The 60,948-nt window shown below is 37.8% G+C and overlaps 1 protein-coding gene across 1 annotated transcript; it reads right to left on the reverse strand.

Moving 5' to 3' along the window:
• Window positions 1–32,580: 32,580 nt before the first annotated feature.
• Window positions 32,581–48,976, reverse strand: LOC136235305 (zinc finger protein BRUTUS-like). The gene is made up of 15 exons (XM_066024908.1): window positions 48,410–48,976; window positions 46,560–46,769; window positions 40,339–40,533; window positions 39,894–40,252; window positions 38,288–38,513; window positions 37,922–38,090; window positions 36,575–37,801; window positions 36,240–36,411; window positions 35,685–35,906; window positions 35,470–35,607; window positions 34,673–34,907; window positions 34,508–34,567; window positions 33,335–33,406; window positions 33,066–33,251; window positions 32,581–32,978 (listed from the first exon to the last, which is right to left on the reverse strand). The coding sequence occupies exons 1-14, from the start codon at window positions 48,701–48,703 to the stop codon at window positions 33,114–33,116; spliced, it is 3,717 nt and encodes a 1,238-aa protein (XP_065880980.1). The 5' UTR covers window positions 48,704–48,976; the 3' UTR covers window positions 32,581–32,978; window positions 33,066–33,113.
• Window positions 48,977–60,948: the final 11,972 nt, after the last annotated feature.

A 60,948-nucleotide genomic window follows, 5' to 3' on the forward strand; every position in this document is an offset into this window, starting at 1 on the left:
AGTCTTACAGAACGAAGCTGACCTTGGAAGCTGAGTACGGGAGAACTCAGTATGAAATCTGGCAAACAATCAAAGACAATGGAATGTCCGTTGGCTAGAAGACAAAAACTGCCAACCCTCTGCGCCAATAATAGAAACCTCGGAATTACGCAAAAGCCAAATTCCAAGATGAATGGGTCAACTGTCCGTTGCTAAAAGACGAACTGCCGCAAAAAGACAAAGTCTGTAGGAAGAAGACAAGCCTGACGTCTGAAGAATTCAGGATTCAGGATTGGTCTGGACATCTGAAGCTGACCAGAAATTTGTCCCCTAAAAGAGCCGTTTTGGACTCAACGGACAAATCAATTTCAAATGATTTGTTTCCTACAATTCAACTATAAAAGGGACAAAGGTTTCATTTGGAAGATTGCCGATTTACAAAAATCATAAGTGAGAAAGATACAAATCAAAAGCACTCAAAAACAAGAAAAAGATCTTACACCAAACTTCCATTCTTTGTGTAAATGCTAGATTGATTGTAATCATCTAAAGTGTTCTTTGTTTGAAAGGGAACAAGTTCTTATCAATTGTAATATTGAGAGTGTATGCTGAGTGCTCGGTGTTGAGTACTTAGTGGTAGAGAAAATCTGGGTGTTCGGTTATAGCATTCAGTAGGAGTTGAGTAGACGAATAGAGGAAGGTACTCTTGCATATTCAACTGCCTTGTAAACGGTTTGTGCTCTACCTTTAAAGAGCTCAGTATTGGATTCTAAAAGCCCGGAGGACTCTGGGGACTGGACGTAGGCAGAGAGGCCGAACCAGGATAAGCGATACTGAGTAATCTCTAACTCTCTCTCTATATATATATCTGTATGTGTTGTATGGTAAACTTACTCAGCATCTAAACTGATTAAGCTGACTCTGAGTAAATTAGAGTGCTAAGTTGAAAGCTGACCTCTGTGAGTGTCAATTCTCAACTTACTAGTAAAACAGTTCTAGTCAATATCTGACTAAAGCTATCTTACGCTAAATTCGGCCAAGCTGACCAAAGCTGAGTTGACAAACTTACCAAAACTGTTAAGTCAGCATAAATAATTAACGAAAAAGTTATATTAGTTCCTAACCCCCCCTTGGAACTAATCACACGGGACCAACAAGTGGTATCAGAGCCTAAGCTCACTACTCAAAGATATAACTATCTTGAGCGGATCCCTATAAATGGCTGAGAACAGCACTCGGTTCCTTCCAGGAAACCAAACAACACAGATACTCCCTGAGGGATTATCAATTACTAGGCCTCCCCTATTCTTTGGGTCTAATTATATATTCTGGAAGAATAGGATGAAAAACTTTATTCAAGCCACAAACATGAGTGCATGGCTTGCAATTGTTCAAGGTCCACATGTGCCATATAAAACTGTTAACAATGAGAAAATTGTTAAAAGCGAAGCTGAGTGGACAGAGGATGACCTTAGAAAATTACAAAATAATGTTTCGGCTATAAATATGCTTCACTGTGCTTTAGATGCTGCAGAATACAATAAGATCTCAGGATGTGAGTCAGCACAGGAGATTTGGAAGAAGCTCGAGGTGACCTATGAAGGCACAAGTAAAGTCAAAGAGTCAAAGGTGAATCAACACATGAGATTGTATGAGCTGTTCGAAATGAACGACAACGAAGACATCTCCAGCATGAATGCTAGATTCACCAATATTATAAATGAGCTAAAAAGACTCGGCAAGAACTTCATCGAAGAAGAACAAGTAAAGAAAATCTTGAGAAGCTTACCAAAGAGCTGGCAAGCAAAGAAAACTGCAGTAGAAGAAGCTCAGGACCTGACTACGTACAAGTATGATGAGCTAATCGGATCTCTCCTAACTCATGAAATCTCAATGCAAAACTTTGAAGCTAAAGAGAAGGAAAGGTCAGAAGACAAGAAACAAAAGTCACTGGTCATGAAAGCTGACTCGACCGAAGCTGACTCAACTGATGATGAGGAAATGGCTATGTTCACTAGAAAGATGAAGAAGCTGTTCAGGAGAAATGACAGGAACAGCAAACGGCCATACAAAAGAGGTGACAGATACAAAGCTGAGTCGAGTGACAAATACAAGAAGGACAGCTCTATGTCCGTCACATGTTTTGAGTGCCACCAAACTGGGCATATCAAGTCAAGCTGTCCGAATCTCAAAAAGGATAAGAAGGGAAACAAGAAAGCAATGGTAGCAATATGGAGCGACAGTGATGAGTCAACCTCATCTGAAGCTGAGCAAAATGAAACTGCCAATATATGTTTCATGGCAGATGATGGAGCTGACCATTCTCAATCTGAGCAAGCGGACCTCTCTGATGAAACTAACCAGGAGGTACACAACAATGAGGTAACACCCTTACTCTTGTTTAGAAATGAGATGGTAAATGCCCTGAGTGATTTATACAAGCTAACTAAGAAATGCAATAAGAAAATAAAATCACTCAGCAGGCGATGTGACGAGATTGAAGAGGTCAAGCTGAGTGACCTCCGATATCTCCTCCAAGACAATTCAGACTTACATACCAACATGCAAATAATGCATAAGTTTGTCACGGATGTCCAATCTGAGTCAAAGAAACTAAGAAAGGACGTTACAACCTTACAGAGTCAAGTAAAAGGCTCAAACAGAAATAAACCCCATACTGAGTACGCAAGTACTAATCAGCATAAACAGTTCACTCAGTGTGACTATTGCGGAAAAAGGGGACACACGAAAGAAGTGTTTTGGTTCAACAAGCGGATTGTCCAATGTGACTTCTGCGGAAGAAAAGGGCATACTACTAAGGTATGTTGGCATGCTCAGCATAACAATGCTGACTACACTCAGCATCACCCCCAAAGGGCAACTTATTGTGACTTCTGTGGTAAAAATGGCCATACTATAAAAGTCTGTCGTCACAAACTAAAATATGACTTTGCACCTATTTATACTAACAAGAAAGGACCCAAAAAGAATTGGGTACCTAAAAATGAATAGTTTAAAATGCAGGTTAGCTTGACATGCGTGGAGAAGTCAAAACTTTGGTACATAGACAACGCATGCTCAAGACATATGACAGGTGATGAAACACAATTCATCACACTAGAGCTTAAACGAGGTGGAAGTGTAAGCTTTGGAGACAATAAGAAGGGTAAGATAGTCGGCTCAGGTACTATCGGAGGGTACTCAACAAACAGTAAAGCATATAGAGTATACAATAAAAGAACTCGGGTTGTAGAAGAGTCTGTACATATTGAGTTCGATGAAGCTGACCCTATAGGAAAGTTAGCTCAGCTCGAAGAAGATGAACCAAGCTCAGCTTTCGCTGATCATCCAGGAGCCTCTGAGTCATCAATACAAGGACTGACCAAAGGTAAGCAAGAAGTTGAAATTACATTTGCTGACCAATCTATTCCTGTAGAGATTGCAGAAACACCTGTTCCAAACAACTCAACATTACCTAAGGAAATAAAAATTCCAAGAGGACACTCAGAAAAATCTATTCTTGATGCTGCTGACAACAAGCTGATGACAAGAGATCAGCTTAGGAAGTTCCTTAGCAACGTAGCATTCGTCTCAGTGCATGGGCCAAAGAACTTTGCCGATGCTGAGCACAATGAATATTGGATCAATGCCATGCAATAAGAGCTTGATCAATTCACCAGGAATGAGGTATGGGATTTAGTACCTAAGCCTAGAAATCAAAAGTCCATAGGAACTAAGTGGGTATTTAGGAACAAACTTGATGAGCATGGAAACGTAGTCAGAAACAAAGTTCGACTCGTAGCCCAAGGCTATAGTCAGCAAGAGGGTATTGACTATGGTGAAACTTTTTCACCAGTTGCTAGGCTAGAAGCCATACGTATATTGTGTGCTTACGCTAGCTTTATGAACTTTAAATTATACCAAATGGATGTTAAAAGTGCATTTCTTAATGGCTTTATAAACGAGGAGGTATATGTTAATCAACCTCCTGGGTTTGAAGATCCAAAATTTCCAAACCATGTTTATAAACTCAAGAAGGCCCTGTATGGCCTTAAGCAAGCTCCAAGAGCCTGGTATCAGAGGTTGACAAGCTTCCTGCTGACCAGGAACTATGTTAGAGGAAAAGCTGACACAACCTTGTTCATTAAGAAAAAGGGTAAACATACCCTACTTGCACAAATTTATGTAGATGATATAATATTTGGTGCTACTGACGAATCTTTGTGTAAAGAGTTTAGCAAACAGATGCAAACTGAGTTCGAGATGTCCATGATGGGTGAACTCAACTTCTTCCTTGGACTTCAAATTAAGCAAGGTAAGAATGGCATCTTCATAAGTCAGTCCAAGTACACCAAAGAAATGTTAAAGAAATTCGATATGGAAGATTGCAAACCCATATCAACCCCTATGGGTACTGATATTGTCCTATGCAAAGATGAGAAGACTAAGTTAATAGATAGTAAACTTTATCGAGGTATGATAGGCTCCTTACTTTATCTCACTGCCAGTAGACCTGATATACAATACTCAGTATGTTATTGTGCAAGATATCAAGCTGACCCCAGGGAATCTCACCTAATTGCTGTAAAAAGAATTTTTAGATACTTGCAAAGCTCAGTTGATGCAGGTTTATGGTATCCAACCTCAAATGACTTCACACTCATTGGATATACTGATGCTGACTATGGACGAGATAAGCTAGAACGTAAAAGTACTTCAGGAGGATGTCATTTCCTTGGAAATTGTTTAGTATCTTGGTTCAGCAAGAAGCAGTCATCAGTAGCCTTGTCTACAACTGAAGCTGAGTACGTAGCTGCTGGAAGCTGTGTTGCTTAAGTCCTATGGATAAAGCAACAGCTTGAAGATTATGGAGTGAAAACCGAAACAATAGAGATCAAATGTGACAACAAGAGTGTCATTGATCTATCTAAGAATCCAATTCAACACAGCAGGATGAAGCATGTCAGCATAAGGCATCACTTCATCAGAGATCACGTACTAAAGGGTGAGATCAAACTGACCTATATGCCAATAGATGAACAGCTTGCAGATATCTTCACCAAGCCATTGGCTCGTGAACAATTCAACATACTAAGGGAAGCTATCGGTATGTCTAATCCTCTTTAATAATTCTATGTGAAAAGTTGAATGTTGAGTGATTGCCATGTTGAGTTAATTCAAAATTAGTAACTACTACATACTGAGGTTGAAATATAGATAATCACCCTATGCTGAGTAGATACACATGTTGAAGTGATTATCCCATGCTAAGTTACTAAGAGAAGAAATTCATTTACATAGAACAAGATACTCAGCATCACAAATGCTTCGAATTCTAGCAAAGCTGAGTTAAAGCCCACTTGCACCATTAAATGCTAACACGTGTAATAAATAGCACCTAGGACAATGTAAGAAATAATGGGATAACCCATGCGCCGAACGTGTCATAAATGACAGAATCTCTGTCGATTGAACGTCCCAAGGTGAAACGGCTAGTTCAACGAATAGGAACGATTTCAATCTCTATAAATAGCGGAAGATTTCCTACTTAATCCTCTTTACGCTTGAATCTTTTGGCATCTTCGAACTCCTCTCTCTCTAAATTTCAAAATTCCTAAGAATCTCTGAGAAGAAAATTTCGAACCCTCAAAATGTCTCTGGTGGTGATTCCCGCAAACATCACACCGATGAAAATCCAAAATCTCCTCAGCCCAACCAAACTCCGAACAAAAACCCTCAAGCTGACCCAACAAGCTCTTCAAAGAAGCCCACGGAAAGGAACATGATCAAAGTTCACAAGAAGGTCAACAATCTAGAAGTTCTGAAATGTAGATGGTTCTCTCCGAGCTTCATCACCTCTGAAAAACCCTTCTGTGAGTGGATTGAGAAGAATGAATGGGTAGGAATCTTCTCTCTCTCTGGAAAAACCTATCCTAGATTAGTTAGGGAATTCTACTCCAACCTTTTTGTCGACGAAGACGATGCTGACTACTTGGAAACTTCCGTCAAGGGGCACAAGATAATAATCACCCCATCTTACTTAGCATCCCTACTCAACCTGCCAGAAGCAGGGAAAGAATTTAGGACAACCAAAGAAAATCTTGACCATGTCAAGGGATTTTGTAAGCCCAAGAATCACAAGGGAGAAATACCCAGTACCTGTATGGGCCAAAATCAGAAGATGGCTCATTACATATTGACTAACTTCATTTTCCCAAAGCTCAGCTCAGCATCATCGGCATCCAACTTCGAGCAGTGCTTCATATGGCACATGCTGACCTACAACCCACTCAATATGCCTGTGTTCCTGGTTGGTGCACTTCAACGGGGAGGTAAGAAACTCGGACTAGGCTCTCTAATCACCAAAATCCTCGAGGATCAGAAAATTGAGACCATCAATGAGACTGACAGTTTGGGAAGTGAAATCACAGCAGCTCTGTTGTTCGGGTTGTTATTCAACCAACCTTTGAAGGGGACTGAAGGTGCTGAGGAAGATGAGCAAGAAGCAGAAGTTGAACAAGAAGTAGAAGCTGAGCAAGAAGCAGATGCTGAGCAAGAAGTAGAAGTAGAACCTAAAGGAAAGAAAGCTACTGCTAAGTCTGCTGAGCCAGCAACAACAAAGAAGAAGAGGAAAGCACTTGAAACGTGCTCAAAAGATGTTGATACTGTCCCAAGAAAGGTACGAGCAGTGTCTAAGGGGAAGAAAGCTGATGCTGACCAAACTCAGGTTACACCTAAGTCAGCAGAGAAGAGAAAGAGGCAAGTTGAGCCCGAAGAAGAGAATGAAGAAACACCAGATCCACCTCTATAGAGAAGAAAAAACTCTAGTTTGAAAATTGTTGAAGCTGACCCCTCAACTGGATTGTCACTCCCCAGTCACACTTCGTCAAAAGCCTTGGGATTGACATCGAAAAAACCCATGTTGTGCCAGAAGAGAGAGAACAAAGTAATAATGCCACTCAGCCTGACACTGAGGAAGCAGATCATGCTGAGCCAGATGATGTTGAACAACATCAGAAGGAACATGCCGAACCACCAGGGAATGATGAACTTTTGGAACAATCATCGTCTAGCTCCAGTGAAGATATTCAAGCTGATCCTTCACCCCCAAAAACTAAGAAATTTTGACGACTTAAGAAGACGGCACATAAGCAAACACCTATTGATCTTTTGGATGATTCCCCGCCTCGAGAGCCACTTACTGACCTCTCCGATATCCAATTCAAATACTTCTCACATGATACTGAGTCTCCTCCTAGGGAATCTGTGCAAAATCAAGCCTCTGTTACTCATATTGAGGAATAAGCCAAGACTCTGGAACATCCAAATTCTGCCGAGCAAATGCTCGAAGTCCAAGTCGCTCAAGACGGGGAGCCAACTATGGCACAACCTGGTCAACTTCCACCTTATGTTGAGCCGGTCAACACCTTTGTAAGTCCTTCCCCTCAAACTCAAAATACATAGGATGTTGAGCACTCAGTTCCTCATACTGAGCTACCGCTAGGACCAACAATTGACCAACCTAGCCAAACTACCAAGCAGCCAACTCCACCACCTTCGAGCTCAACTTCAATTCCAGCCTCTGAGTCCAATCCTACAGGCCAATTTGCCTATCTAAGTGCCATTGAGTCTGGGCGCAGAATCATTACCTCTGCTCAGTCTCTTCTTTAGGAAGTGAATCCTCCTCATGCTGATGCTGCTGGGTCTGCGAATAATGAGTCCTCCCAACTTTCATCCATCACTCAGCTGCTGAGCGAAATTCGGAGTCTCAAAGATATCATAAGTGTAATGACCATGGTCCAGACACAGCAACCCAAGCAAGACCAAATTGCAAAGCTGGCTGAATTATTACTCATGCTGGTCAACCACATGATTTCAATTGAAGGCAAAATCCAGAGTCTATCTGCAGTACATCCAGGGTATGCTACTTCTACTGAGCTTAAGGATCACTTTGCTAAGCTGACCACAGATCTGGCCAACGTTGGATCTTCGATTCATCCTGAGTATGCCACTTCTGCTGAGATTGAGCAATACTTCTCCAAGTTGACCTCTGACCTGACCTGCACACGTGAATTGATTTCCTCCACTTCACAGTGTACCATTGATCAACTGAGTGAAGTTGTGCGTCTTCTCAATGTCAACAAAGAAAAGATGGATGTTGACCCCATCACTAATGAAACCCTTCTGAGCTTCTCACAAACCATCCTTCGCTCAGTACGCTACACCAATGCTCAACGCCAATTCTACGACTCAGCTCTGCTCAAGATTTACCATCAATCCTTTGCCCAGCTCACTGAGTCCATCTCCTGGATCAGCAAATCTCATGAATGTCTCATCAGCATGCTGAGTAGCTCCTTACGGGTTCCTCGAACTATTCAAGATGACTGTGTTCCAATTATTGATGGCCTAAGTGAGAGTACAAGAAGGTTGAAGCGTTATTCAAACGCTCTGTCTGGTGCTGCTAGAAATGATACATTCATTCCTCCTCCTTTCGATGGTGGCAAAATGGGGGAGAAAAGCCAAGATGGAACTCAGCACGCCGGTGGAGCATCAGGAAGTAAAGACAAAGGAAAAGGCAAGTATGCTGAAGTCAGTCTGAAGAAGAAGAAGTAGTCTAGTCTAAAATTTGTGCTTAATATTTGTGCTTAATATTTGTGTTTCTTGTCAAGTAAATTTATGATAAGCATCACTTTATCCAACTTGTCTTAATACCATGCTTAGTAGTATATACTGATCTGTCCAAATTGAACAAACAAATCATAATACTCAGTATACATCTTCACACATAAGTAAACTGAAGTAATAAAATGACCATTTTTGAAAACTGACCTATCTGATCTTAGAATATCTAGGATTGAACTTAGTCAGTACAAATATCTTTAATTTCTCTCAATTAAATCTTGGAAGGTTTAGAGTTAAGTTAATATATGCAACCCTTACGGGGGAGCAATTTCAGGAATATGAAAAATAATTCAATCATGGGGAATTTCAAAACTGAGTTCCATAATTATGTATTTTGCCAACATCAAAATGGGGGAGTTTGTTGAAACACCTTTCCACAAGATTTTGATTTGACAAAATCATCCATGATTAAGAGACAATTAAATTTAAGTGCTTTGATTTAATTGTACTAATCCGTTTGTTCAATGTTGAGTACAAATATGAATGCAAAAGGAAATAAAAATAAGACAGGACAAAGACACAACGTAAGCTGAGTAAAGAGCAACTCAGCATCATAAAAGATAAGTCATCATCACAACAACAGGCTAAGAATAAAGATGATCTGAGAAGCTGAACTCAGCATAAAAGAAGAAATGTCTGCTTCAGAATGAAGTCTTACAGAACGAAGCTGACCTTGGAAGCTGAGTACGGGAGAACTCAGTATGAAATCTGGCAAACAATCAAAGAGAGTGGACAACGAAGTCAAGCTGTGTTATCCTCAGGACAGCATGAAATGTCCATTGGTTAGAAGAAAAAAACTGCCAACCCTCTGCGCCAATAATAGAAACCTCGGAATTACGCAAAAGCCAAATTCCAAGATGAATGGGTCAACTGTCCGTTGCTAAAAGACGAACTGCCGCAAAAAGACAAAGTCTGCAGGAAGAAGACAAGCCTGACGTCTGAAAAATTCAGGATTCAGGATTGGTCTGGACATCTGAAGCTGACCAGAAATTTGTCCCCTAAAAGAGTCGTTTTGGACTCAACGAACAAATCGATTTCAAATGATTTGTTTCCTACAATTCAACTATAAAAGGGACAAAGGTTTCATTTGGAAGATTGCCGATTTACAAAAATCATAAGTGAGAAAGATACAAATCAAAAGCACTCAAAAACAAGAAAAAGATCTTAAACCAAACTTCCATTCTTTGTGTAAATGCTAGATTGATTGTAATCATCTAAAGTGTTCTTTGTTTGAAAGGGAACAAGTTCTTATCAATTGTAATATTGAGAGTGTATGCTGAGTGCTCGGTGTTGAGTACTTAGTGGTAGAGAAAATCTGGGTGTTCGGTTATAGCATTCAGTAGGAGTTGAGTAGACGAATAGAGGAAGGTACTCTTGCATATTCAACTGCCTTGTAAACGGTTTGTGCTCTACCTTTAAAGAGCTCAGTATTGGATTCTAAAAGCTCGGAGGACTCTAGGGACTGGACGTAGGCAGAGAGGCCGAACCAGGATAAGTGATACTGAGTAATCTCTAACTCTATATATATATATATATATATATATATATATATATATTTGTATGTGTTGTATGGTAAACTTACTCAGCATCTAAACTGATTAAGCTGACTCTGAGTAAATTAGAGTGCTAAGTTGAAAGCTGACCTCTGTGAGTGTCAATTCTCAACTTACAAGTAAAACAGTTCTAGTCAATATCTGACTAAAGCTGTCTTACGCTAAATTCGGCCAAGCTGACCAAAGCTGAGTTGACAAACTTACCAAAACTGTTAAGTCAGCATAAATAATTAACGAAAAAGTTATATTAGTTCCTAACCCCCCCCCCCTTGGAACTAATCACACGGGACCAACATAGGTATCTTCCTGTATCTAGAGGTAAATGGCCCCTAGGAATATTATAGATAGACTGATGACCTTCTTCCCTGACATTTTTGCTGAAAAAGATCCCCAACTTAAGTAAACTGACTGTCTGACTAGATGATGTCTCATAAGCACCCAGAATATCGGCATAGTTCTACTTTCCCCTCAGTAGCCCTAAAAAATAAGAAACTATCATCAACGAAAAATAAATGGGAAATATTATGCACCCTATAACATACTTTACACCCAGTAATCAGACCATTCACCTCATCCTGATGAATAAGGTGTGATAGAACCTCCATACACAAGATAAATAAATATGGACCCTTATCGCAATCCTCTCGACTGGGTAATGGGACCAACGCTAGCCGAATTGATAAAAACTTAATATGAGACTGAATCCACACATAGCATTATCTAATCTATTCATTGATCATAGAAGTCCATCCTAGTCGGCACTACTTGCAGAAACCCCTATTCAACCCTATCGTAAGCCTTGCTTATATCAAGTTTGAGAGCTACATCCCTATGGTTTAAAATAGGAAAATCCAATCTCACCTTATATGGTTCTTATATATGCAAAAGGGAAATCTACCAATATTAGGAAAGTGGAAAGACAAGGAAGACTACATGGGGTTAAAGTTTCTCATCTTAGGTATTTCTCACTTGTTTTTTTGTTTCTAATGGTTCATTAATTTTTGGCAGAGCCACTATGTTTAAGATTGATGAAATTCGGGCTATTTTGGGGAAATAGAAACATGCTTCTAGCTAGATGATCAGTTTTTCCAAGTCGGGGATTTTTCTATAGTCATGGGTTCTTATTACTAGGCGTAATCAGAATTCCTCACTTATGAATGTTAATAAAATTGTTGAGGTTCCTCAATATCCATGTCTTCCATCTATCATCAGGAAATCTGGAAAAAATGTCTTTGTTGATATCAAAGAAAGAGTTCAACATAGGTTGGAGGGTTGGGAGGAGTGGTTACTTTCTACCGGAGGCAGTGAGATAGTAATTAAATTGGTTTCACATTCCATACCACAATATATTATGACATGTTCTCCCTGTTGGTCCCTTGTAGGGTTGCAAGTATAGTTCCAAGGGGGGGTTAGGAACTATTTAAACTTTTTCGCAATTAGGGCAGACTTCTTTTTCTAAGGAAAAAGGTTTTAACAGCGGCGCTGAGTAAACAGCAAGATACTGGCTTAGTCAACTGGTGACTAGGTCAGTTTCTTAGCTTGAGTCAGGAGATAGCACTTAGAGTCTATTCCTGAGCTCAGATGTTCAACACGTACAACTCAACTTGACCTCTTTACTTGGTCAGTTTTTGGTTATTTTAAGCAAGCAATATATATAAGGAGTTAAAGGTAAGAAATACTTTACTCAGCAGATTTATCCAGGTTCGGCTTCTTCTAAGCCTACGTCCTGTCCCCGGAACACGTTCCGAGATTTCGAATCCTCTACTGAGCTCTTTAAAGGTAGAGCCTCAAACCTTTTACAATCTTAGCAACTGAGTATGACAAGAGTACCTTCCTCTATACCTCTACTCAATCCTAATCTCTCGCTGAGTACTATAACCGAGTACTCAGCCTCTCCTTTCTATCTCTAGAAATGATAAGTGTTTTGTCCTATACAATGATTTGCTAAGACACTTTAGACGATTGAAATAATCACTCTAGACTTTTACACAAATGTATGAATCGTAGTATAAGATTTGCTTTGCTTCTTGCTTGCAGAACTTGTGTAGAAATTTGGTCAGCGTAATGGCTTGATCAAGTTCTGTATGAAATGAAGCTTCTGATGGCCCTATTTATAGAGACGTCTGGGCATCGGTCATTTCGAATTTCAAAATAACCATTGGAGGGAAACGGCTTCCTGTCGTTGTCATCCTGACTTGCTCAGAGCTCTCGGCCAATCAGATTTGTGTATCTTCTGTCCTCGGTCAGCTCAGCAGACTGTCTCTCCTTTTATGGTAAAGTCAACTAGACAGCATACTGTGTCATCTGAACTTTACCCAAAGTAGAAATACTTTGTCTGGAAGTTTTCATTAGCCAGCTGCTGTCTTGTACGCTTTGTCGAGACTACTCAGCAGCTGCATCTTGAAGTTGTTCCCGAAGGTCTTCTAGATCCTTCTCTTGCTGAGTTGCGTTTTGTCCAAAGCGACAACGTTTTAACAAACGCGGGCCGAGTTGTACTGAGTTGTTTGACTTGGGCCTTGACTTCTGTATTGGGCTTGGGCCTTTTAATTCTTGTGTCTTATAAACAATTTTAACTCAACATTGAACAAACACATTAGTAGAATAAATCAAAGCATTTAAACTTAGTGTGTTTAGAATATGTATTTCAATTATACTTAAACAATTTTGTCAAATCAAAATTATGTGGAAAGGTGTTTCAACAAACTCCCCCATTTTGATGTTGGCAAAACTATTCAGCGAGGAACTCAGTATTGAGCTCCCCCATGATAGTTGACCTAGTATAACTTAGCAAACTCCCCCGTAAGGGTTGAGCTACTGACTTAGTTTTACTCTAAACATTTAACGGTTTGATCGAGTAAGTCTAAGGTCAGTTTTCAGATATAGGTCAGCTTATTCAACATATTCTATTTACTCAGTATTAAGCGAAAGGTTTAATCATTTAGAGTGCGCTGAGTAATTTGTTGGTTCAATGAGTTTTATAAGACAATGTTTTATAAACATATAGGTCAATGTCAAACATGTTATCAACATTTGATTCAGTCAACAAGATTTATAAGTAATAAACATAACTGATTTAATTGAAGATACATAATGACTCAGTACACAGTATAACATATATCATAACTCAGGAATAGAATTAAAGATGCAGATGTGATATATTGATAGTATTCAGTGTTTACACAACAAAACTTATAGATAAGGCATATAGATTACATCTGACTTAGTCTATACTGAGCTAGCCTATCTATTTCTTTTTCTTGTGTTGAGACTGACTTCGCTCATGCTGAGCTCTAGCTGCTTGTTCTTTCTCCCCCGTTTTGTCAGCATCAGGAGGAGGAAGTCTGAAGGCATCAGTTAAGACAGCTCGAGTCAGTTCTTGAGACAGCGCCTTGAGTTTCTCAGCGCTTTCATTGACGCCGTCAAAAATTGCAACTCCATTAGTGGATAACTCTTCGGGTATGTTGAGTTCAGCAGCACTGATCATGTTGACGTTAAACGCCTGAGCTTTGCCTTGCCAGATGAGTGCTTCAGTAAGACCAGCAAAGACTTGGTGAAAGGTTTTTAAAAGGGCGGTGTCGTAATACTGACGTTGAATATTGGTGTGACGAATGTGGTTGAAGGTTTGGCGTGTGATAGACAGCATCTCATCCTGTTTCATTGCGTCAGTATCCATCTCTTGCTTATTCAGATTTAGCAAGCGAATAGCCTCACCAATTTGCTCCACTGAGCACTGATTGTAAGAAACCATTTGCTCATTTGTCTTGAGTTGCTCGGTGTGAAGCTGAGCAAAGAGCATCTTGATTTCAGATGAAGTGGCATAGTCGGTGTTCACAGCTGACAATTTCTGAACTTGTTATTGTAAAGAGTTCAAGTGTTGCACAGTTGTCAGCTGGATCTCAGCCAGCTTGGCGATTGAATCCTGCTTAGCTTTCTGTGCTTGAAAAGAAATGATGACGTTCAGCAAGTCCTTGAGTCCCTTAACTTCGTTGAGAAGCTGAGTGACCAGGGAGAGCTGAGTAGTCTCAATAGATGAGGACCCAGCAGCAGGAGGAGTGGAATGTTGAAGGTCTCTGATCAACGTTTGCACTGAGTCAATGAGCTTTTTGCCGGACTCAGTGGCATTCAGATAGCTTTGAGAGCCTTCAGGGACATCAGTGTGACCGGAAGGAAGAGGAGTGAAAGGAGTGACCAGGTCAGTGACTGGAATAGTGTTTTCAATATGCACTTGAGTTTCAGGTATAGTTGATTGATCGGCAGATAGATGAGTTGGAGAAGTAGTAATACGAATACTGTCTGTGCTGACGGGGGCAGAAGTGTGTGGAGTCAGCACCATGCTTGAAGAAATAACATTCACAGTAATCGGCTCAACCTGACTGGTTGAGGTGGCAGAAGCATTTTGGTCGGCATGTTCCTGTTGAGAAGAAACAGAGGCTTGCTTTTCTAAGGACGCTGAAGTAGTAGAGGTTTGTTGTCGTTTGAAAAATTTCAGCTTAACAGTAGAGGGGTCCTTAGTTGGCTTTGAAATAACAAAGTCAGGAAGAGTTGGTGGTGGCACAGGAGGTTCACTGACAGTCTTCTCACTGGCCTTAACCAATTTTCTTCTTCTTCGTGGTGGAGTGTTACCATGAATAGCATCTCCTGAGTGGGAAGGAGAAGATTCGTGTTGCTCATCATTAGGCTAGTCAGCTTGCACTTGGACTTGATCAACATTGTGTTGGTCAAGTACTTGCTCTTCTTAAGCAGCATGCTCAGTCTCATGTTCGCTGGCTGTCTCCTCAGAGTCCTCAGCATCATCCTGACCGCTGGCCTCTTCTTCTTCTTCTTCTTCTGTACTGTCACCATCAAGTTCTTCCTCAACTTGTGAGATGAAATGATCATCCAGTTGTACCTCATGTTCGTCATGCTCAGCTACTGTACCTTGACACTGGGTGAAGTGAGAGTCACCAGGTACAACAAAGTTTGTAGGTATGGCATTGAGGGGAGTCAGTGTAGAAGGCTTCTGCTTCTTCTGAGGTTGCTCAGTAATTTCCTCAGTTCCAGGCTCACCTTGCCTGCTTCGTTTCTCAGCTGACTTACCAGCTGACTCCTGCCTTTTAGCTGGAGACTCAACATTTTTGGAAGGAGTCTCAGCAATTTTTCTTTTTCGGGAAGCTGGGGCCTTAGTCCTTTTCCCTTTCTTTGGCACAACAGTTCCCTCAGCTTGCTGTTCAGCAGCAGCAGCTTTACCTTTCTTCAAAGGCTGTCCGAATTTTAATGCTCTCAGCGAAGCCGCTGTGATCTCAGATCCTCGAGTCTTCTCCTCACCATCAAGATCAACTTTGTGGTCAATTAGGATTCTGGTGATGATCGATCTTAGCCTCAGCATACCAGAGCTGCATAGGAAGCCAGCGACAAGAAAAACTGGCATATTGATTGGTTTATACGTCAGCATATGCCAGATGAAGCATTGTTCGAAGTTCGTTGCTGAGGTAGTACAGTTGATCTTTGGGTAGATGAAATAGGTCAGCAGATAATGAGCCATCTTCTGGTGCTGACCCATAGATGAAGCTGAGACTTCTCTTGAGTGACCCTCAGGTTTGCAGAAGTTGACCTCGTACCCAGTACCATCCTGATCTCCAGATCTTCTCAGCCTTGCTCCCTCAGTTTTTAATTTGAGCAGCTTTCCTAAGTAGAGAGGGTTGATGAAGATGGTTTTCTCTTTCACCACTGTACACAGATAGTCAGTGTTGTCATTTGCAACGCGGAGGTTGTGGTAAAACTCCCTTACCAGGTCAGGATAGGTGTCATCCCTAATCGAAAACAGCTCCGTCCAGCCATTTTGTGAAATCCACTCGCAGAAGGGTTGTTCGTTTTGTACGAAGGTTTCAGATACCCATCTTGAGGGCTCAACTTTCCATTCGCGGACGTTTTCGAAAACCTTGGTATAGGTCCTAAATTTTTCAGGCTTTCCCTGACCAGCTTTTCCTTTGCTGGGTGTTGGAGGATTTTTTGTAGGTTCATCGGAGCCAGGTTTAGAGTGACCAGCGCCGGAGATGTTGAGAGAAATCCTAGTCATTGTTGAAGATTTGAGAGCTTAGAGGGGTTTTTAGAGAGAAAGAATTTCTTTGCCAGAGAGTTCGATAAGCGTAAAGAATAAAAATGGGGAATTACCCATTATTTATAGAGGTGAGAAATGGATCTTATCGAATCCATGTGTCAGTTTTGCCTCGGGATTGTGAACCGACAATAATCCTGGCATTTATGACACATTCGGCGCGTACGTCATCCTAGGTGGCTATACACGTGCTTTTGCAATTATTCTAACGGATATAACACTCAGCGTTTAGAATACTAATCGTTTGATATTCTGAGTGGTCAGTATTGCATAATAGGATGATTTCTAAGTTTAAGTTTAAACTAACTTACTCAGTGTGCAAGTTTACTCAGTATTTGCTGTTTAATTAATTTCAATGAGTACACAGCAAAAACAATCATTCAGCATAGTAATTCACTCAGCATGCATATTCATTTAGTTCAGGAATTTACTGAAGAGGATTAAACATACCAATAGCTTCTCTCAGTATGCTGAACTGCTCACGAGCCAGTGGCTTCGTGAAGATATCCGCAAGTTGTTCGTCCGTTGGGACAAAGGTCAGCTTGATCTCACCTTTGAGTACATGGTCTCTAATGAAGTGATGTCTGATGATGACATGCTTCATTCTGCTGTGTTGAATTGGGTTCTTTGAAAGATCAATTGCACTTTTGTTGTCACATTTGACTTCAATTGTCTTCATTTGAACACCATAGTCTTCAAGCTGTTGCTTAATCCATAGGACTTGAGCAACACAATGACCAGCAGCAATGTACTCAGCTTCAGTGGTAGACAAGGCTACTGACGCCTGCTTTTTGCTGAACCAGGATACAAGACAGCTTCCTAAGAAGTGACATCCTCCAGAGGTGCTTTTACGTTCCAGTTTATCCCGTCCATAGTCAGCGTCAGTGTATCCAATGAGTGTGAAATCATGAGTATTGGGATACCATAAACCTGCGTTCACTGAGCTTTGCAAATATCTAAGGATTCTTTTTACAACAATGTAATGAGATTCCTTAGGGTTAGATTGATATCTAGCATAGTAGCATACTGAAAACTGAATGTCCGGTCTACTGGCTGTTAAGTAAAGTAGAGAGCCTATCATACCTCGATATAATTTGCTGTCTACTGACTTACCATTCTCGTCAGCGCAGAGGACAGTGTCAGTGCCCATAGGAGTGGATATTGGCTTGCAATTCTCCAAGTCATATTTCTTTAATATCTCCTTGGCATATTTGGCTTGACTGATGAAGATGCCATTCTTTCCTTATTTAATTTGAAGACCGAGGAAGAAGTTGAGTTCTCCCATCATGGACATTTCAAACTCAGTCTGCATTTGTTTGCTAAACTCCTTGCACATTGATTCGTTAGTTACACCAAATATTATATCATCAACATAAATTTGGGCCAGCAGGGTATCTTTACCCTTTCTCTTAATGAATAAGGTTGTATCAGCTTTACCCCTGACGTAATTTCTAGTCAGCAGGAAACTGGTCAGCCTCTCATACCAAGCATGTGGTGCTTGCTTGAGGCCGTACAGAGCCTTTTTGAGTTTATAAACGTGGTTAGGGAATTTATGGTCCTCAAAACCTGGAGGTTGATTAACATAAACCTCCTCGTTTATAACTCCACTAAGAAATGCACTTTTGACATCCATTTGGAATAATTTAAAGTTCATGTAAGATGCATATGCACATAGAATTCTAATTGCCTCTAGCCTTGCCACTGGGGCAAAGGTCTCACCGTAGTCAATACCTTCTTGCTGACTGTAGCCCTGAGCTACAAGCCTTGCTTTGTTCCTGACTACATTCCCTTGTTCATCCATCTTGTTCCTGAAGACCCATCTTGTTCCAATGGTCTTTTGACTCTTTCGATGAGGCACTAGCTCCCATACATCGTTTCTTCTGAATTGATCGAGCTCCTCTTGCATTGCGTTCATCCAGAATTCATCGTACTCAGCTTCAGCGAAATTCTTCGGTTCCTGAACTGAGACGAAAGCAACATTGCTGAGGTACTTCCTGAGTTGATTCCTCATCATCAGGGTATTCCCAGCAGAATCAAGGATCGCACTTTCTGAGTGCCCTCTTGGGATCCTTATCTCTTTAGGTAGATTCATGTCTTGTGCTGTCTGTGTTTCAACAATCTCTGCAGAAGTAGATGGGTCAGTAAAAGTAATCTTAGGTTCACTCTTACTCTTGGTCAGCCTTTTAGTGAATGACTCGGTAGCTGGTTCTTGGTCAGCGGTGGTTACTGAGTGTGGATCATCTTCGGTCAGCGGCTGGTATCTACCTGCAGGGTTAGTTTCGTCGAACTCTACATGTACTGACTCTTCTAAAACTTGAGTTCGCTTATTAAAAACTTTGTATGCTTTGCTGTTTGTTGAGTAGCCCAAAAAGATAGCCTCATCAGCTTTTGAGTCAAACTTTGCTAAGCTATCTTTGGTATTAAAAATAAAACATTTACAGCCAAAGGCACGAAAGTATCCAATATTGGGCTTTCGTCCTTTCCAAAGTTCATAGGGGGTTTTCTTGAGTATAGGTCTAACTAGAGCCCTATTAAGAATATAGCACGCTGTGTTAACATCCTCTCCCCAAAAATACTTTGGAAGCCTATGCTCATCCAGCATTGTCCTGGCTATTTCAACCAGAGTTCTGTTCTTCCTTTCAACAACCCCATTTTGTTGAGGTGTTCTAGGAGCAGAAAAATTGTGGTCAATGCCGCTGGCTTCACAGAATTCAACAAACTTTTGGTTTTTGAATTCTCCACCATTATCGCTACGGATGTGAGCTAATTTTAGGTCTTTATCATTTTCAATTTTTCTAACCAAATTTGAAAATGTCTCAAAGGTCTCATCCTTGCTGGTCAGCAAGATGACCCACGTGTACCAAGAGAAGTCATCTACAATGACCAAGGAAAATCTTCTTCCACCCAGACTCAGCGGCTGGACTGGACCGAAGAGATCCAAGTGTAGTAACTCTAACGGACGCTTAGTTGAGACAATATTTTTGCTGTGAAAAGATTGTTTGGTTTGTTTTCCAGCTTGGCAAGCGTGACATAATTGATCTTTTTCAAATTTAAGTTCAGGCAGTCCCTCAACCAATTGCTTTCTTGCTAGTTTGGCCAGGAGGTCCATGCTTACATGACCAAGTCTCCTGTGCCATAGCTAGGAATGCTCTTCCTTTGATACTAAGCACACAGTTTTTGAAAACTTTTTCTCTAAGTCTAGCATAAAGACATTATCTATGCGAGGGGCAGTTAAGATTAACTCATTTGTTTTACCCTCGTATATTTTACATCCAGTAGCATCAAATATAACTTTTCTCCCATTGTCACATAGCTGAGCTACGCTGAGTAAGTTATATTTGAGTCCGCTGACTAGGGAGACAGATTCAATAGTAGGATTACCTCCGATGGTTCCTGACCCTACTATCTTACCCTTCTTGTTGTCTCCAAAACTTACGCTCCCTCCTCGTTTACGCTCAAACGTGATGAACTGAGTTTCATCACCCGTTATATGCCTTGAGCATGCGCTGTCAACATACCACATCTTTGACTTCTCAGCACATCTCAGGCTTACCTGCATTGTAACTAGTTACTTTTAGGTACCCAATTCTTTTTGGGTCCTTGCTTGTTAGGTGCAACAGGTAAAGCATCATATTTTATTTTATGGCGGCATACATAGACAATATGGCCATTCTTTCCACAGAAGTCATAACTGACCTTCTGTTTAGGATGTTTCACTGACTTGTCAGCACCCCAGTGCTGAGTGTGCCAGCACACCTTAGTGGTGTGTCCTTTCTTCCCACAAAAGTCACACTGGACTTTTCGCTGGGGATTCCGTCTCTGCTGAGTACCTTGGTACTGAGTTCTCAGAGGACTGTTTCTTTTATTTGGAACCTTTAGTTGGTTCTGGATAGTTGTGACGTCCTTTCTCAGTTTCTTTGAAACTGATTGGACTTCAGAGACAGACTCATGTATGATCTTCATGTTATCATGCAGAGTTGAATTGTCCTGAAGAAGGAATCTGAGGTCACTCAGTTTGACCTCTTCCACTTCATCACAGCGCCTGCTGAGTGCTCTAACTTTCTTATTACACTTCTTGACAAGTGTGTAGAGATCACTCAGGGCATTAACCATATCGTTTCTGAGCTGGGGAAGAGTAATTACCTCATTTGATTGCTCTTCGTCATCTGATGCGACGGATAGGTCAGCATGCTCAGAGACGCACGGCTCAGCAAGTTCGTCAGCCATGAAGCATATCTTCGCTGACTCGGTGGCCTCAGTTTCTATAGATGAAGACTCATCACTGTCGCTCCATGTAGCCACCATTGCCTTTTTGCCGTTCTTCTTGTCTTTCCTCAATGTGGGGCAGCTTGACATTATATGGCCGGGTTGATGGCACTCAAAGCATGTAATGGGCTTTGAGCTGTCCTTTTTGTATTTGTTGTCGCTTGAGTCAGCTTTATACTTATCAAACTTTCTGTAAGGCTTCTTGGAGTATTTGTCATTCTTCCTGAATAGCATTTTCATCTTCCTTGTGAACATGGCCATCTCCTCATCATCAATTGAGCTCCCGTCAGTGGAGTCAGCTTTCATGACAAGGGATTTCTGCTTCTTGTCTTCACATTTTTCCTTCACCTCAAAGTTTTTCATAGATATCTCATGGGTCAGCAATGAACCGATGAGTTCGTCATATTTGTAGGTGGTTAAATCCTGAGCTTCCTCAACAGCTGTCTTCTTTGCTTGCCAGGCTTTAGGAAGACTCCTGAGTATCTTTTTGACTTGTTCTTCCTCAGTGAAGATTTTCCCAAGTCTCTTGAGCTCATTAATGATGTTGGTTAACCTTGCATTCATGTCTGAAATGCCCTCATCATTGTTCATCTCGAACAGCTCGTACAGTCTTATATGCTGATTCACCTTGGACTCCTTTACTTTATTGGTTCCCTCGTAGGTGACTTCCAGCTTTTTCCAGATCTCTTGTGCTGACTCACAACCTGAGATTTTATTATATTCTGCAGCATCGAGCGCACAGTGAAGCATATTGATAGCCGAAGCGTGATTTTGAAGCTTCTTAAGATCATCCTCTGTTCATTTGGCCTCAGCTTTTACAACTGTTTGGCCAGCCACAACTTCGACAGGTACAAATGGGCCTTGGACTATAGATAGCCAGGCACTCATGTTTGTAGCCTGAATGAAATTTTTCATCCTATTCTTCCAGAAGGTATAGTTTGACCCGAAGAATAGGGGAGGCCTAGTAATGGACAGCCCCTCAGGCAGTATCTGAGTTGTTTGGTTTCCAGGGAGAAACCGAGTGCTGTTTTCGCCCATGGTAGGGATCAGCTCAAGGTTGTTAGACCTTTTACAGTGAGCTTTTAAGCTCTGATACCACTTGTTGGTCCCTTGTAGGGTTGCAAGTATAGTTCCAAGGGGGGGTTAGGAACTATTTAAACTTTTTCGCAATTAGGGCAGACTTCTTTTTCTAAGGAAAAAGGTTTTAACAGCGGCGCTGAGTAAACAGCAAGATACTGGCTTAGTCAACTGGTGACTAGGTCAGTTTCTTAGCTTGAGTCAGGAGATAGCACTTAGAGTCTATTCCTGAGCTCAGATGTTCAACACGCACAACTCAACTTGACCTCTTTACTTGGTCAGTTTTTGGTTATTTTAAGCAAGCAATATATATAAGGAGTTAAAGGTAAGAAATACTTTACTCAGCAGATTTATCCAGGTTCGGCTTCTTCTAAGCCTATGTCCTGTCCCCGGAACACGTTCCAAGATTTCGAATCCTCTACTGAGCTCTTTAAAGGTAGAGCCTCAAACCTTTTACAATCTTAGCAACTGAGTATGACAAGAGTACCTTCCTCTATACCTCTACTCAATCCTAATCTCTCGCTGAGTACTATAACCGAGTACTCAGCCTCTCCTTTCTATCTCTAGAAATGATAAGTGTTTTGTCCTATACAATGATTTGCTAAGACACTTTAGACGATTGAAATAATCACTCTAGACTTTTACACAAATGTATGAATCGTAGTGTAAGATTTGCTTTGCTTCTTGCTTGCAGAACTTGTGTAGAAATTTGGTCAGCGTAATGGCTTGATCAAGTTCTGTATGAAATGAAGCTTCTGATGGCCCTATTTATAGAGACGTCTGGGCATCGGTCATTTCAAATTTCGAAATAACCATTGGAGGGAAACGGCTTCCTGTCGTTGTCATCCTGACTTGCTCAGAGCTCTCGACCAATCAGATTTGTGTATCTTCTGTCCTCGGTCAGCTCAGCAGACTGTCTCTCCTTTTATGGTAAAGTCAACTAGACAGCATACTGTGTCGTCTGAACTTTACCCAAAGTAGAAATACTTTGTCTGGAAGTTTTCATTAGCCAGCTGCTGTCTTGTACGCTTTGTCGAGACTACTCAGCAGCTTCATCTTGAAGTTGTTCCCGAAGGTCTTCTAGATCCTTCTCTTGCTGAGTTGCGTTTTGTCCAAAGCGACAACGTTTTAACAAACGCGGGCCGAGTTGTACTGAGTTGTTTGACTTGGGCCTTGACTTCCGTATTGGGCTTGGGCCTTTTAATTCTTGTGTCTTATAAACAATTTTAACTCAACATTGAACAAACACATTAGTAGAATAAATCAAAGCATTTAAACTTAGTGTGTTTAGAATATGTATTTCAATTATACTTAAACAATTTTGTCAAATCAAAATTATGTGGAAAGGTGTTTCAACAAACTCCCCCATTTTGATGTTGGCAAAACTATTCAGCGAGGAACTCAGTATTGAGCTCCCCCATGATAGTTGACCTAGTATAACTTAGCAAACTCCCCCGTAAGGGTTGAGCTACTGACTTAGTTTTACTCTAAACATTTAACGGTTTGATCGAGTAAGTCTAAGGTCAGTTTTCAGATATAGGTCAGCTTATTCAACATATTCTATTTACTCAGTATTAAGCGGAAGGTTTAATCATTTAGAGTGCGCTGAGTAATTTATTGGTTCAATGAGATTTATAAGACAATATTTTATAAACATATAGGTCAATGTCAAACATGTTATCAGCATTTGATTCAGTCAACAAGATTTATAAGTAATAAACATAGCTGATTTAATTGAAGATACATAATGACTCAGTACACAGTATAACATATATCATAACTCAGGAATAGAATTAAAGATGCAGATGTGATATATTGATAGTAGTCAGTGTTTACACAACAAAACTTATAGATAAGGCATATAGATTACATCTGACTTAGTCTATACTGAGCTAGCCTATCTATTTCTTTTTCTTGTGTTGAGACTGACTTCGCTCATGCTGAGCTCTAGCTGCTTGTTCTTTCTCCCCCGTTTTGTCAGCATCAGGAGGAGGAAGTCTGAAGGCATCAGTTAAGACAGCTCGAGTCAGTTCTTGAGACAGCGCCTTGAGTTTCTCAGCGCTTTCATTGATGCCGTCAAAAATTGCAACTCCATCAGTGGATACCTCTTCGGGTATGTTGAGTTTAGCAGCACTGATCATGTTGACGTTAAACGCCTGAGCTTTGCCTTGCCAGATGAGTGCTTCAGTAAGACCAGCAAAGACTTGGTGAAAGGTTTTTAAAAGGGCGGTGTCGTAATACTGACGTTGAATATTGGTATGACGAATGTGGTTGAAGGTTTGGCGTGTGATAGACAGCATCTCATTCTGTTTCATTGCGTCAGTATCCATCTCTTGCTTATTCAGATTTAGCAAGCGAATAGCCTCACCAATTTGCTCCACTGAGCACTGATTGTAAGAAACCATTTGCAAATTTATGTATGAAAATAAGGTCTATGTCTTCGTTAAATGTCATATGATGAAGTTGGTTTGGAAGCGGGCAAAGATGGGTAAGCGGTGGGGCAAAATTGCAGTTCTAGATATTTTTGAGTGGGTAGAAACATGTAAAATAGCTTCATCTAAGGAGGAGTTCAAGTGATGATTTTGTGATGGCTATGGTATAGAACGAGTAGGATCCTACAAGATGGTATTATATTATATTGTTGTGTTCTTATTGATAAAACTAAAAATTGTTTGCATGCATGAAAAGTGCAAATGGGTCAAAAAAAAAATTTACTTTGTTGTTTTTGCTAGCTTATATCAATTCTTTATATGGCCCTTACAAGGTTTCACTTTCATACATTTTGGGGATTAATAGCCTTACCATAATAATGAGTTGATTGGTATATATAAGGATGGATAAGGATGGTAATGTTATTGCTTTTGTTGTTGGTATTGTTATCTTTGTTTGAGCCAACTAAGCTACATACAATTTTATAGGGTATTTCTTTTACTACAGATTGTGAGCTCACAACATTTTCTATTAATATGATACAAATACTATTGCAGATGCACTTGGATATTTACCCATTCTTCTTTTTATTACTTTATGTACTTGGATGTTTCTAACCTTTGTTCTTTATTCTATACATGCTCTTTTCTTTTTATTAACGGATAGCGTAATAAAAGTTAGTTGCAAATAGATTTTACCGCGCCAATTCTTTTGATGGAGAATTGTAGGTGTGGTTTGGAATTGTATTTGTTAATGCAATATAATTCTTCCATATTTTTGCTTTTATACAAATTTAGAATGTTAGTTTTAATATTGTAGAATTTAAATAATATAATAAAAATTACTTAATATAATAAATAAAGTTTTTTCTCCTAGGTCGAGAGGCTGCTAGACTTCCTCTCCCTTATTGAGAATTCCTACTTTGCATGCATGGATGATATGGACAACCTCCTGGATGATCTCCCCTTGCACGATGATGAAAAATATGACTACAATCTCACCTCTCCTGACCAAGACCCCAGACTCGAATTTGTGGAATTAAGCGTTGTAGGACGGTTCATTTCTGAGCACCCAATCAAATTCTAGAGTATGTGTAGATATATGGGGATTTTGTGGCACCTGAAGGAGGACATTTGCATTAAGGAGATTTAAGAATAGAGGATCTTATTCCAGTTCTTTTCGGAGGCTAATTTGAAGCGAGTCTATGAATTTGGCTCATAGACGTTTGACAAAAGGTTATTGCTCCTCTAACGTGTGCAGTGCAGGGTTATCCCAACCCAACCCAGGTTCCCCTATTTCATATCCTTATCTAGGTTAGGATTTATGACCTCCCTACAGGTTTTATGTCAGAACGAGTTGGTAAACTACTAGGGAATTTTGTAGGAGAATATATATAATACGATGAGAAAAAAAAGAATCTGGAACTCCTTCATGATAATCCAGGTAAAAATTAACACGAGGATACATTGGAAGAGGTGTAAAAAAGTCAAAACAGATGTTGGTAGTGGTGCAATTGTTCAGTTCAAGTATAATGTGAACTTAGCTTTTGCTTTCTCTATGGCAGGCTGGACCACATAGAAAATTTCTATGGGTATTGTGGTGTTAGTGAAAAACGCAAAATGGTTAGAGGATGGGGATTGTGGCTCAAGGTTTCAGCAAGGCAGTCAATGGATGGAGGAGCTGAGAAGTGGTTGTGTAACCCCAAATAGGGTTAATTACAAAAAACTACCTTGTGGTTTGGACTTTTTACGATGTGGTACCTGTGGTATTTTTTGTTACAAACACAACCATGTGGTTGTCACCGTTAGACAAATAAAGGAGACGGTCAAAATTCTGTTAAAAAGATGATGTGGCACAGGGGCAATTTGGGAAATTCGATTTTTTTATTTTTATTTTTTAGCTTTTTCTTTCTCTCTCCTCCTTCTCTCTCCTTCTTCATCATGTTCTTCTTCTTCTTCTTCTCCTCCTTCATTTTCTTCTTCTTCTCCTCCCTTTTCTCTTCTCCTCTCCTTTTCTTCTTCCTATTTTTTTCTTTTTAGTTTTTTCGTTTTTTCGTCTAATTTTTTATTTCTGGAAATTCCATAAATCTAAAAAAAATTAGAAGAAAAACAGAAAAAGAAAAAAATAGAAAGAAGAAGAGAAGAAGAAGAAGAAGAAGAAGAAGAAGAAGAAGAAGAAGAAGAAGAAGAGAAAGAAAAAACTAAAAAATAAAAATAAAAAAATCGAATTTCCCAAATTGCCCCTGTGCCACGTCATAACTCTTTTATATATTAAAAAATATTATTGTGTTTTAGATGTAAGAAGTGAGATTTGAACACCAACCTTTCGTTCTTCATCCGTTAAGTGATACCACTAAGCTACTTTATTTTTATTTATTAAGGTTCAATTTGTTCAATTTTTAGATGGATAATTTATTAAATTTATAAATTTGTAATATTTTTTGTTTTATTTATTGATTCTTAACGGATAAAGGTACCTACAGGTGACGGGTATGGTATGCAAAACATATACTCATTAAGGTAATGTGACGGGTACGGATAATTAAAAAATAAAATAAACGGGTAAGGGTTTGGGATTGGCATTACCCGTGGGTACCCTACCCGTTGCCATTCTTATTCTTAGGAAATGAAACGTAAATGTATGGCAAGCAACTCGACAATTAAGATTCCTAATGCAATTCCACAAACCATTTCAGAAGCAACAAATTTTGATTCAACTCTCTCCTCAGCAGGAGTTGTTCCTGAAAATAATACTACATCAGCGGGGCTTGAGAATGAGCCCTGTCGGGAGCAATGACTAGCCTTAGTTGGAACTGTCAAGGTCTTGGCAATCCCGAACAATAAGCTCTTAAGGACTTAGTCCATAGTTATAGGTCAAATTTTATTTTTCTTATTGAAACTTTTGTTCATTCCATTCGCACTAATGAAATAAAACATAATCTTGGTTATATTGGTTGTTTTAATGTTTGATTGTGTGGGTAGAAATGGTAGTTTAGTTGTTTTATGGAAAAACATCATTACTGTTACGGTCTCTAGCTTCTCAGTAAATCATATTGATATGATTCTCTCGGCTACTGATTCTCCTAACTGGTGGTGTACTCGGTTCTATGGGGCCCAAGACAGAACTCAATGTCACACTACTTGGAATCTCCTTCGCTCACTTAAAAATACTTATTCGCTTCCCTGATGTGTATTAGGGGATTTTAATGATATTTTAGATCCTATGGAGAAAAGAGGTAGTCACCCGCATCTTGAATGACTCTATAGGGGATTTCATAGAACTATGAAGGATTGTGGCTTGGTTGATCTTGAGGTAGGGACACAGAGAATTTTGTAGAAGAACATCTTGATCGGTGTATGGTGAACAATAGCCGATTGTGGTTATTCCCTATGGATAATCTTAACTTCCTTGTTCCTTCCATCTCGGATCATCATCCTATTAGCCTCCATACCAGCCCTAAGATTCATGACCAAAAGTTTTGGAAGTTTAAGTTCTTGGAAAATGATTTTTCTATCTTTGTTGAAAAGAGTTGGCATGATTTGGTTACACAAGAAATTGGAAGGATGTGTCCAGTGTATGGGCAGTTGGGGAAGGGATTTTAGACTGAGGTTTTAAAGAGAAGCAGATAGGGAAGAAATGAACTTTTATGTGTCATTCAAACTAATGTTGTCATAGATAGGTCAGATGTTCGAAATGCAAGGAGGAAATTAGAGGAAACTCTAGCAAAAGGAGGAATGCTATTAGAGTCAGCGGTAAAAAAATGTCTTGGCTTCATGACGATGATCATAATAGTGTGTTCTTCTATACCAGTGCTATTGTGCGTAACAGACGCAATAAAATCTTTCATCTTCTCGATGTCAATGGTACTTGGATTAAGGAGGTTGTTGCTTTTAAACGACATGTTATAGAGTACTTTAATGAGATTTTTGATGATAATTTGAGCGGTGACCAGCCTTCAGTTGAGTATATTAGGAAGAATGTTGGAGATGAGGGCGGGCAGACCTTGTTAGGCCTTTTGTAATTGAAAAATTCAAAGTTGTAGTCTTTGATATGCACCCGGCCAAGTCCCTAAGACCCGATGGCCTCAATCCTTGCTTTTATCAGAAGTTCTAGCACATAATCGACATTAACATCTTTATAGCTTGCACTACTTGGCTCTCTACAAGTTCCTTCCTTCCCTCCCTCAATCAATGATACTCTTATTACCCTTATACGTAAAATCGATGGTCCTAATAGTTTATCAAAGTTTAGAGCTATTTCCCTATGTAACGTTGTTTACTAAAGTATTGCTAAAGTCTTGGCTAACTGTCTTAAAGCTTTTCTCCCCGAGCTTATAGATGAGGAATGATCAGCATTTGTTGCTAACATGTCTATCTTTGATAATATGCTCACTAATTTTAAGATTATCCACTATATAAAACGAAGGACTAAAGGGAGAGTCAGTTACGTTGCTTTCAAAATAGATATCCATAAAGCTTATGATAAAGTATGTTGGTCTTTTCTCAAAGGTGTGCTTATCAAAATGGGCTTTTTGTCGCAATGGATTGGTTGGGTAATGCAATGTGTGACTATAGTTAAATACAAAGACCTTTTGGATGACATAGAATCGGGTGTGATCCATCCCAAACATGGACTTAGACAAGGGTGCCCTCTTTCACCCTATCTTTTTGTTTTTTATGCAGAGGTTCAGGTTATCCCCTATTACTGTATAAGTGTTTTTCTGCCACTGACTTTGCTCTGTGATGAACTACAGAGAATTATGAACTCCTTCTAGTGGGGCTCCAAGCAAGGAGGAGTCGAAAAATCCATTCGGCTTCTTGTTAAGATAGGCTTTGTGCTCGAAAAGACGAGGAAGGTGTGGGTTTTTGTCATCTTAAGTCTTTCGAAATTGTTATGCTTGGAAAACATGTGTGGAATTTTATTATAAACCTTGGATGCTCTGGCTAGTAAACTTATCAAAGCTAAATACTTTCCAAGAGGGAACATTTTACAAGCTAATTTGGGTTCTAACCTGAGCTTGACTTGGAGAGGCATTTGGAAAAGCGATAGACCAACTACCTCATGGGTTTCGCTGGCGTATTGGAACTAGGGAGACTGTGAAAATTTGGGATGATATCTGGGTGCCGAATGAGAATCTTTATATAACAACACTAGCTCTAGTGGGTACCACATCACAATTTTTCTATGAACTTTGGTTGTCGGGGACCACCTACTAGGATTTTATTCCTTAACCAATTGTTATGCGGCTTTGATGTTACCTCAATTCTTAAATTACCTCGCAGCTCAGTTTAGAATCCGGATAGATTGTGCTGGCACTTCGACTGGAAAGGCACCTATAGTGTCCATTCTGGATATAGAGTGGTAGTTGAGAATATTTTTAGAAGATTTGGGGGTAATTGCTGCTGATGTTGATTGGGTGAAAATTTGGAACTTAAAAGTTCCTCCCCGGGTGAAGTTATTCTTTTGGGAACTCTATCAAGGATACCTTCCGCTTCCCATTAGACTTTTGCTAAAGGGTCTGAATATCACCAACGAATGTGCTTATTGTGGATTGTATGCGGAATATGAGCTTCATCTCTTCCTTGATTGGGACTTTGCTCTGAGCTGTTGTGCCAAGGCCAATCTTTCTCTGGCAATTGCTCCTATTGATTTCATTACTCAGCGGGTTCACTTGCTACTGTTGAATCATGAGCATAAGGAACCCGAAGTTGCTTCTTGTGGGGAATTTGGAGGCATCGCAATGATCTGATATTGGCTAAACCAGCTCCCCCTGCTGCTGTATGTGATGATTTGGTGATGGGATTTTTCGATCAATATGAGTCTTGTAAACAGCTCATTGCGAAAGTCACTGTTGCTGCTATTGTTTTTCAAATTCACAATTCCACCTTGCTCCCGGTTGAAACTAAACGTGGACGTTGCCTCCTTCCCCGAGTTGAACTCAACAGGTTGTGGTTTACTTATTAGGGATGATGGCGGAAATATTAAAGGATGCTACTCGTCTTTGATCTCGAGGTTGGAAGAACCATCAATTGCAGCAACTTTATGTCTCAAAGAAGCTCTTTCTTGGCTGAAATCCCAACATCTTCATGAGGTGCTTATTGAGATAGACTCATAAGTCGTAACTAGACCTCGCCATGGACCGATGAGCCCGGCCGGCCGGCCCGAGCATAGACCCATTTAACAGGGCCTGTACACATAAAATTAGTGTCAAGCTCGACCCGGTCTAAGCCCGATTAAGCCCGCCTAGTAAATGGGCGGGCCTGGGCTATGTAAATACCCGACGGATTTGGCCCGGCCCAGCCCGTTATATATATATATATGTATTTATAAATTTAATTATATAAATTAAATGAGTCCATAAAAAAACCCTACATATATAAATTTATAGATAATTAAATAAGTAAAATACTTAAAGTAATCAGTATTTACAATTTACAATTTAGAGTTAGTATTTTATTTTAATTAATTTTTTTTTAATTTAGATATGGGCTTGGACGGGCGGGCTTGGGATTCCTTTTTTAGGCCCGAGCCCGCCCGAGCCTGAGCCCGACTATATTAGTGTGGGCTTGGACTGGGCTTGGACTTATCAGATTTGATCACAAGCCCGATAAGCCCGGTCCAGCCCGACCAATGTCGAGGTCTAGTCGTAACCAATACTTTTAACACTAGTCGTCCTCACTTTAATAAGTTGAGTGGAATTATATCAATGTAAACTTATTGGCTCTACTATAGGTGTAGCTAGAAAAGAGAGGTAGGCAAACCTCTCGATTCGAGATGTCGGAAACCTAATCATGAACTTACTTCGGTGATAGCTTAGATCAACATGAGGTTTTATTTTACCGTTGTGACAGAAAGAAAAAGCAAGGTCTTTATCACCTATGTTTCTAAACAAACTAATCGTGTCGCTCATAGTCGAGTGTCCTATTTTGATGCTAGCACTTCTTTTTTATCGAACAGTCTTTCCTAGTGTTGTTAGCCTTTAGCTATTAATGATGTATGCTTTCCGCTTGATTAATATAATATCTTCCTTTCAGAAAAATAATATAACATTCACTTAGAAAGAAGGCATAATACCAATTTGGATTCCCAAACTAAAGCTTCAAAGTCAATTAGAACTCTAAACTAACAAAAAATCATCAATCAGATCCCTAAACTAACAAAAAATCATCAATTGATTCCTCATTTTCAACAAAAATCATTAATTGAGATCTCATCGAAAATCATCTGGTTGAACAATTTCAAACTCTTTCCTCCAAACCCATTTTGAACCAACATAAAGATTATTACAGTTTATATCAAACAGTAACTTTTACCTAGTCAGTGACTGACCAAGTGAATTTGGTCGGTCACTGTCAGATCTAGAAGGTGGAAATTTAAGCTGTACGATTGTTTTAATCTCCACCATCTTATTTTAATAAACTTAGATCTAATGATCACGGACTAAATTCGCTTGGTCAGTCACTAACCATGTGAAAACTACCGCTATATCAAATAGTCACAATTTCTGATTTTAAGATAGGATGAGAACTCAATTGATAATTTTTACTTATTTCAGAGACTTAATTGATAATTTTGATAGTTTAAGAACCTAATTGAGTTTGAAACTTTAGTTTTAGTTTGAGGATGAGTGTAATGTCTAGAAAGAAAGAACATTATATAGTTTTATATTGATAAATTATACTTTCTATTAATTTATATAATATTATATAGTTGTTGTACTTTCCTATTCTTATTTATATGATATTATATAGCTGTACTTTTTGGGCAATTCATTTTATAATATTTTCTTACTAATTTTTATAAATAATACTTCTAAAATAATCAAGTGTTAATACATTATCCCTCATTTTATCCATTTTTTTAGGGCCCTATAAACTTTCAAAATGTCCAAATAACTTCTCAACTTGCTTAAAATATAGATAATTAGTCATTCAATTGTAAAAAAATAAATTACATGCGGAATGTGCAATACACGTAGGAAAAGTAAAACAACCAAAGTTGGAATATGAGGTTCTAATATAAAAAATGGTGAGCAACACACATTCCGCCAACAGTTTATTTCTTTACAGCTGAATTATTAATTGATTATATTTTAAACAAGTTGAGAAAGCTATTAAAATATCCGAAACAAATTGAGGAAGTCATCAGGACACTCCAGAGACAAATCAAAACTTTTTTGAACAAGTCAGGAGGCTAAAAAAAAAAAAAAGTATCAAGCCAATAATTATATGTATCATGTACATCATACGAGTCCAACAGTGGTTATTAAGATACCTAAACTTTGCTACAATGAAAATTAAAAAAATTTAGTTATGTTTTTCATCAGTTTGTATCTAAAGCATAAATTAAAAGAACATTACCTTGGCGTGAAGAACTTAAATGTCATTCATTAAGAAAACAAAAGAATTACTTTACACAAAAACTAAAATAATAAATGAAAATGAAAAAAAAAACGAAAGAATTTATAAGGAGTGGATAATTAGCCAAAAAAGTAAAACACAGATTAAAAATGCTATTTATTTATAAGATGGGACATAGATTGAAATTTTTAGTATAGAAAGATGAAAGAAGGGCAGTGCAGCAATTACGTGTCCAGTGTACAATATTGATATGAGGCCACCTCAAGGTGATTTGTAGACCTGCCTGCAACTGCAAGCAAACACGGGAACGGGGTAAGAGCCAAAAAGCACAACGCAACGAGGTTACCATTCTATAGCTCCAAAATTGCACTAAATGTCGGTCTGTCCATCATCCTCTTGCTTATATCATCAATTTGAGTGGTCAATTGCAGAGCAGAGCAGAGCTGAGTTAGAACTGTGCAGGCTGGCAGCTTACATATTTCCAAAAGTTAAGCTCTCCTAAATGCGTATTTTCTTAGCCATGGGTGGAACAACAAACTGTCATTAATCATTTTAGGTGGGTTAATAGATTAGATGGGAATGGAGGAAGAAAATTGAACGATTAATTTGAGTATGATGACGCACCAAATATTCACATCCCTCCCTAAATATGTATGCTACATGAGGGAGAGCTCATTCATCTGTTATTGAACAGTTAACTGAATCAACCTTAATCACTCTCGTGTTATAAGATCCACACAGCCCACACTTGTGATACAGCCAATGGAATGCTGCTGTCCCCTTCTTGTCACAGTCATTGCACAATATAACCTGGATTACCATAACTCACTTTTATTATTTATTCAATTCTGAGCATCAGACCAACCACTTTAAGAAAATGTCACAAATTTTACCTGACACCGATCCCGGAATTCTTCTGGAAGCTCCTCAGAAGCCAGCAGTGCATCAAGCATGCCAAAATAAACCTGAACAACAACAGAAAGCTTTTCAACAATCTAAGGATATATTCTTCATCCACACAAGCTCCAGTTTTACATTCCACTCAAAAACAAACACAAACGCACCAATGATGAATTTTTCCTATGCTGAGAGGGAAACAAGGCACAATATAGCCAAGCCTTTCTTTTTATACCTACACAACCTAAAATTTTGAATATCATTAATACATTTCTGGGTGTTCCCTGGTTCCAAGCAACTAAAGCGGGTTTCAAGAAAATCCCTTTGTCCGAGTCTCTGAAGCCTAGTGGCCTATATTTCTGAAATCAACAAGCCTGATCTATCTGGGATGGATATTCACATATACCTCAAGTTCTGCAGAATCTTTAAAATAGGTATATGTAAATCATGTGACCTCAACTCCGTAAGCATCAGGATATTAACTTTTAAAATATGTTCAACATATTAGAAAGAAGACCACACACAACTCCAAGTTTAACAATTTAACTACTGCCTGTTTTTCAAGTATTGTTCATTAATACACGTTTCGAGTATTTATCTCCAGAAAAGCAACTGAACAGATGATTGAAATACATTGAACACCAACGCACTCACACTATGACCCAAAGCTTAAAGATCCTTCCCTCTTTTGTGGGCCACAAATTCCATGATGTTTTGAAAGGGGAAAAAAAGTTGTTCTTTTTATTAAAAAAAAAAAAGACATGCTTTAGAAGTTTCATTCCCCACACACAGTGATCGAAAGATAGTGGAGAGAGAATTCCTGGGCCGAATCCATTTGCAAAGCAAGTTCGACAAATCAAGATATCTTTCTACAATGTCATTATATAGAACAAAGCATTATGGAACACTAAAATTGTCATAATTCCATAATTTACTTTTTCAATTACAAATAAAGCTTGAAAACTCAGAGAGAAATCTCGGTGAGAATGAATTTTCAAAAGAACAGATATAAATGAGACAAACAAAACCTCTTCTATAATTGCATTGTATAGCACAAAACATTATGGAATAGAAATATTGCCATATAATTCCATAATTTCCTTTATTTAGAAGTATAGCTTGAATACTTGAGGTCTATTTCAGATTGACAAAGATGCATTAGATCTTACCGACATATCTCCCAAAGATTTGCTGCAAATTGGGCAGATGTAATGACTGCAAGTATATGCCTGTGAAAGAGAAATGAATTGAAATGAGTAGGAAAAAAAAATAAAGTTCACAGTCATCAAAATAAGCAAGAATTGGAAAGGACAAAGCAAGATCCCAGCAAAGACCTGAAAGCAATTTGAATGCATGAAATGCCCACAAGGAAGAGCCTTAACACTTAAACTTGATGTGAACAAAAAGTCACAACAGATGGGGCAATTTATCTCCATTCCTTTTTCTCGGCACTTGTGATCCACTAACTTCATTGCCAGGCAGCAATTACACTTCATGCAATGAAAGAAGTCAACACCAAGCCCATTTCCAACACGGCATAAATTGCAAGAAGGGCAATGATAAACATTCCTGATATAAATTCAGAAGCAGGAAACTGATTTAGTAGGAGATCTAGTTAAATGGAAGCTATTCACATATATTAATAGATTCCTAAGTAAGAAGTACATGACTGAACCTATGTTACCTAGCAGATTAGACCTTGCATCTTTGTCATGGCTTACAAACTAAAATACAATACGAGGTAGTTTTATTTATCTCAAGTCTGTAACTCAATAGACAATCAAAAACTACTGGTACACTTTACTTTAAAATAGGATGCATCATACAAACTTGTGTGTGTTGTTTAATCATTCCATGTAATCCTGGCATACTGCACAACAAACTCCAGACAGCCATTTAAGATGCTGAATTCCAACAAAGGAAAGATGCAGGCAGGGAATGAAATTCTTGAAAAATCAAAATTGCTCAATGATTGAAATAACATATCATGTTATTCATTTCAATTCAAAGCTCGTAATCATCCAATACTCTTTTACCTAAGAATATTTCCTTTCTGACATTCTAGCAACAGTAAATCAAAAAAGAAAAAGGTCTGTACAAAAACAAAAGGAAAAAAAAAAATTCTCCACACCTCTCATCATCAAAAAATTTACAGATACTGCAGAAGTACTTTGCCATCGAGAAACCAACACAAGAGGGTGTACTGCAAACTTGTCCAACAGGCTGAATTTTCAAGCACCGCATGCACATCATTTCAGTTGTAACCTTCCTGAAATTATATATACAGTTCCAATTTATAGAGCAGTCCAGCCAAAATCAACATGCCAAGGAGTGAGAAAAATATACCTATCCATTGAGTGGTCACTGACTTTGTCATGGCAGAACCTGCATGTGAATAACTTGCCACAGCATGCAGCACGAAGTTTACAATTTCTCTTGTAATGCTCACACCCATATTCTTGTTTCTCAGAATCACGGAATGAAGGATAGCAGCCAAGTAAGTCTTCACTGGTTGAACAATCACTAGATGTTGCTTGAAGTGACTTCTGCTGAGCAGCAATCCAGCGACTAACAAAACCAAATATAAATAAGGATAAGCATAAGAATGACAGTCTACACACAGTATAAATGGACTATATACCAAATTGCCCCATGAAATGGCAGCATAAGCCAGTCATTCCACAAATCTAAAAAGAACTAAAACTCAACATGATTCATACTCGGTCGAACTCAAGCAAGTAATACCAATATATTTTTTACTGAACCCACACATGGATCAATTTGGCTAACAAATGACCAAGTGATGGACTGTGTTGGTCTTCTATTTTTTACTGTATGGACCAATTAAAACCCATGCTTCCAGTTGAAGCACTTCAATATTTAATCCCAACATAAACACACCTAGTCATTAGATTTTGAATAAGGTACGCTTTTCTTCTTGGATCAAGAGAGGAATCTTGAGAAACTTTTCTTATCTCTGCTTCAAGTTCATTTTGATTCATCCGGAAAATATCTTTCCACCCTGGCTTAAATGTGTGATCACTGGGATCCAGGCTTCCTTGGAGATCAGTGCCTAAATGACAAAAAGAATAACATTTTATATTTATTGGGCATGGTAGAAATGGTTCAGTTTCAGTAGCAGAAGTTCAGCACTTCTCGTCAATTTGCAGCAAAGTAAACAATGTCATTCAACATGTAATGAAAGGGGGAAACCATCAGCAATATCAAAAGCAGACCTAGTGGAATACAACTATCTGATGTCGTGGTTTGAGACGTATCTGTAGAAGTACCCTCCCACCATTCATTAAGCCATTCGCTGAACATGGTGTTTTTGGTTGCATTTTTCCATGTGTCCATCATTTTGTTCTGCTCCTCCTGAGTAAGAGCAGATGTTACCCATGGCAACATCGATTGAAGAACCTCTGCACCTGTAGTACCAATTATTCGACCAACAATTTTGTCTTGTTCCTCCACAGAAAAATGCATATCAAACAAAGGCCACAATTCAAGTTCTTCCCGAAAAACATGTTGATCCAGTGTTACTCTTATGGATTTGCACATGCCTTGAAGTTTTGTTGCAAGCTCATTATTCTTTCTGGAAACATCACTATGATCAGAAGCATCAGATTGCTGTCCCGGTAACCCATCAGAAAGGTGCATACTCTTCAAGCATTCTTGAAGTTGTGTAAGCTCGGAAAGCACAGACGAGATATCTTCAAAAAGTTTCTCTTCCTGCTTGTGGTCCAGAGTATAGGAGTGGCTAACATTATGAAGTGTTTCCTTAGATTCTAAAGCCGGAAACACTATATCATCCTCAGCATTACTATGAGCTCGGTACAAAGCCCATAATAGATGAAATCTACCAGTGAACTGCCTAAGCAAAGTTTCATCACAATCATTCAGTTTTCCAGATTCACCATCCAAATATTCCAAATCTTTGCGGATGGCTTTATGAAATTTAAATATGTTATCAATTGGGCGTGAAGTGCAACCATTACCATCAGCAGGAGTTACATCTGTTTCCCAATTAAAAAGACTAGAGTTAAGGGAGGGCGCTAAAGGACTAAAAGACAATGAACGCAAAGATTTTGCTGCAGCTAGATCACTGCTGTTTACTCCCAACCCAGGGACACAACAAGACTTATTATTACAAGATGATTTGGGGATATTAGCAGTCCCTTCAAAGCGACAAGCAGCATCATATTCCTGAAGTAATAAATTTCCACGTTTAATCGGCCTTTTGCTGCCATCTTCTTCAGCTGCTTGGATAGAAGAAGATACATCATTAATCGATAACATAGGATTGCAGTCACAAGACGATTTTTTTGTATCCTCCTGAGATCCTGTCATAATCCTCACAGGACAACCACCAAAGGCACCTGAAGAGAAACAGATGTTTCTAGGGCGGCCCTTACAAGCCCAACCAGAAAAAAGGGTCACCAATGCAGAATCTGAAGCAGGAGCTGCATCATATCACTTAAATTAGAGATCAATGGAGAGAAAAAACGTGAAGCAATGAAAAACATCTGATGTCTATATTTATAATAAATAACGAGAGGAAAAACTGAGAATTGATGTCAAACCTGCCATGAGCGTGTTTTGCAGAAAGGTCTTGGCTTCTTCTTCACTAAGACTTCCTACCAACCACGGTAAGACACGTTCAATTAATTTCAAGGGCATCACACATAAGCTCTGATAAAGAAGTTCACGCTGTCTCTTGGCATTAAAATGTTTTCGAGCAAGTGGGAGAACCTACAAATGCATATGACATCTGTTAGATGGCTAGTAAACACAGCAAAAAGAAAAATGGACTTCAAAGGGAAAAAGTTATGCTGAGAATATGGAAGTGGCATAAAGATATGCGAAGGAACATAGGAACAGGGGGTTTCACCCAAATGCCCTCAATAGGAAATACTGGGGTCACAGCATAACAGCAGCAACACACTCACCTGAGCTTCCTCATTTTGGAAGTGTTTCTGTATGGAGTCCATGATATAATGAGCTTGCAAGCACAGTTTTTTATGAAATTCAGTAAAAGATTCATTGGCTCCAGCACTTTGAATATTTTCTATAAGACATCTAAGCTTGTCAAACTGAATTTGTTCTTCTGCATGCTCCTGGGCAAACGATAGTTCTGCATCTACAGCAGGGAATATTACTTTGTCCTCAGCAATACTGCAGTCAAGAGAGGCAACAGAAGCCCATTTGAAAATGGTAAATAGTCATAACACTGTAAAAGAAAGAGATAAAACATAGTTATTAAAGGCGCGCCTCGGCTAAGGCTCCAGCCTTAGCGCCTCTGGAGCCCAAAGGCGGGCGCGGTCAGTCAGGGGCGCGCCTTAGTGCGCCTTGGTGCGCCTTAAGCCAGGCGCAAGGCGCGCCTCAGCTACCTTGGGGTATTTTAGGGTATTTTAAGGTTGAGGGTATTTAGGGTTTTGAGGGTATTTTAAGGTTAGGGTATTTTAGGGTTTTTTAAGTTCAGAAAATAAAAGAAAAGCATGGATAGACAAAGATCGACAGTTTTTACTCCACATATCGCAACAGTTAACTCATGCCTTAGTAGTTAACTAGAACGTAACTCATCCATTTTATGGTTTTATTGTTGTTATTTGACTATTTGTGATTATTTGTGATTATTTGTGACTAGTATTATGTATAATATTTTTTTTGTGTGCGCCTCGGGTCGCTCGGGCGCACGCCTTAAGTTGCGCCTTGCGCCAAGGCTCCACGACCCCCCTTGCGCCTTAGTGCGCCTTGCGCCTTTAATAACTATGGATAAAATCATAACTTAACGAGAGACTTTCAAAACAGTTATAAGGTAGAACTGAAGCCCACATAGGCGAACAGAAAGGAAAAGGTATCCACCTATGTTCAACTGCCTTTAAATTCTAATATCTAATCTTTTCCACATTCTGCGAAGTAGAATTTTCTGAAGGCCTAATGACGTAAAAATGACTAAATGTTTGTTTTTTTCGTTTGTTTTCAACTATATGCTCTTCTTTTAGTTTTTATCTGGCTCTAAACACACAAGTTTCTATCTAGTACAGGAGTATTATAAATGTTATCTAGTTACCTCAACTGGTGAATACTATAAATTCGTTTTCCTTGTTTCTATCTAGATAGGCATAAAAAAATTCTTAATTTTTTTATTTTACAAAACATACCTATTTTTGAATAACTAATCAATAAAAAAAATATAATTTATTTTTGGAAATAAGTAAATATTTTAAAATTGCTTATAAGCTGACATTTTAGAACTGTGAATAGTTTAAAACTGTGAATAGATGTTATAATTAAGCATAAAAATGAAAGAATGGGACATAGAAAGTTCAGGATTTTATGTTATTAACCTTCTTTGGATATAAGACAATTGTGACTTTAAAAAAAAAAGTGCAGTAGGAGGCAAAAACTCAAGTACCAGGCCATAGTATAAAGGACTAATCTCCGGCAAAGCACATTCAATCAACTGCTATTGAAGCGAATAACTTGCTACATTTGGCACTGATAAGTTCAATGAAGCGAAAATGAAGAATGGGAGAAGCACAGAAAATACACCTGTGAAATATACAAACTTCAGCAATGAATTGCAACCTCTTGTTGAATGCAGACAGATCAGAAAAATCTCCAGAAAGCTGTATCTTCCTTGCTGCATCAGCTATATCAGTCAACTCTCTTCTAATTGCAGCATGCCAAAACAGAATTCCATCTATGGGATGTAACACATCTGAATTAGGAAGATCACATTGTAATTCCATATATTTTCTTTTGCCAACTCTAGAAGATTCACATGCACAATGCGTCTTCTCGCTTTGACAAACTATGGCTTGTGGACCAGATTCTTGAGAATCAACTTCACAACTCATACTCATACACCTATTAGACAATTTCGGACCTTCCATCCAGGCAAAAATTACCTTCATTAGAAGAACTTAGAGTCAGCCTCAATTCTTTACTTTTCAGTTTTTCTTATATAAACTCTAGTAGCCATACCAACCCTCACCTGACGAATAAGTTTCTCTTTTGGGATTATCTTGCACAAAAACATGTGCATATCTTGATATTCATCAGATGATATTGAAGAAGCAAGCCAAGGAAGAAACTCTGCCATCATATTAACAGGAATGCTGCAAAGGAACTGCCACACCAACGACGCCTGCTCTTCAAACGAAAACTTCTCAATAAGCAACGGGCACACCTGCATCATTCAAACATAGGTTGTTCAGTTTCAAATTTGTTTTCAGTCAGCTTCGCAGACCTTATCCAAATTATTTGCAAACTGTGGTAGTCAATTAGGTGTGGAGACTGCAATAACATGGACTGTTGGCAACTAAGAAGAGAATTGTTGTCTTTCAACGTCAACCTGATATATGTCTTAGTTTTTCAATTACAAAAATATGAAAAACATGGTATTGTTCATGCAGCAATCTTCCTTGCGCACTGCGAGAAGGGGTAAAATCCATCCTTTGAAACCTTAATTGTTTTATTTGTAGTAACTTTCAAGTAACTCCAAGGTTGAATTTTCTTTTTAAAAATATGTGGTTGCAAATTACAAATAGCTGTGTTTATCGTGTTGAGAGTTTAATATCAAATAGATTTGTGTTACCAGTTTGTGCCGTGTTAATTAAACAAGCAAATGCATGTTACGTATCAAAGGAGGAATAAGGCAAGAAAGTGAAGAATAATTCTGTTATAAGTTGTTAGTATGCCAGTTGGCAAAGTCAATAGTTGACCATAGCTTTTAGCTACTATATAAGGTCCATTTTCTGTAATTGCAAGTATTCAAGTATTCAATATAATTCTGTTTTCTCTCTCACTTCTACTCTCCCTATTCTCTCTCTTTTCTTCTAAATTCTGTTCTACAAACCCTAGGTTGTAACATTGGTATCAGAGATTCGATTCTCCGGCCAACCGGAGAATGGCAGCACAACAACAGAACCGAGAAGCCATGGATCAGTTGGAATCACAGATCAAGGATTTGACGGCGAAATTCTTTGAGCGATCGGAGAATACAGCTGAGAAATTGGAGAAAATGCAAGTTCAGATCCAGGAAATGCAATTGGCTCAGCAGGCGCGAACTGAGATGCTTATGAGAGATCAGCATCAAATTCGCCAAGATCAGATTGGAGGAATTGTTTCAGAATTCTTTGGCGACACTCGCCAAAATCGTTCAACCGGATCCTGAGCCTAATCCTTCTCCGTTGCCAACAATCGCGTCGAGTTCAAATCCTGGAAAAGGAATTTTAGGCAGTTCTCCTGCCAATTTTCAAACATCTGAATTCACCGTTTCTAAACCACCATACTTCAATCGGATGTTGCCGAAATGTGAGCTGCCGTCCTTTGACGGATCGGAAGTGGAAAATTGGATCAGAAAATGCGAAAAATACTTCCAGATTTTCGAAGTACAGGATGATCGGAAAGTTGATCTCGCCGGTTTGTTTTTACAAGGCAAGGCCGAGAAGTGGTACAAAAACTGGAGTCCGTCACATACCGGTGTTACTTGGCTGGAATTTGTGGAGGAAATTGTTCGGCGCTTTCCTGATACTACGATTCAAGATGTAGTGGAGCAATTGCTACATCTCCGGCAGAATTCTACCGTCGATGCGTTCCAAGATAAATATGAGGACGTAAAACTCCGATTGGAAAAGCTTTATCCAACCATTACTGAAGCTTTCTATACGAACGGATTTATCGCCGGACTTAAGCCGGAATTACGCTCAGCGGTAAGATCCTTTCAACCAGTAGATTTTTATTCTGCAATTAAGCAAGCTAAATTCCAGGAAACTCAGTTTAATGCTATGATAGAAGTGCTCAAACCTAAACCTACATTCAGATCTCCCATCAGTACTCAAAAATCCACAAATCTTACTCCTTATAACTCTAAACCACATGAATCACATCCACAAGCCACTAATGACTCACAAACAGCCAAACGCACCCCAGGACTATGCTGGAAATGTAATGAGAAATATTTTCGTGGTCATGTATGTAGCACTAAGAAGTTAAACATGATTAATGTTGAAGTTAGTGTAGAAGATGAACTGTTAGAGTCTGAACAAGTTGTGGAGGAAGAAATTCAGGAGGAAGTAGAGCAGGAACAGAATGAGCAAATTTCAGTTTCTATTCATGCTCTAGAAGGAGGTGTTGCTAGTGGTACTATTAAGTTGAAAGGAATAATGCAGAAGAGGCATCTTAATTGATAGTGGTAGTACTCATAGTTTTGTTGATAAAAAATTTGCACTCTCTGTTAAGTTTCCTTTGATCAAGGTGAAGCCTGAAACAGTCACAGTGGCTGATGGAAGACAGTTATTGGTGGAATCTAAGTGCAATGATTGTGTTTGGTCTATGAATCAAACTAAATTTTCCTTTAATTTCAGAGTCTTAGAGTTGGGAGACTATGACTTGCTTTTAGGAACTGATTGGATGAGAAAGCATACTCCAGTCACTTTTGATTTTGACAAGAATATGCTTATAGTGCATAAGGCAGGGAAGGTAGTGGAGCTCAAAGGCATGCTTGATAAGGAAGTTAAATTGAAGCAAATTACCCTTAAATCCATGGGTAAGTTGATCTCTAAAGGCTGGAAAGGGGTTTCTTCTACCTTATTTTTAATATCTGTTCAAGAGCCCGCTCCTGAACCTCCAACCCATGTTCTTTCACACTTACCACCAGCCCCAGCCCCTTATCTTCCTTTACTTACCAAATACCAGCATCTATTTGTTCCTCCTAGTTCTTTACCACCCCATAGAGGTCATGATCATGCCATACCTCTTAAAACAGAAGAACCAGTGAATGTGAGGCCTTATAGATATTCATTTCATCGGAAGAATGAAATAGAGAAGATGGTGGCTGAGATGTTAGAAAGTGGAATTATTCAGCCTAGTATTAGTCCATATGCTTCTCATGTGTTGTTGGTTAAGAAGAAGGAAGGTACTTGGCGTTTTTGTGTTGATTTCAGGGAATTGAACAAGGTTACTGTGAAGGACAAATTTCCTATTCCTGTTATTCAGGAACTGATTGATGAATTAAGAGGAGCAAAAGTGTTTACTAAATTGGATCTGAGGTCTGGATATCATCAAATCCGGATGCTACCAAAGACTGCATTCAAGACTCATTCTGGCCACTATGAGTTTCTAGTAATGCCATTTGGGTTAACCAATGCCCCAGCTACATTTCAATCTTTGATGAATACAGCCCTATCTCAGGAAGTTTGTGTTAGTATTTTTTGATGACATTTTGATCTATAGTGCTTCTGAGGAGACACATTTGCAGAATTTAGATTCAATCTTTCAACTCCTATCTGCCAATCAGTTGTATGCTAAAGGATCTAAATGTGAAATTGTTGTTCCAGCTGTCACTTATTTAGGTCATGTTATATCAGCTGAGGGGGTTACTACTGATCCTAGTAAGATTTCAGCCATGCTGAATTGGCCAGTCCCTTCTACTTTGAAAGGATTGAGAGGGTTCCTTGGTTTAACTGGATATTACAGGAGATTCATTCAGAATTATGGAGTTCTTAGTAGACCTTTGAATGAGTTATTAAAGAAGGATAAGTTTTGCTGGAATGCAGAAGCTAATCAGGCATTTTTGCAGCTTAAACAGGCTATGACTCAAGCTCCAGTCTTAGTTATGCCTGATTTCACCAAATCATTTGTGTTGGAGTGCGATGCTAGTGGTTATGGTATTGGTGCAGTGCAGGAAAACCTATTTGTTTTTTGTCTAAGACCCTTAGTCCCAGGAATCAGACATTATCAGCCTATGAGAGAGAGCTCTTGGCTATTTTACATGCTTGCATTGTGTGGAGGCATTATTTGGAAGGAACATCCTTCATAATAAAGACTGATCATGAAAGTATAAAGCATCTGTTAGAACAGAAGCTCCATACTTATTTGCAACACAAAGGCATATCTAAGTTGTTGGGCTTAGAATATACCATTCAGTATAAGAAGGGTGTAGACAATAGAGTTGCTGATGCTCTTTCTAGACAAATGGAGGACTCCATGTCCCTCAGAGCTATTTCAGTTGTTATTCCTACTTGGTTGGAGGAAGTAACTCATTCCTATGCTGGTGATGCAGTGGCAACAGCCCTTATTCAGCAACTCTCTATACAGCCATCTACTGACTCTAAGTTTACTCTGCAACAAGGTATTCTAAGGGTTAAACACAGGATTTATATTGGCTCCAGTACTGATCTTAGGTACAGACTTGTTGCTATGTGTCACAGCTCAGCTATTGGTGGTCATTCTGGAGTTAAATGTACTTTCACTAGGCTTCAGCAGCATTTTTACTGGCCTAAGATGAAGGTGGATGTTACTCTGTTTGTGGCTGCCTGTGATACTTGTTTAAGGTGTAAGCCTGACCACTCAGCCTATCCTGGTCTTTTGCAACCCCTTACTATTCCTCAGGGTGCTTGGCAAGACATTTCCATGGATTTTGTGGAAAAATTACCTAAATCTGGGGGTATGATACTATTCTGGTGGTTGTGGATCGTTTTACTAAGTCTGGTCATTTTATTCCTCTCCTTCATCCTTTCAATGCTTCTATTGTTGCTAAGGCATTTCTGGATCAGGTCTCCAAGTTACATGGCTTACCTAAGTCAATTGTTTCTGACAGAGATAAGGTGTTTACTGGTGGTTTTTGGAAGGAGTTAATGAAGTTGCTGGGTATTCAGCTTAGGTTCAGTAGTGCCTATCATCCTCAGAGTGATGGCCAGAATGAGCGTTTGAATCAATGCTTGGAGCATTATTTGCGCAGTATGTGTTTTGTTTCTCCTAAGAAGTGGTATAGCTGGCTTAGTCTTGCTGAATACTGGTATAATTCCAGTTATCATTCTGCCATTAAGATGAGTCCTTATCAGGCTCTGTATGGAGTGGTGCCTCAATTACCAGTGGTTCCTAATACTAATTCCCATGTGGCTGCTGTTGAAGAATTCCTTCAAGCTCGGGAGCACATGAGTACTTTTTTAAAGGAATGTCTCACTTCTTCTCAGAACCGCATGAAGCAAGTTGCTGACAAAAAGCGCACTGATAGGGAGTTTCAGGTTGGTGATATGGTATTTCTTAAACTACAGCCTTATCGCCAGACTACCATTGGTACTCGCATTTGTTTAAAGCTCTCTGCTAAGTATTATGGTCCTTTCCTCATCCTGGAGCGTATTGGTTCAGTGGCTTATAAGCTTCAACTCCCTCCTAACAGCAAAATTCATCCAGTCTTTCATATTTCACTTCTTAAGAAGCGTTTGGATCCATCTATTCCTACTTTTACCACTCTTCCACCGATTACAGATGCTGAGTGGAATATCCTTCCTGCTAAGGTTCTCAATACTCGCATTGTTGAGAAGGGTTCTGTTTCAGATCCTCAGTTATTGATTTTGTGGTCTGGGTTTTCTGCAGTGGATGCTACCTGGGAGGATGAATCTACCATTCGTTCTCAATTTCCTGAGTTTTTCCATTCTTGGGGACAAGAATGCATTAAAGGGGGTATTGTTACGTATCAAAGGAGGAATAAGGCAAGAAAGTGAAGAATAATTACGTTATAAGTTGTTAGTATGCCAGTTGGCAAAGTCAATAGTTGGCCATAGCTTTTAGCTACTATATAAGGTCCATTTTCTTTAATTGCAAGTATTCAAGTATTCAATATAATTCTGTTTTCTCTCTCACTTCTACTCTCCCTATTCTCTCTCTTTTCTTCTAAATTCTGTTCTACAAACCCTAGGTTGTAACAATGCATTGCTTTCAAAATAAGAATTTTTGTTCGAACAATAAATAATCTCATCACTGTCAATCTAACCAGCTACATTCTGGCTTTCGACAATCAAAAACAAAATGAACTGACCTCATATACAAACTCTAGAAAACCTTTGAAATACAATTACTAGAACGCAAGCATAGACAATAGGAGACGTACAAAGACCACCAAAACACCTTCAATAATGGGTTTGTCATGATTCCCATATCAACCAAAAACACAAACTACAGAATGCTAGTCTTCTGTGGAGGTTTAAGTAAATAATTCATGGTAATAACAAGGATTGTAACATGTCAAAACCAGAAACAAAATGGGGAGTTACAAATACTAGAATAATCTGCCATAAACCTGACTAGTTGATATACCAAAGCAAATAGTCTAGAACACAATATTACCTCATGCTAGGTACTTAACTTGAATATTCAGCTCAACCTAACCAATATGCGAAGCTAATAAAAGAAACAATTCAAAACTGTTACCTGTTGCTCTTCCTTGAACATATGCTGGGTAATTGACGTTTGGAGAACTCCAGTACGAGAAGCTAACTCTCTGCGATAGCTTTCTTCGTTTTCTTTTTGGGAATTCAAAAGCTCAAGTAGTTGATCAAAAAGCACACTTTCTCCCTCATGTTCAAGTGAGTATGTCCGTGCCACATTTTTCACACGTATATCAAGAGCTGGAAAGATAACCTACACTTACAAAATAATATACAATATATTATTAAAATCTTGCATTCAAAATTACAGCCTGCAAACAAATTACCAGCACCATGTTTGCACATGACAGAAAGATTTCAGACATCAGTTGCTGACACGACCTTCTCTTAAAGAAGGTGATAATGACCTTACAAATAAGTGAAAACGTAAAAGGTTGGTTTTTTGCACACTGCCAACAAATTATTATTAGATTCAGGCATTTACACATAAAATCTAAATATAAATCTCCTAATCAAGCATTTCATTCATGGAACCAGGCTCATCCCACCATGTGTTTTTAATTCCACAAACTATTGAGGGTTGCTAGGACTCGAAACCTCGACCGTTTGGTCCAAGAGGCTCTGATACCATGTCATGGAACCAAATGAACTAGAAGCTCAAGCTGATAGTTAAGGCCCAATCATAGATCTTAAATTAATTTCTGACAATGATTAAGAGTACAAGTAGCAAGACCAACATTGAAACCCATATTAATAATTTTATTTCCAACTGGACAAAATTAAGCCAAAATATCTTACAGAAAAGTTCACAAAACCATTGATATTTCAAAAGTCGGATAAAAAGCATCTCATAATTGAACAGACTTCATGAAATGTAAAATTACAAAAACAATAGCATATGATTGCTACATTCCCACTTCCCATAAGAGAGATCCACTAAAAGTTTAATTAATGTAGTTCAATTGATTCCTAAACAAAGACATGCTTGCACTACAACTGAGGACCTGACCTTCTATTAAAAAAAAAAAACTTGGATTCTGCTGTACTTGCAATTCATTAGAAAAAAAGAAAAACAAAAAGAGAAATTTCAACCAACATATATTAAGAAAGGATTGGTGGTTCCAAATCCTACAAGATGGATACACAAAAAGTAGACCTATATCACCAAACGGATATGCTAATTTCTGACGAAAAGACCACATCTGGAAGTCTTCCTAGTAGTACAAAAATGTAGACCGGCAATGAATCCAAGGCATCTGAACCCAATGCTTAGTATCCTTCAAAACTTACTGCATGGAATCTATATCCTAAGAAAATAAATCTTTTCAAGGATCTAATGGACCTGTACAACATGTGATATTACTAGGCTGTGAATTCAAGTGCCAACAAAGATTCTACTATATTTAGGATTGGCAATAGCACCCCCTAATTGGATTGAAGGAAACAATTTCTGCTCAGCTTCTACCAGTCGTGGTTTTGGCAGTACATTACTGCAGGCAGCAATCAGAACACATGAAGCCTATGCTTTCACGGTGTACTATCCCTTTCTTCCTTCTGAGCCGACTAAAAATCAACCATTGCCGCAGACACACACCAAATGCAATTAATATCCAATCCTTCCCATCACATTGCAGATCTTATTTAACAAAATGAATTATGATTATGCAAGTAAAATAAACAATCAGTCCAAGCATTTTATCAAATAAGATTCCAGAAACAGATAGCAGCGCAAATTCAATTGGGTATATCCACATATGACTCATAAATCTCTAGCCATCCAATTGCAATATAATGCACTGAGTTTGAGATTGATAACCCAATCTGCACAGCGTTAAATATAATTCATAATCAAGGAAATCAAAATTCTAACAACAAGAAGAAAACCTAACATACCACATCTTCAGCAATACAGTGATGCTTATATATCGCGCGAAAGAAGTGACACCTCTTAACCAACGGCTTGATATCACCACCGCTGGTTGCAAAAGACATGGCGGCGCGGTGAAGGGCATCGAGCTCGGACCTAATAGCTTTATGGAATAAAAGAAATATAAGGATTGGAGATTTAAGAGCGGAATTCTTGACACAAGTTTTGGAAGGTGTAGAAGGATCTATTGGATTGAGTGGCCCAGACATTACAGCCACACCTCCAGCTCCTCCGTCAACGGCCGAAAATGGTGTCGCCATTCCAGAGAGTCCAAGAGAAGAACCTCAAAAGTTAATGGAAATATCCTTGAAAAAAAGAACCCCTAGGTTCCGACTTCTCTACATCTTCATATCAATTGGGGCGTGTAATTAGATTGTAGTGAGAAAATAGCAGTTTTTGTCGCTGTTAACACTTTGTCTCTCTCGGAGAAGAAGAAGAAGAAAGATATAGAGAGTGAAAGAGGAGGCCAATTAGTCGTCTTGCTATTTCCGTTCCCTCCGTTTCTTTTTTACCCTTTCTTTTTATTTTCCAGCATAACTACTTTATAACAAAAATGGATCACGTAATTCCTATGAATCACAAAGCTACGTACTACTCCCCTTCCGGCGCAGCTTGCTTTTCAAATAAATTATATTTAAATATAATTTCACCTAAAATTTAATGAATTTTTTTTATTTTTTTAGAAATCAATGCCTAGTTGTCTACTCAGCCTTGCCTTGTGATTTGCTTTTTTTCATAATTAATAAACGGTTTTGATATATGCAGCCTCGGGACTGCATATAAGCATTAAATGGTTAAGAATATATTTTTTTTTTTTTTTGTGTATTTTTAATATCCATATTTATTATGTATTGAACTTTTTTTAGTAGGGAAAAGTTTAGGTAAGGGTAGGTTTATCCACTTTTAAGGTCAGGGCAAACCACAGACCTCGATGAGAGTGTACAGTGGAATTTACAGGTTAAATACATAAAAACTCATTTATTGTAATAATATATTCTTTTATATTTTTAATATCTACCTTTATTATACGTTGAATTTCTATCATTTTTGGAAAAGTCCATATTTACCCGTAACTATAAATTTAAACAGATTGTTTCACTGTTATTTAACTCGTTATTTAATTGTAACATAAGACATTGCAAACATCCTAAAATATTTATTCTGTTACTAACACAATTACAAATAACCTGTCAAAATTATAATATTTAAATTTCTAGGATAAAAGTTAGTCAGAAAAAACTTCATACAACCCGTCAAAATACAAATAACTGTTTTATTTTATTGACGAACTTCTTTGGAATATCTGATGTGATAGTCAAATAACTGTCAAATCAGTTAGTTCAAATTTTCTATTGTGTAGGAATAAAATTGAAATTACTTAATATTGTTAGGATAAAATTGTATAAATTCATAGTTACGGGTAAATCTGTGATGCTCGTAAAATATATAGCAGTTAATAGGACAAATGTGTCCTATCGCAACAAGTAGTAAATGTGCTAAGCACAAGATCGAACACAAGGACTATCATCACAACTAGTAAATCTATTAGGCTAATTCATCTGTTTAGTGAGTTGAATGTATATTGGGTTGTTGAGAAACTAATTAAACGGTAAACTAACTAAATGAACAATTCACAGGGCAGGTTGTGAGTCAATGAGGGTTACAATCTAGGATGAAGAATTCATTGATTAAATCCTGTGTATGGTTTTAGGGGGTTCGGGTTTATATTTTGCTAATAATTGACGGTAATTATCCTAACAAGAAATACGAACGTGATCAAGATTCATATAACCTATTCACATGCATTCAGCTAACAGCTTGGTTAGGCATATAACCTAGGACATGTAAAGCATTATGTTTTCTGGTAATTAAGCCTAAAGTCGTAGCCCAGCCACGAAGCCGCACTCCTAGTGTCCTAACGATGCCAAATCATGCAATTTCAAATTAGATAATTTCCTATCGGTTTCATATCTATCTATAATCCTATCTATGTCAGGTTCAAGACATTAAGCATATATATTTCAGACTAGATAATCTCCATCGGTTTCATATCTAGCTATAATCCTATTCATGTCAGTTTCAAGGCATTAAGCGTGCACAATCTGATCAATTAAAAGCAACCACATAAATCCTAGGTCCCTAATTATACAATCAATTTCATCCTCATCCCAGATTGGATGGGGATTAGTTCATAGACAAGCTAATCATGATAAAGAGACAATTAGGAATAATGGAAAGCATATCAATAATTTATAACGATAAAGATAAAGGGAGAGAAAGAAATTTGAAACCCGTTTATCTGAATTGATTACAGAATAATGACGTCGATGTCCACCCGTCATATTGTTCTTCGAAGGAAAATAGAAACTACACTATAAAACCTAGATAGAAAGTGTTTTGAGAAAAATAAACTATGCTAAGACTGATTACAGCTGAAACACGAAAAGAATACAATCCGATTAGGGTTTTAAAAGAAAACTAGCTCCCTCTTTATAGACGTAGGGAGAGTTCAGGGGTAACTTAGGCACAAAAGGATAAATTCGATCGGTCCCAGGCCTGTTTCGCGTATCTCAGCTAAAGGGGAAGGCGTTGGAACGCCTTCCCTCGTCGAGACAAGGTCATGTCTCGACGAGACAGACGTTGGTCGCCGAGACAAGCTTCCCAAGAGGATCAGCTTGTCTGGTTCTTTCCTATTTTGGTCCCTGATGCGCCCAAAAGCTCTCCAATGGTCCATGGTCAGTCCAAAAAATGCCCAAAAGTCCCTAAAAATCCTTGAAAACACTGAAAATCCCGTAAAAAGCAGAAAATACTAAATTTAACTAAAAACTATCAAACTAAAATTAACCAAAAACTAAGTTAAAATAATCTAAAATACTCATAGAAATGCTATAAATTAGGGAGCTATCAATCTGCATTTTTTCCAAAAATGATAGAAGTTCAATATATAATAAATGTAGATATTAAACATATAAAAGAATATATTATTGCAATAAATGAGTTTTTGTGTATTTAAAAGTTCAATCATAATAAATAAATATGGATATTGAAAATACAAAAGAATATTCTTAAGCATTTAATGCTTATATGCGGCTCTAAAGGCTGCATATATCAAAACCAATAAATTTTATAGCAATTTTTTTTAATTTTAAAAAAATATTAAATAACAAAAAAAAAAAAAACTTAAACTATTAAATTTATTTTTAAGAATATTATTTTTATTTTATTTTGACACATTTTGTCATAAATGATATTTTATTAATCTATTTGTTATTTTTTAAAGATATTAATGTAAATAATATTAAAATATGTATGTTTTTTTTATCCTAAATATTTTCTATTATTATTTTTATATAGTATAATTTATATATTAATTGTATCTATATAATACTTTATTTAATAAAAAAATAAATGAATACAAAAAATACAAATCCAATTAATTTTCGATTAATCCTCGATTAATCAGTAAGGACCCTGTCCGCCCAACTAGCGCCTATCGTTTTTTACAACCTTGGTTATTCAATCAAAACGCTTTTGGAAATAATAAAAAAAAATTATGTAAATTGATGAAGTGGAGTATCGATATCAAATAATGTATGCGAGGTGTTTTTTTAGTTGGAACATTAGATTCTTAGTATAAAATCCTCATATTTGGAGCTTTTCGTGAAAAACTCTAAAAAAATTATTGCTTCCATAAAAAAACTAAATGATATTGTTGTATAAAACTTGTCAAATATTATATTTTCTACGATTTGAAGTTAAATACTAAATACTTATCTGAAAAATAAAACAAACAATCTTAAATTTGCAAACTGCGAACTATCTTTTTACAAATTTTAAAATTATAGGATTGTATCTGTAAAATGGTCCAATCAACTTTACCCCAACATTAATATGTATACTACCTGTTTATTCGTTATTTGTAAATTATCTTAAGGATTAGGTTATACTTACTTTGTTTTTTTTCTTTTAACAAAATAAATCTACAAAAAAATCTTTATTTAGTTTTTTTTTTGATGTAGTGAAGAATAATTAAGTTATATATTTATTAAATTTAAATTAAAAAATGAAACTTGCGTCTAAAACCTGTAAAATAAAGGAGCGCTCAAGTAACACTTATAAGGGTAAATTACATTTTGGGTAAATTATATTCATGGCCACTAAATTTTATCTATTTTAATATTATGGTCATTGAACTTTAATTCTTAACATTATAATCACTAGATTTTACGCTTTTTAATACCAGTGGCCACTCAACGCTTGAAAACGACTATTGCCGGTCTCAAAATAAAAAATTCGAAAAGTTAATGATATTTTAAAGAATTTTAATTGTTGATTTTTTTTGTTTTGAGATTATCTAAGTATTGTTTGATTAGGAAAGAATGTGTGAATTTTAAGAGATAGAAAACTCCAAAAAATGTGGTTTCATTGTAAATGTTGTTCTGAATAACTTTAATTATTGAATATTTTCATTTCGAAGTCGTTAAAAGTCATTTTGAGGAGTTAATTAAAGTTGAGTACCCATTGATATTAAAATGTATAAAATTCAGTAGCCATACGCATAATATTAGGAATTGAAGTTTAATAGCAATAATGTTAAATATGTAAAGTTCAATGTCCAAAGGTGTAATTTACCGCTATTTTTTTTTTTGTTGGTTTTTCTCACACGTGGAATTAACGAGGAAAAGGTGCCAGGCATGATGAAAAAAGACATAGTTCGTGCACATGTGTGTACAGCACGTGAGAATCCTCTTCCGCCATGGGCAGTGTGGTGGGACTTTTTCTATGAGAGCCACGTCAGCTTCCAACAAGTGTGGATTGATAGATTCAGCTGCTGACGTGGACTTATGAAAACAATGCCGCTACATTATCATGTTCAATTTAAATAAATCTATCTATTATAAAAAAAAAAAAAAAGATTGATATTGACATGGAATGGAAGTAAGAGGAAACGATATTGTAATTGCAAATAAAATTCTTACAACAAATACCTCTTATTTATTTATTTATTTATTTTTAATAGAGTACTTCTTTTTCAGATAATAATAATTTAAGAGAGAGTTTGTTTTAATTATTTCTAAGTTTATTGTTAATTGTTTACGTCTTAAAGCATCTTTCATATAACCAACTTAAAAAAAAAATGGATTAATGTTATACCTTTAACGTCCCGTTTGTTTAGGGAAAATATTGTGTTCTGAAAAATTTTATGCAGGGAAAATATTGTGCAGGAAAATAAAAGATTTTTCTGTATTTGGCAACAATACTGGAAAATATTTTTCGGTGTTTGGCTACAACATTGGAAAATATTTTCCAACCACTAAAAATGTGGAAAAACACAAAAAAAAAACGTGAAAATTTGTTAAAAACACGAAAAGTGGAAAAATGGGAAAATCACGAAAAGTAAAAAAATATTAAAAACATGGAAAAAAGTGGAAAAACACGAAAATGTGAAAAAATTGATGTTAAAAACACGAAAAACGTTTTTTCACGCATTTTTTGTACGTTTTCTCGTATTATTAACGTTGTGTTTTTTTTTGCATTTCTTCTTCATTTTTTCGTGTTTTCACGTTTAGTTTTTCGGTTTTTTCGTTTTTCGGTTTTTCATGTTTTCTTTTTTTCGCGTTTTTATTTTTCTCACTTTGTTACTTTTTCGTATTATTCACGTTTTCATGTTTTTCGTATTTTTCATGTTTTTGTGTTTTTTACGTTTTCGTGTTTTGTTTGCATTTTTCGTCTTTTCATGTTTATCGTGTTTTTCACTTATTGTCACGTTTTTGTGTTTTAGCATTTTTCGCGTTTTCGTATTTTTCGTATTTTTTCACGTTTTCGTGTTGTTCATGTTTTGTGTTTTTCACGTTTGTTCACATTTTCATGTTTTTGCGGGTTTTTTCCATATTCTCGTGTTTCGTAAGGTTTTCACGTTATTCATGTTTTTTCGTGTTTCATATTTTTGTATTTTTACATTTTTTAACGTTTTCCTCATTTTTCTCTAAACGCGTATGTTTTGGAGAAAATGTTTTACCCTTTTGTAAAGGGTAAAACATTTTCCCTTATTTCTTCCTTCATTTTCCATTGACTTGCCACTTATTTTTCTTTGACTTATTTTCCTGCCCAAACAAACATTGGAAAATTGGGAAAATATTTTCCTGCAGAATATTTTTCCCCAAACAAACAGGGCCTAAATTTGATAATTTTTATCTATTGACACCCTAAACTTTTTAAATAATATATTACATACTTATAGTTGATTTTAAAACCTATCACATACATATAGTTGGTTTTAAAAACCTATCACATACTTAAAGTTGGCTCATTCAGATCTCTTACATATAAAATCGTGATCTATCATCTTTGACAGATGAGGTTGCATGTGCATGTTACAGAGAAAAAAAAACATATTTGTTCGTTCTGTATGTCACCTCACAGATCAACGATTTTATGTGCAGAAGGTTCGGATGAGCCAACTTTAGACGTGTGATAGGTTTTTAATGCTAACTATAGGTGTGTGATAGGTTTTTAAAGCCAACTATAAATATGTGATACGTTATTTAAAAGTTCAAGGTGCCAAGTTTAAGAGTGTAAATATATATTAGGCCTAAATTTTTTATCTTAATACATCATCTAAAAATATAACTTTTTATTTTCTTTCTCGTCCACATCACTTTTAACGACTTAAAAAAAATACTCAAATCCTAAACAATTTCAAAAAATGTCATTATAATCGCATAAATCGTTAAATAATAGAATATTTTAATATTTAATTATATTTTTTATTGAAAAATGGGATAGCAAGAGTGTCAAAATAGTAAAAAATAAATAAATATAGAAAGGTTGCCATAAAAAAGCAAGCAACTATTATCTCTTCAATGCAACAAATTCTTCCAAACGATCGTCCACCTCACCAAGTACTCCTCCAAACACTTCTCATTGGAGGTACTTTTAAAAGTTGCCAAAATTTAACATACTATTTCAAAATATAATATTTTCTTTTCATTTTCATCCATATCATTTTTTACAACTTAAAAAAAATCTCAATGCTTTTTAAAGTTACCATTTTAATTCCACAAATCATTATTTTTATGTATAGTTCATATAGAGACTAAATTAATGTATTTTCTCAAAATATATGGGTTAATAAATTAATTACCCTTTTTATTAAAGAAGAGAGATAGCAATGGTGTCGAAGGCTACCAAATGTGGCAATATTGATATAAAAAAACAATTATTGTCTCTTTAATGCAAGACAATTTTTTAAGTATTATCTACCTCACCAAACACACCCGTTAAAGATGTTCTTAATTAACTAATTAACCATTATAAATTATTTGAAAAACATTTTTTAAATAATAGAAAATACTTGTTGAAATGGCTAATAGTTCTTATTTTAACAAAGGCTTTGACTTTTTTAGTGAACTGCTATATACCGTTCTAAATTAACTTTTCACCGCCTCCTTTTGACATATTTGCCCTTACCACAATTTCAACCTGAAAAATCAAATCCTCTCTAGCTTTTTAGGATTTTCAAAAACCCGGTCTAAATCGACATGGCACCAAAGCAAGGAATGGGAAAAGGCTTCATGAAGATTCCGGTATGTTTTTTTTGTAAAAATTTTCACGAAATCACGAGTTCCGCCTCCGAAATCGGAGGCGGAATTCACAATTTTTACCTAAATGGGTGCGCCTCCCGTTGCCACGCTGTGTAGAACGGACGAACTGTCCATTCCACCCTAGGGGCAACGGGATCGCCGCGCGTTCCACCATTAGGTATAATGGGATCGCCACCGTTCCACCTAATGGTGGAACGAACGGCGGGCGCGTTCCACCTAATGGTGGAACGCGCGAGGCAAACATTTGGCCCTAGGGCCGACTGGTGCGCCGCACCTGTTTGGCCTGCGGTCAGGTGGTGTGAGCCACCCGTCTAGGCAAAAAACGAGCCAATTTTTTTAAAAAAAAAATAATTCGGGCCGCCCGTTGGCAGACCCGAATAGTAAAAAATCAAAAAAACTCTAAATTGAATATAATAAATAGAATATTATATTTAATTGAATATTTGGATAATTTACAGGATGATGTTGCTGATGCGCGTTCTGTACGTAGACATACGACCTCGCGTGTTGTTACTGCCTCTGCTCGACGGCTGCAGACGGAGCAGCGGTTCATGGCGGACGCCCAGAGGGCACATGCTGCACAAGAGGAGCGTGACAGACGTTATGAGGTGGCAAATAATGTAGAGATGGATGGAGATGACTCTATTCCTCCTAATAGTGCTGATACTATCCTAGAACCTCCTACCGTAGTGACGAGGGGTTGAGACAGACGTTTTTCTTCTGTAGCAGGATCGTCTTCTGGTAAGAAATTTAAATGTGCTTATTATTTATGTGATTTATTCCTGATTAGTAGGAAATATAAGAATATTCTGTAATTTGTTTACTGTAATTTCAGGTAGCAGCAAGCGTGCGATAAGTGTTGCAGATGATGATTGGATTGTGAAGGCCCCGGTCCCCGGGGGTCCATTTGATGATGATGTGATCCCGAGATTTCTGGGACATATTGCATCTGCTATCTGGGGCGGGCAGGATAGGGGCATCCTTAGGTGTCATACCAGATCAGTCTATTGTGGGAAGCTGGGGTTATGGTACAGTAGTTCTTCCACGAAGATTAGGTCGCGTATGGAGTCATCTGGGTTGTTCCATCTACCTAGTATCATGTACACTCACATAGATGCTCCTCTGATCATGGCTTTGTTAGAGCGGTGGCAGCTAGACACGTCATCATTTCACATGCCGTTCGGTGAGATGACCATTCTTATGTATGATGTGTGGGAGATTTTACGCATCCCCATAGATGGGGCCATGGTGATTGCTGAGGCGAGTACGGAGGAGCTTCAGTCTTGTGTGATGGACTTGTTTGGGATGACTCAAGAGGAGTTGCTGGTTGGTCACTACTTCTCCAGTGGTATACGAGCGGCTTCCGTCATGGAGCGTTGTAGAGGAGATCGGATTCCCGATGCCCAAGCTACAGCTTGGACGTGGCTTATGCTCGGTTGCACGCTGTTCATAGACAAGAGTGGTGACCGCATCTGACCTTCTTGCCTGCTAGAGGTGCAGGACTCGGCAGTTGGAGCCATTGGACTCTCGTGGGGCTCGGCTGCACTAGCATACCTATACCGTCATCTAGGTATTGCTAGCAGAGGAGACTGCGGGCAGATCACGGGTTGTCTCACACTCATTCAGGCATGGATTTATAAGTACTTCTTATGCTTTAGGCCTCATCGGGAGGGAGTTACAGTGGACCCAGATCTTCCTAGGGCTTCCATGTGGCCATCTATAGATATGGAGAAGAGCGATGACCGGCTGAGAGCATATCATGCCCGGATTGATAGATTGACAACGGACGAGGTAAAATTTCTAATTAATTATAAATACTTATCATATAAAACAAATTTGTATTACGTGTATGTGTTAATGTAGTTGTATATATTTGTAGGTGATGTGGATGACGTATGGTCCTGATGCCATTATGGGTACCTCGAGGACGCTTTATGCGGGATGGATATGATACCGGGATGTGATCGAGCCGTACATGCCGGGGAGATGCCTTCGCCAGCTTAGTTACAAGCAGACCATTCCCACACCTATCTTGAGGCTGTCCAAGGACGTACATCCCTGGGCCAGCTTGAAGTATTAGGTAGAGGTGCCAGCTGTGATAGTCCAGTCTATTTGGGACTCGTTTCCCCATTCAGTCATGCTTACATTGTCTCTATCCACTCCAACACGGACTCCATCGACATGTGAGAATCAGTATATGCATTGGTACACTTGTCATTCACACCCTCGTCTACTGCCAGAGATTGCTGCACCCAGACCGACTCTTCATACTCAACCTGTAACATAACTGTAAGTCACTGTAACTAAACTGAATCATTACAGAATGTTACAGAACTCATACACAATCAACCTGTAACAAAATGTAACATAACTGAATCATTACAGAATGTTACAGAACTCATACACAATCATCCTGTAACATAACTATAACAAACTGTAACTAAACTGAATCATTACAGAACGTTATAGAACTCATACACAATCAACCTGTAACATAACTGTAACAAACTGTAACATAACTGAATCATCACAGACCATTACAGAACTCGTACACAATCAACATGTAACATATCTGTAACTAAAATGAATCATTACAGAACGTTACAGAACTCATACACAATCAAACTGTAACATAATTGTAACATAATTGAATCATTACAGAACGTTACAAAACTCATACACAATCAACCTGTAATATAACTGTAACAATCTGTAACTAAACTGAATCATTACAGAACGTTACAGAACTCATGCATAATCAACCTGTGACATAACTGTAACAAATTGTAACATAACTGAATCATTACAAAACGTTATAGAACTCATACACAATCAACATGTAACATAACTGTAACTCACTGTAACTAAACTGAATCATTACTCAACATTACATCACTCATACATAATCAACCTGTAACATAATTGTAACAAACTGTAACATAACTGAAGTATTATAGAATGTTAGAGAACTCATACATAATCAACCTGTAACATAACTGTAACAAACTGTAACATAACTGAATCATTACTCAACGTTACAAAACTCATACACAATCAACCTGTAACATAAGTGTAACAAACCATAACATAACTGAATCATTATAGAATGTTAGAGAACTCATAACTGAACTCATACACAATCAACATGTAATATAACTGTAACAAACTGTAACATAACTGAATCATTATGGAATGTTAGAGAACTCATACACAATCAACATGTAACATAAATGTAACAAACTGTAACTAAACTGAAGCATTATAGAATGTTACAGAACTCATACACAATCAACCTGTAACATAACTGTAACTCACTGTAACTAAACTGAATCATTACAGAATGTTACAAAACTCATACACTATCAACCTGTAACGTAACTGTAACAAACTGTAACATAACTCAATCATTACAAAATGTTACAGAACTCATACACAATCAACCTGTAACATAACTGTAACAAATTGTAACTAAACTGTAAAAAACTATAACTAAACTGAATCATTATAGAACGTTACAGAACTCATACACAATCTGAAGGAAAATAGGCAAACGTTTGGCAGCGGAAATATAAAAATTTATACCTATTTCCTTAAACCAAGATCTGTTAATCATTATTTCATATAAAGAGGGATATAAGGAAATACCTTTTGACGAACTATCTACCGTTGCAAACGAAGTGCCCTCAACTCTAGATCCGAGTTCACGTGCACAAAACAAAAACACAAATCAAACGATATTAAAACTCAACCAAGTAATAACAATCAAGATAGATTGCATCTAATTAATCAACACAAGATCAAGGAATAAAGGAAAGAGATGAGAATCAGTTGATCGGAAGCAAGCGGTGAGAATCGATCCACTATGGTAGGGGGCTCAAAAATTCACTCTCCGGGATAGTATAGCTTGGCCAAAATTTACAATAGGAGGGGGTTAATATAGCCTCTTATATCTAAACCCTAGTTAGATAGAATTAGGTTATTGAATATGAGTTATATTCGGAATAATACTCTTATTATTATTATTATCTATAACTATATCTAAATATAAACATAATAATAACTTATTAAATAGGATAATAATTAGAAGCAATTTAATCTCAATAAACCTCCTAACTTATTTATCCTATAATTAATTTAATCCATAATCATAATCTAATTATAATTGTTTTAAATTAAATTAATTCCTTATGTGTCACAACACATAAAATCGCCCCCCTCCATAAATGGGCCTTATTGGACTAAGTTGGGCTTCCGTCAATTAATTAACATCTGTTTCTCTTTTGGGTTCCAAGTATTATGTGTGACCCATTAGGTTCTTATTGCTTCTAGCCGTATACAACCATTAAATTAATTTCTCAAAATTACATTCAATCTTTGTATAACGGGATGAGTGCACGAACTGTGATTGGCAGATCCGAAACATTCCCCCAGAGCTATAAGAAGACAGGTTGATTCTGTTTTTGACATTTCCGTATTAGTTACAGTATAATTCGATCCTTTATCAACTACATCCTTGAACAGAATCTTATGACTATAGATTATGTCAAGTCACATATAGCGAGACGTTCGTTTTACTTGTACAGACCGAGTTAACTCCGAATAGATAGGCTAAGTGAAATCTCCATTTTAAGTCTTAAGCTATCACCTTGCAAGGATTTAGAGTCAAGTCTTCCACAATTGATCCTTGGATGTATCTCCCATTTATCAGGAGTGATAAATACTCAATCCAATATTAACTACCCTACAATTACTTCCTGTGATACCCAACGTCTGCCGAACATTCCCCAGAGTCATCCCTATTATGGATCGTGTTAGAACATGATCAAAGCATCACATTCCATAATCCAGAATCACTAATTAACATTCCTTTGAGTCTGAGGATTACTTATACCTATTAATAC

Source organism: Euphorbia lathyris, chromosome 1 (genome assembly GCF_963576675.1).
Source record: "Euphorbia lathyris chromosome 1, ddEupLath1.1, whole genome shotgun sequence".
In the NCBI taxonomy this organism is placed as follows: domain Eukaryota; kingdom Viridiplantae; phylum Streptophyta; class Magnoliopsida; order Malpighiales; family Euphorbiaceae; genus Euphorbia; species Euphorbia lathyris.

Bases quoted from the DNA above. Each gene is read 5' to 3' on its own strand.
- LOC136235305 (XM_066024908.1), bottom strand. From the start codon at position 48,703: ATGGCGACACCATTTTCGGCCGTTGACGGAGGAGCTGGAGGTGTGGCT. The intron at 40,253-40,338 runs GTGAGGGTTGGT...CTTCTAATGAAG, and splicing joins AAGAGAAACTTATTCGTCAG to GTAATTTTTGCCTGGATGGA. The intron at 38,514-39,893 runs GTGTATTTTCTG...TCTTGACTGCAG, and splicing joins GAAGTTTGTATATTTCACAG to TATTGCTGAGGACAAAGTAA.